The 72,089-nt window shown below is 33.0% G+C and overlaps 2 protein-coding genes across 5 annotated transcripts; one reads left to right on the top strand and one right to left on the bottom strand.

Annotated features, from left to right (window-relative positions):
• Positions 1 to 25,494: 25,494 nt before the first annotated feature.
• LOC107910270 (DNA polymerase I) lies at positions 25,495 to 40,438 on the top strand. 4 transcript variants are annotated; one of them, XM_016838066.2, is made up of 16 exons: positions 25,495 to 25,742; positions 26,235 to 26,490; positions 26,984 to 27,209; positions 27,606 to 27,685; positions 28,185 to 28,223; positions 29,410 to 29,428; positions 31,637 to 31,690; positions 33,220 to 33,347; positions 33,435 to 33,503; positions 34,413 to 34,498; positions 35,453 to 35,562; positions 37,248 to 37,298; positions 38,672 to 38,730; positions 39,702 to 39,746; positions 39,849 to 39,923; positions 40,140 to 40,438. In XM_016838066.2, the coding sequence occupies exons 2-16, from the start codon at positions 26,332 to 26,334 to the stop codon at positions 40,257 to 40,259; spliced, it is 1,320 nt and encodes a 439-aa protein (XP_016693555.1). In that variant the 5' UTR covers positions 25,495 to 25,742; positions 26,235 to 26,331; the 3' UTR covers positions 40,260 to 40,438. The 4 variants fall into 4 exon arrangements, with proteins under 4 accessions (XP_016693555.1, XP_016693552.1, XP_016693557.1 ...); XM_016838063.2 differs by having other exon boundaries at positions 25,519 to 25,742; positions 26,981 to 27,209; XM_016838065.2 differs by lacking the exon at positions 25,495 to 25,742 and adding an exon at positions 25,898 to 26,089 and having other exon boundaries at positions 26,981 to 27,209.
• Positions 40,439 to 41,264: 826 nt separating this feature from the next.
• LOC107910269 (lysine--tRNA ligase, cytoplasmic) lies at positions 41,265 to 48,360 on the bottom strand. Its single transcript, XM_016838062.2, has 17 exons — positions 48,063 to 48,360; positions 47,854 to 47,932; positions 46,900 to 46,968; positions 46,619 to 46,784; positions 46,424 to 46,517; positions 45,573 to 45,658; positions 44,964 to 45,073; positions 44,825 to 44,887; positions 44,335 to 44,460; positions 43,961 to 44,243; positions 43,776 to 43,872; positions 43,521 to 43,677; positions 42,509 to 42,652; positions 42,339 to 42,407; positions 42,105 to 42,248; positions 41,768 to 41,819; positions 41,265 to 41,505 (listed from the first exon to the last, which is right to left on the bottom strand). Exons 1-17 carry the CDS (start codon positions 48,146 to 48,148, stop codon positions 41,492 to 41,494), a joined length of 1,839 nt encoding a protein of 612 aa, XP_016693551.2. The 5' UTR covers positions 48,149 to 48,360; the 3' UTR covers positions 41,265 to 41,491.
• Positions 48,361 to 72,089: the final 23,729 nt, after the last annotated feature.

Genomic DNA, 72,089 nt, shown 5'->3' with positions numbered 1-72,089 from the left:
TAATTTACTACAAATTTTTACTTTTCATGATTTCTATGCATAATTTATCACCTAGACATGTACAACAACAAACACCTTTATACTTAGCCATTTTAATAACTATTCATCATCAAATATTTACACATCATCTTTTGGTCATATCTTAAGAATATTCAATCGAAGTGACCAAGTCCTTATACATGCCATAGCTCAAAACATTTATCGTCTTAAAATACCGAGTTGTGGTGGTTGATAGTGTGAACTCTCTCTGATGTCTTCAAGATCCCGACTATGCTTGATAATACTATATTAAAGAAAAGAAATAAAAGAAGTAAGCATAAAGCTTAGTAAGTTTATATAACATCCCAATTTAGGGCCTAGTTGGAACAGTGGTTTCGGGACCACAAATCCGATGAGGAAAAAATTATTTTTAATATATTATTATGGCCTACAATTTCATGGAAAGATTTCATGAAAATTTCGTTCAAAAATTTTGACGTTTGGGCACTTAATTTAGTCAAAAGGACTAAATTGTAAAAAGTACAAAAGTTGAGTTTTATTGGTTAAAGGTACTTAATTGCTATGGAACTATAAATTAGGGGTCCTTATATGGTAATTAGACCATTAGTTAGTGATGGACAAAAATGGACACGTGATAAGTGAAATAGGATATTTTTTAAGTAAGGGCATTTTAAAATCAATGCATATTATATATATATTTAAATATAATAAGCTTGGTCTATTATAAAACAAAATGCAAAATTTTAAACTTCTCTCTCTAACCATTTTTAATAAACGAAGACATTAAAAAACTAAATAATAAAAACATTGCAAACTAGCAAATCTATAAGAAAATAAACCATTTTAGTATGGCTATAATAATCATATACAATACAACAAAATACGACCTTCAAAACATTTATCTAGTCTATACATGCCATAGTTAGAATTTAAATATTTTAAATACCGAGATAATAGATAGGGTGATGAACTTGTTGACGATCCCCGAGCTTGAAGCTTGATCTAAAGTCTATAAAACAGAGAGAGGTAAACGAACAAAGTAAGCTTATATAGCTTAGTAAGTCTATAGCATAACTAAAAAATATATATAAAAGTCATATAATTTCCAAATCAAATTCACTGAAATCGTAAATAACACAAATAATTATTAAATTAGCATTTGTTGTCCTTAAACCATTTTATTTATAATCAAATATATATACCTGTTGAATGCATACATCTGAATATATGTATACAGATACATCATATGCATCATATATATATATATATACTAAATAAACATTATAACTGAATGCATTTAACCAAACATATATATATTCTTATTGAATGCATTTGCCGCATATATATTTATCAATTGCTTAGCAAATGCATATACCTATTGCATATATATTTAATATATGCATATACCGAATGCACATATATATATTGAATAATTGCTTAGACCAAATATATATATATGCTCATCAATTTAATATAACCAAAATCATATGACTGAAGATTTGTATATTCATCACATGTAACTGAAAAATAGATCGAACGTTTATGTATTCATCAATTCTATATAATCAAAATCATAGATATATCAATTGCATATTCTCACATAATTTAAACAGATTCACCGGCACTTAGCCTGCTAGGTTTAAAAACCTGATTTGGTACACCGGCTTTTAGCCTGCTAGACTTATTGTCTGAAATGTATCACCGACATTAAGCCTGCTAGACGTATAGTCTGAATAATTTCACTGACAATAAACCTGATAGGCACTGAGCCTGAAAATCTCAATTCACAGAAGTTGTTACTCATGTTCGAACTATATTTGTATATACTGTCCATACATAAAAATTTAGCTCAATAATTTATAAACTATATTTTTAAACCATAGATATATAAAGATCAAATATCAATTCCAGCTCAATAATTTAATTATACATCCAAACCTATATATATAACTTAATGCATTAACCTACTACTAATATCATATATTCGATCATCTTTTAATAATCCAACTAATAATTTCATACTTTCAATGCTATTCAAGAACTTTACATGAATATACATACATAATTGAACCTCTCATATACATATATACATATACATACATAATTCATTACAAGAATATATACTTGTATATTAATATAACCGAACCTCATGTAACCTTGTATAATTGTCATACCTAAATTCACTATAAAATCATATACATGTATGTATAGCTGATCATTTGAATATAACATATATATATATAATTACCAACTCACATATACAAATATGAGTTACATATCTTAATCAAATCTAAGAGTTTATACATATATATTTATATACATATATTCGGACCTAATATATGTATATATGTATATATCATACTTACCTTGGATTAAAACCAAGAATTTATACATATACAACATTCATACTTCCACTAAATTTAAAAACTATATATATATATACATATTCATACTTTTATCTAAATTCAAGGTTTATTCATGCTATTACATATATTTTCGAATCTATCATATACATGTATAATTTCTTACCTAATTACATTACAAGAGAGTTTCATATATATACATGCCTATCCGAATCTCACCTTTACTTATATAAAATTTAAACCTATAATTTAACTCATGAACTTATACAAGATTATACTTGTATATTCGAAACTATCAAATACTTATGTAAAATTTATACTTATACTTCAAATTATAAACATTTAATTACTGCTCATCAAGTATACAATCGATATACATGTGTAAATATTGATTTAATAATTTTTAAATTGCTAATAGACTTACCTCGTACGTTGAAAAGTCGAAACCAGACGATTAATCGACAACTTTAGTTTTTCTCAGATCCAACTCTGATTTCTTCAGTTCTTGATCTAATTATATTCAAAATAAGCTAGTTTAAATATAATTACATTCAATTTAATCCAAAAATACATAAATGGGTAAATTACCATTTTTGCCCCTAACATTTACACTTTTTACAATTTAGTCCCTATTGGATAAAACACAAAATACACAAAATTTGTTCACAACATACAAGGGCCGAATGTACCTATTGTTCATACAAGTCCTCACATTTCATTTACTTCACATTTTAATCCCTCAAAAATTTAATTTCACAATTTAACTCTAATTACTCAATTTCACCAAAACTTCCAATACAAAACATATTAATCTAAAATGTATCTTTCATTATTCATCATCAAACATCAATAACACAAATGTTCATCAATGGCACAACTCAAAATATTCATCAAAATTAAGAATTCAAACATGGGTCGGATAGTATTCAAAGCAACGATCTCAAAAACGTAAAAATTATTAAAAACCGAACAAAGAACTAACCTTAATTTGAGCTCATTAATGGCCGAACCTAGCTAGGTTTTATTTTTTTTCTTGTTTCAAATTCGTCAATAGGAAGATGATGATGAATTTATTTTCTTTTTGTTTTATTTAACATATAATAACATATATATTTTTGGTTTACTATTTTAACCTTATTTAATTTAATTATAAAACATATAATACAAGGGCAATGTTGACCATTGCCACCCACTATCATCTAAATGGCCCAATTTTCATTTAAATCCCCCATTTTTAAAAGACAACAACAATTAGGTGCTTTTAAGATTGACCCTTAAATTTTTAATTTTATACGATTAAGTCATTTTCTTTAATCAGTCATTCAAACGATAAAATTTAAACATGGAAATTTCACACAATCAAATTCACACATAATAAACTCTCTAAATAATATTAAAATATTTTTTGACTCGGATTTGTGGTCCCGAAACCACTCTGTCCGATTAGGGTCAAAATTGGGCTGTTACAACACCGGCAGAGACACAGGCGTGTGTCTCAGCCATGTGTGAGACATGGCCTAGCACATAGGCATGTGGCCTGGCCGTGTGTCCCCTGCATCTTTAAAATTGAGAAACAGAATGTAACATTCTGATTTAAGGCCTAGTCAGAATAGTGGTTTCGGGACCACAGATTCGAGAGGAAAAAATTATTTTTAGTATATTATTATGGCCTACAATTTCACGAAAATATTTCGTGAAAATTTCGTTCAAAAATTTTGATGTTTGGCCACTAAATTTAGTCAAAAGGACTAAATTGTAAAAAGTGCAAAAGTTGAGTTTTGTTGGTTAAAGGTACTTAATTGCTATGGAATTATAAATTAGGGGTCCTTATATGGTAATTAGACCATTAGTTAGTGATGGACAAAAATGGGCATGTGATAAGTGAAATAGAATTTTTTTTAATTAAGGGCATTTTAGTCATATTTAGTAAATAAATAGAATTAAAAGGGAAAAAGACGTAAAAATTGTGTTCATCATCCTTGCTTGCTGCTGAAACTTGAAGGAAGTCATAGCTAGGGTTTCTTCACTTTCTCAAGCTCATAGTAAGTGATTCCAAGCCCCGTTTTTAATGTTCTTTACGTTTTTAGAATCCCTGTAGCTCAATTTAGCTTATTTTTAGCAATAATTTAACCTAGGGTTTATATTTGGAAAAATACCCATAGGTGAAATGTGTTTATTTTGATGTTTTAAGGGAGAATATAAAACTTGAAATTATGTTAAATAACTTTTGCTAAGTGATTTTAAGTGAAAACGAGTAAAACGGCATAATCGGTAAAAATACCTAATGTTCATAAGTGTTAGAGTGGAAATTCAATGTTTCCATAGAAGGGAAAAATGTTCAGCATGTTATAAAACATAAGAATATGGGATGAAGTTCAATTTCTGAGCTTTGGGGCAAAAGTGTAAATATACAAAAGTTTAGGGGCAAAACTGTAATTTTCCCAAAAATTGATTCAAGGATTGTTTTGATGAATGTGAGTATTAAATAAGCTAAATTTGCTATTATAGATCGAGAAGAATGAAATTTGGAGCTAGATCGGGGAAAGAAAAAATTGAGGACTAAAGTGTTAGATTTGATCACATTTTTGTACCGAGGTAAGTTTACGGTAAATAAATGCAATATTTAAATAATTATTATTAATGATGTTATTTTTCAACAATTATGTATTTATTTTATGAAAATATTTAATGTTGACTCAAATGTGAGATGACAGAGAATTAGTGATTCAAGCCCCGTTGAAACATTAAGAATGTATTGGATACAAATGTCATGATATTTGGGTAAAGAGATCCCATGTAAGACCATGCCTGGGACATGACATTGGCATCATTGAGAACATGAGAGGTCCCATGTAAGACCATGTCTAGGACATGGCGTTGGCATCGAGATGAGAGGTCCCCCGTAAGACCATGTCTAGGACATGGCATGGCACCGATATGAGAACTCCCATGTAAGACCATATCTGGGATATGGCATTGGCAGTACAAGAAACATCCCATGTAAGACCATTGGCAGTACAAGAAACATCCCATGTAAGACCATGTCTGGGACATGGCTTTGGCATGTTATTATCATATATGAGACCCAAGTATCCTTATTATTCCAATGTGGCTCAACGGGCTAGAAAACAGATTGTGTTCTATGGAAGTTCAAGTAAAAGTATAATTAACAATTTCAGGTGAGTTATAAGAGTTAAGAATATATTATGTTATCAGTGAGAACCAATATTTCAGCAAGAGAATAATAAGTTATAATCTTAAGCTATCTAAATTGGTAAGTAATTAAACAAGTAAATGAGAGTAAGTAAAGAGAAAACTTAAGAACATGATACTTGCATATCCTTATTTATGTTAAATGATGTCATTTATCTACTTCTAAACTTACTAAGCTTTATTCTTACTTCTTTTATTTCTTTTTCTTTCATATAGTATAATCAATCATAGTCAGGATCTTGAAGACGTCAGAGAGAGCACACACTATTAACCACCACAACTCGGTATTTTAAGACGATAAATGTTTTGAGCTATGGCATGTATAGGGACTTGGTCACTTCGATTGTATATTCTTAATATATGACCAAAAGATGATATGTAAATATTTGATTATTAATAGTTATTAAAATGGCTAGGTATAAAGGTGTTTGTTGTTGTAAATGTCTAGGTGATAAATTATGCATAGAAATTATGAAAAGTAAAAATTTGTAGTAAATTAGTTTTAAGACAGCAATAGTGATGTGATTTTGAAAAATCACCAATGATAGTAGAAAATGAATTAGAGGGTGGATGAGATATAAAGCTAAAGCTTATTGAGTCTATTTTCATAGAAAAATAACGGTGTAGACAAAGGAATTATATATCCTGAGATATTTTGCATTTTAGTTAGACAAGGTCCAAGTGGTTTTCGAAATCCCCTATTCTAACTTTGGAAAATCATTAAAAATTATAAAAAAAAATAGTTATGAGTTGTAATTTATATTTCTAAATTCCTTATTGAGTCTATTTTCTGTAGAAACAAGTGAGAACACTATATGAAATCTGTACAATGATATAATTGTATTTTAGTGATGAGAGGTCAGAACAATCAATTAGTGAAATAAGGGAGATTTTAACTAATAAACTTTACTAATTGGCTAAACCAAAAATTCTAAAAACTTTATGGTAAAAATATATATGAGTCTAGTTTCAGGGAAAATTTACAGATCTAAATTTTGAGTTTTGTGGCTCGAGTTATAATTAATTTAGTAACTACTACGCAGGTGGATAGCCTTATTATAAACAGTGAAATAACTTTTAAAAGTAAATTTTTATGCCCCGAACTTTTAAGTTAAGTAACGCCTCATGCTCGACTCCAGCAACGGTCTCAAGTAAGGGGTGTTATATTTTATTTGTATTAGAGCAGGTTTAGTCGGTTCTCTAAATATTCAGTATGAATAAGATTCTAGCTATACATGCATTCTTATATATTTTGATAGTGTGACGACTCCTAATGATTTTGAAATGTTTTCTTTTATAGTTATGGATCCCAAACGAGCTAGTACAGATAAAGTAGAGAGTAATGCATCTGCTCCCGCAAAAGGGACGGTGCCACCAGATGTTAATGTTAGTGAAAGGCCCATTTCAGTTAGTTAGGGAGGAGGGGCTCGATAAGTCTTTTTCAAAGCTATGAATGATTCGTTTGCCGAGTTCATTCGCACGAATCCAGCTATTAGACCTCCACCCCCTCATGATTCTCAGGTTCCTCATGTAGCTTCTCTAGCCGCAGGTATAGTTATCAGGGAAAGGCCACTAGTTGATAATATCAGAAAATAAGGGGCTGAAGAATTTCGGGCTACTAAAGACGATGATGCAGAGAAAGTAGAATTTTGGCTCGAAAATACTATTAGAGTTTTTGAAGAATTATCTTGTACACTTGAGGAATGCATGAAGTGTGTTGTCTCACTTCTTACAGATTCAGCTTATCATTGGTGGAAGACTCTTGTGTCAGTGGTACCTAGTGAAAGGGTTACTTGGGATTTCTTTCAGGAGGAGTTCCGTAAGAAGCACATCAGTCAGAGATTTATAGATCAGAAAAGAAAAGAGTTTCTTGAGTTAAAACAAAGTAAGATGACTGTGACCGAGTATGAACGCGAATTTATTAGACTTAGTAAATATGCTCGGGAATTTGTGTCCACTGAAGCTAACATGTGCAAGAGGTTTGAAGACAAGCTCAATGATGATATTCGACTGTCAGTGGGTGTTTAGAAATCAGAGAATTTGTTGTTCTAGTTGAGAGAGCTTGCAAAGCAAAGGATTTGTTAAAAGAAAAAGAAAAGGGCAAAGCTGAAATTGAAGCGCAAGACATGAAGAAAAGGCAGATGAGCAGATCATTTCAGTCACTTCTAAGAGGCCTAGAGAGTTCCCTAGTGGATCAAATTTCTCAGACAGATATTCTAGTCGAAACAGAGGCAAAAGATTTAAGGGTTCTAGAGCTCAAACTACTACAGTTGCAAGTACGGGTAGTACTCGACCACCTAGGCTTGAATGTGACCAATGCGGTAGACATCATCCTGGAGAATGCAGAGTAAATGAAAATGCATGTTTTAGATGTGGTGCACCAAATCATTATATTCGGGATTGTCCTGAAACAGTTAAAATAGAAATAATACCGAGTGTGAGATCAGGAAATGCTCCTACTAGAGGTAGACCACAGAGGAATCTGGAAATTGGAGCAAGTAACAGGGGTACCTCTAGAGACTCAGCAGCTAGATCAGATGTTAGAGCACCAGCAAGGACATACGCTATCCGTACTCATGAAGAGGCGTCCTCCCCTGATGTGATTACGGGTACATTTTCTCTCTATGATACTAATGTTATTGCTTTGAATTATTTGGGTTCGACTCATTCCTATGTTTGTATGAGATTGATGCCTAGTATGAACATGCCTATAGAATCTACTGAATTTGTAATTAGAGTATCAAATCCATTAGGCCAGTATGTGTTAGTAGACAAAGTATGTAAGAGTTGCCCTTTGATGATTACAGGTTACTATTTTCCGGCCAATCTCATGCTATTGTTGTTTGATAAGTTTGATGTAATTCTTGGTATGGATTGGTTGACTGCCCATGATGTGATAGTGAATTGCATAAAGAAATACATTGAGTTGAAATGTGAAAATGGTGATATTATCCGGGTTGATTCATATGAGTCAGATGGTTCTCTCTCTATGATTTTTGTTATGTTTACTCAGAAATGTTTGAAAAAAGGGTGTAAAGCTTATTTTGCTTTTGTATTGAACACTAAAGATCCAGAGTTGAAAATTGAATCAGTGCCAGTGGTACGTGAGTACTTAGATGTGTTTCCGAAAGAATTGCCAGGTTTGCCTCCTGTTAGAGAAGTTGAATTTGGTATTGAGTTGGTTCCAGGTACAACTCCCATTTCTATTGCTCCTTATAGAATGGCCCCGTTGGAATTGAAAGAATTGAAAGCTCAGTTGCATGAATTAACGGATAAAGGTTTTGTAGGGCCTAGTTGTTCTCCGTGGGGTGCACTAGTACTTTTTGTGAAAAAAAAAATGGTTCAATGAGATTATGCATAGATTACCGGCAGCTTAATAAGGTAACTATAAAGAAAAAATATCCACTGCCTAGAATTGATGATCTGTTTGACCAGTTGAAAGGAGCTACTATGTTTTCCAAGATAGACTTGAGATCTGGTTATTATCAGTTGAGGGTTAACGAGTCAGATGTTCCGAAGACTGTTTTCCGGACTAGGTATGGTCACTATGAGTTTCTTGTGATGCCATTTGGATTGACTAATGCTCCTGTTGTTTTCATGGACTTAATGAACCGAATTTTCAGACCTTACTTGGATAAATTTGTAGTTGTGTTTATTGATGATATCCTGATTTATTCTCGTGATGAGATTAAACATGCCGAGCATTTGAGAACCATTTTACAGATTTTGAAAGATAATAAGCTTTATGCCAAGTTTAGTAAAAGTGAGTTCTGGTTTTGGGAAGTTGGATTCCTTGGACACATTGTCTCAGGTGATGGTATTAAATTTGATCTGAGTAAAATTTCAGCAATTGTTAATTGGAAGCCTCTTAAAAATGTATTAGAGGTCAGAAGCTTTCTTGGGTTAGCTGGTTATTACAGACGATTTGTAAAGGGATTTTCCATGATAGCTACCCCGTTGAAAAGGTTATTGCAGAAAGATGTCAAGTTTGAATGAACTGAAAAGTGTCAGTAGAGTTTTGACAAGTTAAAGGCATTGTTGACTGAAGCTCCTGTTTTAGTAAAACCAGAATCGGGTAAAGAATTTGTGATCCACAGTGACGCATCCATGAACGGATTGGGTTGTGTACTTATGCAGGAAGATAAAGTAATTGCATATGCTTCTAGATAGTTAAAGCCACATGAGAAAAACTATCCTACGCATGATTTAGAGTTGGCTGCCATTGTATTTGCGTTGAAGATTTGGATACATTACTTGTAACACCCCGAACCCGAGACCGACACCGGAGTCGGACACGAGATGTTAACAAACTTTGAAAAATTTCCTTCCAGACACTGCCCAGTCTGAGTACTAGTCGCTTCAAAAATCATATCTTGAGTTTCACAACTCGAAAATCAGTTTGGTGATTTTTCCCTGAAACTAGACTCATGTCCCCACCTATGTATTTTTTTCTAGAATTTTTGGTCGGGCCAATTAGTACAGTTTATTAGTCAAAGTCTCCCATGTTACAGGGGTCGACTACACTGACCTTTTCCCATTAAAACTTGGATATCTCTCTGCACAGAGCTTCAATACTGATGCCGTTTGTTTCTATGGAAACTAGACTCAGAGAGGAATCCATACATATATGGTATGACCCCTAATTATCTCTGGTCAATTTATAGTGAATTTCCAAAGGCGGAATAGGGAATCCAGAAACTGTTCTGGCCCTGTTCCACAAGAACCCGAATATCTCTTACTGTACTGTCCATATGATTGTTTCGTTACTTTCCTATGAAAGTAGATTCTTCAAGGTTTGTTTACATAATTTATTCACTATTTAATTCCATTCCTATTATTTTTAGTGATTTTCCAAATCTACGTCACTGCTGCTGTCAGCATCTACCTTTAAGGTAGGCTTTACCTATTTCATGGTTCAACTAGCCCTTTTTGCATACATAGCACAATTTATGAAAGTGATTAACCATCCCCGTGGCCAATCCTTGTCAAGCATATCCACACTAAATGATTATAACATTATACTTAAACACATATAAGCCATTTTCACATGGCTATCCAAAACTTATACATCACATAAAGTACTCGAAAAACAACAATGGGTCGTCCTATACATGCCATATCAAAATTCAACCAAAAGAGTACCCATAAGAGCCTTTGATAGTGTGGGCGACTTCGACGTCAAGATCACGAGTCCGATAGCTGGAGAACCAAAAAAATCTATAAAACAGAGGAGCAATGGAACGAAGTAAGCAATTTATGCTTAGTAAGTTTTGAGCAAGAAATTCCAGCATAAACAAAGAATAACACACATTTAGCTAAATGGAATATTTCATAATACGCAATTTACCGATATCAAACTTGCTTCACAACATTCACAACCCTTATGTACATACACAATAGACTAACTTAGCCGAAGGCCGGTAGCTCGTTTATCAACTGAGCGAACATTTATTTGTAAGGGCTCGATTAAATTCAACACATACGTAACATATCCCCATATTGGGATGTTTTTCGAGTATTCGCTGGAATTTTACAGCAAGCTCATTCATTACCAAATCACGTACCTTCGGGATTTAACCGGATATAGCTCCTCGTTCAAATGCCTTCGGGACATAGCCCGGTTTTAGTAACTCACACAATGCCTTCGGGACATAACCCGGATTTAACAACTCGCACGAATGCCTTCGGGACTTAACCCGGATTTAATAACTCGCACGAATGCCTTCGGGACTTAACCCGGATTTAACAACTCGCACGAATGCCTTCGGGACTTAACCCGGATTTAATAACTCGCACGAATGCCTTCGGGACTTAACCCGGATTTAGTATCTCGCACAAAGGCCTTCGGATCTTAGTCCGGATATATTCACTTAGCACAAAGCCTTCGGGACTTAGCCCGGACAGCATTCAATTAATCATGCACATTCATATTTCATTTTCATTTGCGAAACTCAAACACAAGGCACATATCGTCCTTGCACATTTGGCTCAATAGCCACACATAGAGCATGATTTAATCACATTGTAATTTAAGCTCTCTTACTCAAGAACTTACCTCGGGTGTTGTCGAACGATTCCGCTAGCTATTCAACCACTTTTTCCTTCCCTTTATCGGATTTATTTCCCCTTTGCTCTTGAGCTTAATCAAACAAATAAATTGATTTCATCATTTAGGCATCAAAAAGATGAACACAAGGCACTTAGCCCATATTTATACATTAGACATTAAAGTCTCATACATGCAAAAATCATGCATCAACACAACATATTAGCTAATTTCTTTCCCCTTGGCCGAATATGCATGTCTATTTTTGGGGTCGATCTCAACACTTAATACACACATATACACACTAGTAAAGCATCCTCCCCCTTTTCATCGATTTAACACATGCATTGCTCATCAACATGCAAAGTTACATTCGGCCTTAGCACACATCTTGCTAGCCGATTCTTCTCCATTTAGCAACCAATGCACATATGTGCTCACACAAAAATGCTAAAAAGGAGGTTCAAGAATCATCAAGCCATCATCACATGCATCATTAACAAGCCTCATATTTTGCATGCAATGGCATTAACACAACCTCCACCTAGGCCGAATCTTAACTCATCCTCATGCCTCATCACCACAACATCAAACACCAACCAAGAATGATGCATCCATGGTCAAGTGCCAATTCCATCACATAGCAAGATTTAGACCATGGGCCAAGTAGAACTCAAGCTAACAACTAAAACATGCATGCATCTCATGGAACATCATCAAACATACCTTAGCCTAGCTACATGCATGGCCGAATCTCTTCACCTTTCTTCTTCTTTCCTCCTTAAAATTTTTGGCCAAGGATGAACCAAAGGATGAGAAAATTTTTCTTTGTTTTTTCTTTCTAGTTTCGGCAAGCATGAAGATGAGAAAAGGATGAACAAAATTCTCTCCTTTCTCTTCTTTAGCTCACGGCAATGGGGGGGACAAACAACTACACACACATTTTTTTTTTGTATTCTCCATACTCCTTTTTATTATTTTATTTGTTTTATCCCAACATTTTATGACACAAATTAACATATCTTATTTGTGCCATACTCATGCCATAATTTCCATAAAATAAATTGCACACTTGTGCATCATGCCCATCATGGCCGGCCACTACTAGTAGGGGGAAATTTGACATGCAAGTCCCCCCCTTTGTCCACATGCACTAATAGGTCCTCACACATTGACCTATCACATTTTAGAATTTTCTCACATAAGTCCTATTAACTAAATTCACATGAAATCAACCAAATTGAAGCTTGAAATTTTCACACATTCATAATTACATATTCTAGGCAATAAGTATCACATTCAAACATTTTGGTGACTCGGTTTAGCGGTCCCGAAACCACTTCCCGACTAGGGTCAACTTTGGGCTGTCACATTACTTGTATGGTGAGAAGTGTCTAATATTTACTGACCATAAAAGCTTGAAGTACTTGATGACTCAAAAAGATTTGAATCCGAGGCAAAGAAGATGGCTAAAGCTGATTAAAGATTATGAGTTAGTGATTGACTACCACCCAGGTAAGGCAAATGTTGTTGTTGATGCCTTGAGTAGAAAATCTTTATTTGTATTGAGAGCTTTAAATACCAGTTTGGCTTTATCAGATCACGGTTACATTTTAGCTGAGTTCAGGGCTAAACCGGTATTTCTTAAAGAAATCTTTGAAGCTCAGAAAAATGATAGTGAGTTGCAAGTTAAAAGAGCTCAATGCGAATCGGGTGTAGAGTCAAATTTTCAGATCGGTTCTAATGGTTGTTTGATGTTTAGAGACAGAGTATGTGTGCCAAAGAATGATGAGCTTATTCGAAAGATCTTACAGGAAGCACATAGCAGTTCTTTGTCTATTCATCTAGGTAGTACAAAGATGTATAATGATTTGAAGAAAATGTACTGGTGGGTAGGAATGAAAAGAGATATTTCAGAATTTGTTTCTAGATGCTTGATCTGTCAACAGGTGAAAGCTGAACATCAGGTACCTTCAGGTTTATTGTAGCCTGTGTTAGTTCCTGAGAAGAAATGGGTCCGAGTTACCATGAATTTTGTAGCAGGGTTGCCATTGACACCGAGAAAGAAAGATGCAATATGGGTTGTAATTGATAAGCTAACAAAGTCAGCTCATTTTATTCCGGGTCGTATGGATTATTCACTTGATAAGTTGGCTGAGTTGTATGTTTCAGAGATAGTTAGAGTACATGGAGTACCGTTATCGATTATCTCAGACAGAGATCCGAGATTTACATTGCGATTTTGGAGGAAATTGCAGGAAGCTTTGGGTACAAAGTTAAATTTCAGTACAACTTTTCATCCTCAGACTGATGGCCAGTCAAAGAGAGTTATTCAATTACTTGAAAATATGCTCAGATATTGTGTTTTAGAATTTCAAGGCAGTTGGGAGGAATATTCGCCATTGGTGGAGTTTGCCTATAATAATAGTTATTAATCGAGTTTGAAGATGGCTCCTTATGAAGCTTTGTATGGATGTAAGTGTCGTACGCCTTTGTATTGGACGAAGCTTAAGGAAAATCAGATTTACGGGGTTGATTTAGTCAAAGAAACGGAAAAGAAAGTAAAAGTTATCAGAGATTTTTAAAAGCAGCTTCAGACAGACAAAAGTCTTATGCAGATTTAAAAAGAAAAGAGATCGAGTATCAAGTTGGTGACAAAGTGTTTTTGAAAGTATCCCCGTGGAAGAAAATTTTCAGATTTGTCAAGAAAGACAAACTAAGTCCACATTTCATTGGACCGTTCGAGGTGACTGAAAGAATTGGGCCCTTAGCATATCGGTTAGCTTTGCCAACTAAGTTAGAGAAGATTCATAATGTATTCCATGTGTCTATGTTATGTCGTTACCATTTCGATCCGTCACATGTAATCTCACTGACAGAGGTTAAGATTCAGCCAGACATGACTTATGTTGAAGAACCGATAAAGATTCTTGATCGAGAGATTAAGCAACTAAGGAACAAAAGTATTGCACTTGTGAAAGTATTATGGAATAGGCATGGAGTTGATGAGGCTACATGGGAGCCTGAAGAGGCCATGCGAAAATAGTACCCAAATCTCTTCACGGGTAAGATTTTCGGGGACGAAAATCCCTAAAGGGAGGAGAAATGTAACATCCCGATTTAGGGCCTAGTTAGAACAGTGGTTTTAGGACCACAAATCCGATGAGGAAAAATTTATTTTTACTATATTATTATGTCCTACAATTTCATGGAAAGACTTCGTGAAAATTTCATTCAAAAATTTTGACGTTTGGGCACTCAATTTAGTCAAAAGGACCAAATTATAAAAAGTGCAAAAGTTGAGTTTTATTGGTTAAAGGTACTTAATTGCTATGGAATTATAAATTAGGGGTCCTTATATGGTAATTAGACCATTAGTTAGTGATGGACAAAAATGGACATGTGATAAGTGAAATAGGATTTTTTTAAGTAAGGGCATTTTAATCATTTAGAAAATAAATAGAATTAAAAGGGAAAAAGATGTAAAAATTGTGTTCATCATCCTTGCTTTCTGCTGAAACTTGAAGGAAGCCATAGCTAGGGTTTCTTCACTTTCTCAAGCTCATAGTAAGTGATTCCAAGCACCGTTTTTAATGTTCTTTACGTTTTTGGAATCCCTGTAGCTTAATTTAGCTTATTTTAGCAATAATTTAACCTAGGGTTTATATTTGGAAAAATACCCATAGGTGAAATATGTTTATTTTGATGTTTTATTGAAGAATATGAAGCTTGAAATTATGTTAAACAACTTTTTCTAAGTGATTTTAAGTGAAAACGAGTAAAACGACATAATCGGTAAAAATACCTAATGTTCATAAGCAAGTGTTAGAGTGGAAATTCGATGTTGCCATAGAAGGGAAAAATGTTCAACATGTTATAAAACATGAGAATATGGGATGAAGTTAAGTAACTTTTAAAAGTTACTTTTAAATGTTGCCATATTCTTAAAATTAACATTAAGTTGCCGGTAATCTATGCATAATCTCATTGAACCGTCTTTCTTTTTTAAATTGAATTATTAAATTGGTTATGGAGTTAAGTGGAAAGATTGATATTATAATGTGCTATGGAGAAATTGTAAATTATTGGAAAGTAAGAATCTTTGTGGAACTGTCGGAATGGTAAAGATTTGAATAAGGTATCGATGAACACATGTGTAGTACTGTGTGAAGGCTACTACATGAATCGATAAATAATGGTCACATGTGTAGTACTAAGTGAAGGCTACAATGTGTACCGACAAGCTTTGGTCACGTGTATAGTACTGTGTAAAGGCTAGTACTAAGTGAAGGCTACTATGTGTACCGAAAAGCTTTGGTCACGTGTGTAGTACTATGTAAAGGCTACTACGTGAACCGTAAAACTTGATCACGTGTGTAGTACTATATGAAGGCTACTACGTGTATCGAATGATAAAAGTGACATAGGTAGTACTGTGTGAAAAACCCCAAATATTTGTTGTTATACCTACATGTTCAATGAGATATGAGTATGTGATTGGAACGTGAAAAGTTGCGAAAGAGTGACTGAAGTGATGAAGTCTTGTATTGTGCTACAAAACAAATGGTTATAGTGCTATGTGAATGAGAGATGTTGGAATAGAATAGATTTGGATAGTGACAGTGATGTTAGTTTGAAAAATCACCAAAAATTATAGAAATTGAGTTAGTGATTGAATAAGACATGAAATTAAAGCTAAATGAGTCTATTTTCACACGAAAGAAGCATAGCAAGCAAAAGAGCTATATATTTTGAAATATTTGAATTTTAGTGAGACAGTGTTGAATTGATTTCGAAATCCCCTGTTCCGACTTTGGAAAATCACTATAAATTGTACAAAAATAATTATGGTTTGTAATTTACATGATTAAATTCCTAAATGAGTCTATTTTTAAGAGAAACAAATGAGAGAACCATCCAAAATCTGTACAATAAGATAATTCATTTTTAGTGAAGAGAGGTCAGAGATGTTGAGCAGTGAAATAGGGGTGACTTTAAAGAATAAACTGTACTAATTTACCAAGTCAAAAATTCTGAAAATTTTATGATAAGAATATATGTGAGTCTAGTATTGGGGAAAATTAATGGAACTTAATTTGGAGTTCTGTAGCTCCAGATAAAAATAATTTAGTGACTGTAACTTGACTAGACAGCTTTGAATTTAAATATAAGTGAATAGTGAAATTATGTATAATGCTATTTAAGCATGTTATATACATAAAGGATGTGGGATAGAGAGGAGGAGGAGGATAATAAAGTTTATGAATGAATTGTGTATAATTGGTTAAATGTCTGATTATAATCGATAAATGTTGAAATAAGAGTGATGCTTATATTGGTGCATTACTGGTCATGGTAAGCTCATGAGAGAAAATAAAGTTTCATAGCATATGCGTGTGGTATATTTGGCATGAAATGATGTCATGAGTGGCTCATGAATTAACTTATGTTGGTAAGTTGATGCATAATTATAGTATTCAAATATATACATATTTGTAATATTTTGCTATGTGATTCGGAGAATGGGGAAATAAATAGCATAATGAAAATTCGACCATGGTGCTAGTTTATGTTAAAGGAGTGTTTTATGGCATATCTTAAGTAATGGAATGTTATGAATTTTGAGATTAATTTTCTAGTCAAATAAATGACAAATGAATTGATTGCGTATTTGTAATTTTGACATATGTTTGGTATATGAAACGTAATAATATATGCTTAAATAAACTTATAGTATTCGAATGACATGGATTTGATGGTGATAAGATTCGAACATTGAATTCATGAAGCACAGGTGATGTATTATTGTTGTGTGATAGCTTGGTTCGAGAAATTGGTTAGGTAAATGGTAAGTGAAAGCATTTATGGATATAGAAGAAAATTTGGAGTGAATATGAAATTTAGCTCAATTAAATGATTTCATCAATTAAACATTGTGTACACCAGAATGTGTTAGTGAGTTACATATTTGTAAATTGACATTCAAAGTTTAGTTAGTGATATATGAAAATAACATGAAAAGATTTATGATTGTGATTAATATTGATTTTGACTTAAAGTGGATTCTGACTTAAAGTGGATTTTTCAATATTGGATTGATTTAACGGATATATTGAGCATATGAATGGGTATGTATTGGGTCTCGTAATCCCTAATTAGCTACTCGAAGATAATAATTTGAAAGTTTTTAATTTGGATGAAATTTTATAACTCGGTTTAATATGTTTATAAGTGTATTTATTCTGGTAATGCCTCGTACCTTATTCCAGCGTAGAATACGGGTAAGGGGTGTTACAATGTGACATCACCAGATTCGGCCTTAATGTTTAGGTCCTGTTTGGGGTGTTACACATGGTCTTACATGGGATGTTTCTTGTACTGCCAATGCCATATCCCAGATATGGTCTTACATGGGAGTTCTCATGGTCTTACGGGGAACCTCTCATCTCAGTGCCAACACCATGTCCCAGACATGGTCTTACATGGGACCTCTCATGATCTCAATGATGCCAATGTCATGTCCCAGACATAGTCTTACATGGGATCTCTTTACCCAAATATCATGACATTTGTATCCAATACATTCCTAATGTTTCAACGGGGCTTGTATCACTAATTCTCTGTCATCTCATACTTGAGTCAACATTAAATATTTTCATAAAATAAATACATAATTGCTGAAAAATAACAGCATTAATAATAATTATTGAAATATTGCATTTATTTACCGTAAACTTACCTCAATACAAAAATGTGATCAAATCTAACACTTTAGTCCTTAATTTTTTTCTTTCCCCGATCTAGCTCCAAATTTCGTACTTCTCGATCTATAATAGCAAATTTAGCTTATTTAATACTCACATTCATCAAAACAATCCTTGACTCAATTTTGGCAAAATTACAGTTTTACCCCTAAACTTTTGCATATTTACACTTTTTCCCCAAAGCTCGAAAATCAAAATTCATCCCATATTCTTATGTTTTATAACATGCTGAACATTTTTCCCTTCTATGGAAACATCGAATTTCCACTCTAACACTTACTTATGAACATTAGGTATTTTTACCGATTATGTCGTTTTACTCATTTTCACTTAAAATCACTTAGCAAAAGTTGTTTAGCATAATTTCAAGCTTCATATTCTACCATAAAACATCAAAATAAACACATTTCACCTATGGGTATTTTTCCAAATATAAACCCTAGGTTAAATTATTGCTAAAATGAGCTAAATTAAGCTACCGGGATTCCAAAAACGTAAAAAAACATTAAAAACAGGGCTTGGAATCACTTACTATGAGCTTGAGAAAGTGAAGAAACCCTAGCTATGGCTTCGTTCAAGTTTCAGCAGCAAGCAAGGATGATGAACACAATTTTTACATCTTTTTCCCTTTTAATTCTATTTATTTTTTTGAGATGGTTGTATTTGTTCAGTAATGCCTTGTAACCCTAATTTGGTGATGGATATGGGTTAGGGGTGTTACACGTGTGGACGAAAATAGGCTATTTTAAGGCCACACTTCTAACCCATATTTGATTTCAACCTAAACACTTCAAATTTCATACTCATAGGCCATAACAAGACCATCAATATAATCAAAACAAGCTTTAAACATGTCATATTATATTAATATCATAGCATATAAAATTTACCTTATCGATCAAAACACATATTTGTATACTTAAACCAACTATACTATACTATCTCATTCACTAATATGCCTATAAACTATCCATCAATTAACCACATCAAGCTTATATCAAGCATGATAAGACTACACATGCTTATATAAGTTGATTGGAAATATAAACAAAATGTAATTCATAATATTTACACAAACCAACTTTACTCAAAACCATTCCAACCCTATACATGCCATATAAACCATAGTGTATGTTACAAAAGCTACCAGAATAAGTTGGATAGTGTGACTTGATGTGCTGATTCGATCTCCCGACCTCACAATAATCTACAAATACATTAAACAACGCAAGTAAGCTTAATAAAGCTTAGTAAGTTCGATATGTTAAACGTAAATCTTACCAAACCTACTATAACAAATCAATTAAATAAAATCATTCAATCTAAACTTCCTGCCAATTACAACTTCAAATGATGAATACACTTATTTCAATCAATACCAAAAATAAAGAACAATTCTTCCAATGTCAATTACATAAGTCAGTTACCAAATCTTACCAAATCAGATAACGGCTTACGGATAAGAGTACATCGTTTTCAGAAGCCCGAAGGCTGACCAGAAGCTCATAAGAGCCAAACAAAAACGTATAAGGGTTGAACAGAAGCTCTTAAGAGCTGAACGGAAACCCATAAGGGTTAAACAGAAACTCAAAAGAGCTAAACGGAAACTCATATGAGTTAAACAAAAACTCGTGAGAGCTAAACGGAAAGTAAACACGAAAGTTTGTAACAAATGCTGAAGCTCGATTTACTTGGGTAATTTACTGTCATTTTCCTCCAATGCCGTCAATTCATCGAATGTTGAATGTACTCATGTCCCGCGTTCCATTTAATTTGAATATTCAATTCAATTTTATAACTTTAACAATATTTCACTTTTAACAATAGATATGAATAAATACATAATACCATTCACAAATTCAATATATATATTAAAGTTTAACCGTACGAACTTACCTGAGTTAAATTGTAAGATTTACAGAAGTTCAAGAACTATTCTGCTAATTTTCCTTTTTCACGAGTATCTACGGGCTCTTAATCTAAAATATAAAATTACTCATTCATTCGCATATATTTCAGTTCCAATTCACTTCACAATTAATACCCCTTAATTTTTCAAATTTACACAATTACTTAATTTTTCAAATTTACACAATTACCCCAACTTTTACAACTTTTTCAATTCAGTCTCTTAACTAATTAGTCTATCAAATGAACTAATTTTTCTTAATTGATAATTTTTCTAAATATTCTAGGCTATCATACAACCCTTGATAAACAAAAATTTAATACCAAACCCTAATATTTAATCTTTTCACAATTTGGTTCTAAAATCAACATCTAACAAAATCACTTTATAAAATCATCATACAACAAAATTAAAGCTCTAAATCCATGTTATTTCATAAAAAATCCAGTATTCATCAATGATAATTTTCAAAATTCTCAATAAAATAAAAAAACTAAGGTAATAGTTGGACCTAATTGTAAAAGTCTTAAAAACACAAAAATTACAAGAAAGAGGCAAGAATTAAACTCACATGAAACTAAAATATGAAAACTAGCTTTAAGAGCTATTCAATGGTGTTTTTGGATAGAAAATTGATGAAAAAACTGTCTAGAAACTTTTAGATTTTCAATTTGATATTTTTAATTGATGAAAAACGGGCAAATTTTAGTGGAAGGTGCCGCTACGGTTTGTGGCGAACTTGCTTTGGGAAAAATTGTACTAGTAGCTTATATGCCATGGGAAGGTTACAATTTTGAGGATGTGGTACTCATTAGCGAGCATCTAGTATATGAAGATATTTATACTTCTTTTCACATACGAAAATATGAAATTCAGACTCATGTGACAAGCCAAGGTCCTGAAAGAATCACTAATGAAATACTGCACATAGAAGCCCATTTACTCCGCAATTTAGACAAAAATAGAATTGTGATGCTGGGATCTTGGGTGGAGGCAAGCGATATTTTAGTAGGGAAATTAACGCCTCAGGTGGCGAAAGAATCATCGTATGCTCCAGAAGATAGATTATTACGGGCCATACTTGGGATTCAGGTATCCACTTCAAAGGAAACTTGTCTAAAATTACCTATAAGTGGGAGGGGTCGAGCCATTGATGTGAGCTGGGTCTAGAAAAAAGGGGTTCTAGTTATAATCTGGAAACGATTTGTGTATATATTTCACAGAAACGCAAAATTAAAGTAGGCAATAAAGTAGCCGGAAGGTATGATAATAAAGGGATCATTTCAAAAATTTTACCTAGACAGGATATGCCTTATTTGCAAGACGGAAGACCTGTTGATATGGTTTTCAACCCATTAGGAGTACCTTCACGAATGAATGTAGGACAGCCATTTGAATGCTCGCTCGGGTTAGTAGGGAGTCTACTAGATAGACATTATCAAATAACACCATTTGATGAGAGATGTGAACAAGAGGCTTCGAGAAAACTAGTGTTTTTTGAATTATATCAAGCCAGTAAGCAAACAGTGAATCCATGGGTATTTGAACCCGAATATCCAAGAAAGAGCAGAATATTTGATGGAAGAACGAGAGGCCCCTTTAAGCAACTTGTTATAATAGGAAAACCTTATATCTTGAAATTAATTCATCAAGTTGATGATAAAATACATGGGCATTCCTGTGGACATTATGCACTTGTTACACAACAACCACTTAGAGGAAGGTCCAAGCAAGGAGGACAACAGGTAGGAAAAATAGAGGTTTGGGGTTTAGAGGGATTTGGTGTTGCTCATATTTTACAAGAAATGCTTACTTATAAATCTGATCATATTAGAGCTCGCCAAAAAGTAGTTAGGACTACGATCATTGGAGGAACAATACCTAAACCCGCATAACCTAATTGGGAAAATAATTCCCTTATTCTAATAAACTACTAAAAGATAAAATAAATTATTCCTAGAATATCTCAAATGATTTATTCTAATATTTATCTACCTAGATAACTTTAAAAGATATCCCCAAATATATGGGTTTCACATATTTCAACACTCAACCCATTTCACTTACTAAAATCTCAGTCAAACCTACTCAACACTTTTCACTTACTAAAATCTCAATTAAGCCATTTAACCAAATAATAGATAGTTCCATACTAATTCACATTTCAAATACCAAAACATATACACTAAATGCATTCAAATCACACCTTTCATTATGTATCAAGTTATCATTTATCAACATCTAACATATATTCAAAGCATACCAACTTCAAATGCAAATATTGCAAAACATAATTACATGCCTTATCAACAAGCAATAACCTTTCATACCATATTAACCAAATACAAACCTATTTACCAAATTACTTTCATTTGACCAAAACATACATCATTAGTATAGCACAGATACAAGCATAAAAACATAATTTATAGCAAGAAGACCTTAATAGGTACGTGCCATTAACTGACAAAAGAAATTTCACTAACATTGTTGAGTCATGGATTATAGTTGGATGCTGATGTAGATAAGAGAATCACGATTGAAACCTTACCAGTACACAAAAAACAAAATCGTAGGCTAATACTAAATCCAATGATATTTTTATAATTCAAATGTTATAATGCAACTCAATTTAATATATGACATTTAAAACAATAACAAACATTATAATAATTTCATCATTTATAACATATAAAGAAATCTTATTATGTTCTATTAACTAATTTGACATACATTTCATTCACAATCCGAATCATTTTGGTCATTTATTTCAATTTCATTCCAATCTTCCGAAATTATAAACCCAGTGTACATAATTTCTCATAGAAGAAATAATTTCGTATATCAATATCCATTTCACTTTTTAATTCCCTATAAACTTGATTTGGACTCGAACGGATACATGGATCCAACCAATCATACCAAATTGGCACCCAGTGCCTCATAGGTATAATTGAAGTAAAAGTTGTACCCAACACTCATTGACTCGTAGTCGAAGTAACCCATACTTAATCTATCCTATGACATGCCAACTATATCCGTCTCTGCTCGAACAGTTAATAGGGTAACAATTGTCCAATTATCCAATTTCACATATAGTTCAATTTCACAATTCATCAATTTAATTTCGTCATTCATTCATCAAATCACATGTATCATAATATGGTTCAATCCAATTTAAAGTCAATTTTACATTTGCATGAAGTTACAATATTTTCAATTTTATTTAATTTAGTCCTCTATCTTCATACACATTCAAAACATATAATTTCACTTCAAATTATCAATTTTAGCTCACCTCATAATCTTACCATGCAACACAAAATAGAATGTGACAATCAAAGTGATTCGAATTATAAAAATACAAATATTAAACTTTGAGCTATTCGTCAACGACTTTAGCTTTCCCTTTCCCTATTAAGGAATCTGAGTTAACGTTAGCAATTAAAGCTTCAAATTTAAAACCCTTATGGCCGAAAGTTTCTTCCCCCTTACAATGGAGAATCGACTGCATGGATGATGAAGAGAAAATGTTTTCTCGTTCTCTCCCCCATGCTAGTTTTATTACTTCATAATTTAATTAAGTTAATTTTTTATAACATATAAATAGTTACATACTGTCCACTATTATTTCTAAAATGGTATAATTTCCACTTTGGGTCTTAGTCCATGTTCTAATTAAAATTTTATAGCAATTAAATTTTTACCATTTTTACAATTTAGTCCATATACCTTAAGTAATCACTAATTAAACAAAATTACCTATCCAAATTTTAATTCACCTATAATATAACATCGTAAATATTTAATAAAAAATTTACAGACTCGGTACAAAATCAGGATTTCAAAACCACACCTTTTGACACTACTGACTTTTAGGACGTTACACTAAAAGTAAATGATATTTGAAATGATTAAATAATTTTTTATATTAGAATTTATCATATCCATAATGTATATGAAAAATAAATATTTTACATATAAAATTTATATATAAAAATATATATAAAAAATTAGTTGATGTTTTTAAAAATAAAATATATTTAAAATAATGATATATAACAATATATTTTCATTACATCCACAATGTAAGTGAAAAAAATATTTTACATAAAAAATTATATATAAAGAAAAATATAAAAAATAAGTGATGTTTTTAAAAGATAAAATATATTTAATATAATAATATATATATATAAAATATTTCCATTATATAATTACATATTTATTATTTTTTATATAAAAAATAAGTTATTAAAAAATAAAAAAAAAAACTTAAAAATATGTTTATTAATTATTTTAAAAAAACTTAAACTAACCTTCATTAAAAAAAAGGGTAAACTATTAAAATAGTCACTTTTATTTACTTCAGGTTACATTTTAGTTACTTATGTTTGAAATGTTGCGTTTCAGTCACTCACGTTATTGCGTTGTAACATTTTAGTCACTTATTCATTAATTGATATTATCAGTGTAACGATAAGCTAACGTAGCACGTTAAATCATCATTTCAAACAAAAATTTTAGGCTTATTTATACAATTGGTCCCCTTATTTTTTTGTTTTTAACAATTTAATTTTTTGTTTCTTTTATGTTCTTTTAACTTTCTTTTTTTTTTTCTTTATTTTTCATTCTCTTATGCTTCTCCCCTGTTTTTCTCCCTTTCCCATTTTTTAAGCGTAATTTTCCTATGTTTATCATTTGTTAAACATAGTTTTAACAAATTATAGTCCACAAATAGAAAACATAAAAAAACTAAAAAACAAAAGGAGAAACAGAAGAGAATGAAAAATAAAGAAAAAAAGGAAAGTTAAAAGAACATAAAAGAAAAAAAATTAAATTGCTCAAAATAAAAAATATAGGGGCCAATTGTAGAATTTAACCTAAAATTTTCGTTTGAAATAATGATTTAACGTGCCACGTCAACTTACCGTTATACTATTAACGATAATTAACGGCTCAATGACTAAAATGTTACAATACGATAACATAAGTGACTAAAACGTAATATTTTAAATATAAATGATTAAAATATAACATGAGGCAAATAAAAGTGACAATTTTGATAGTTTATCTTTAAAAAAAAAAACACGAGAGGGGACCTATAGTAGAAAATGCAAGCATTAAACGCTTTTTGTATGACAAGCTTTTGATTCAAAAAATGATAAATAATGTAAATTTTCACTTATTTTTTATTAGATAAAGAAAAATAATCCAAAACCCTTACATAAATAAAGGGGTTTCTCAAAAGATAAAATCCGTAAAAAGTATCACTATACGGCGGATGTACGTAGTTGAACAAATTTAATTTGTTGTATAGGGTATAGCAAAATTCAAGGGAGCCCTAAAACAGGGTGCTTCAAAGAAAAAGAATCCATATGTTTGGGGCTTTGGCGGGCAATTGTCTCCACTCTCCACTCTTCACTCTCATCCAATCCAGTTTCCAGGTGCACAGAAACCAAACTTCATTCTAAATTCCCCCCCTTTTATGCTCCTACTTCTAAAGACTATTTACTCTCTCTCTCTCTTTTTTTTTAAAGAAAAATTAATTTCCCACTATATTATTTCTTATTTATGTGTTTTTGCTGTCTCATTTATTAGGGTTGTATTTTTCAAATGGAATGTGAAAATTTTCCAAAGGAAAAAGCTTAAAAAGAATGTTCTATTTTTGGTTAAGAGCATCTATGTTTTAGTTAAACCCTTGGATGGTGATTGCGGATGCAAATATTGTCTTAGTTAAGAGCTTCTATGTTTGAATTATTATTTTCTCTGATGCCATTGACGGAGGTTCAATGTAATGTTTTTTTATTTTATTATTTTAATGAAAGATTGAAAAAAAATATTTTGGAAAGAATTTATTTCATTGCAGGCTGAAAATTCTTTTCCTTTTTTGTTTTTCATTCCAGTTATTTCGTTTAATCATGCCATTTCCATTGCAGGAGAATTGATTTCAATCGGCTTTCTGGTTAAATTCATCTTTGAAGGTTCTTGTATGCATATATCATAATAAGAGAAAAGGAATGTTGCTATGAATTAATGGCGTGTTTTCATTCTATGAATCTTCGCACTCCTTGCTTATGGACGAGTCTACCTTGCATTCGGAGACACTTCTCAAGGAATCTGAAGGATGGAAATAAATTATTGAGTTTTAACAGATTATATGTGATCCGCCCTTCACCATTTCAAACCCTGAAGGTACTGCTCAAGAATGTTTGTAGGGCAAGAAGAATAAGAACCTTAGAAGAGTTTTTTTTCTCTTGTTTATTGGCTGCATATTCTTGATTAGAAAACAGTGTCAGTTGTTTGAATTTTAGTTAGGACAGTATTCTCATTTATGCATATAGCCCATTATTGTATCTTCAGTGACCCTTTAGTAGATTTTGGTTCCAGACCAATCAATACATTCTTGTAGGAATGCTGTTGTTACTATAATTACAACGTTTGAACTTAGCTTTTGGAACTGAAATATACCATTTATGTGGGAAAATGAGTATACATAGATTGCCTGCAAACATAAAAATAGTATAGTTAAATAGCATGCATCATGTTGGTGGTTGATGGATTGCAAATGGGTTTTTTTGCTTTTGCAGTCTTTTTATTTTTATTGTGGGAGATAGTATGCATATCCTACAGGGAGATTATGTAACTTTTTCTTGATGTTTTTCATGCACTTTTTCTTTGACAGCAGTACTGTAGCTTATCTGGTAACTTAAGTTCTACTGTACCTGGTGATCATGCAATTCCCCATGGGAATGCAGTGATTTCTTCGAAAAAGGAACAAATATTTCACCAAGAGGCAGCTCTAGGGAGAGCCAACCTTCAAGAAACTGTGGTGAATGCTAAATCCTCAAATGGTAGAGTAATGCTTATTGATGGCACATCAGTCATTTATAGGGCCTACTACAAACTTCTAGGTAATTCATGCCGATCATGTTTTCTGATTTTCTGTAAAGGTTTTTGTTTTCATCATATTGGAAGTACTGTTCCTTTTGTTATCTTCTTTTCTGCTGCTAGTCTTAGGTGTTTCCTTGTTGCTGCCTGGTTTTCGTTTTTGGTGTCAATGGGTAAATTATTTCTTAAATTAAACATGAACAAAACAAAAGGCTTAGGTATATAATTCGTTTTCTAAAAGTGTAGTCGTCATAATAACTACCTTCCAAGTTCCGACATAATTATTCTTCTTTGTGCCTATAACTGGGTATAAGTTACTTTTACAAATAACTTTTCTCCCTATCATGTGTCTCTTATGTTACACTGATTTTACTTTTTACTTTATTTCCCCCCATGTTTTCATGTAATGTTGGGAGTAGCAAAACTGCACCATGGGTACCTATCACATGCTGATGGCAACGGTGACTGGGTTTTAACTATATTTACAGCTTTATCACTTGTAAGTTATACATGCGTCATTAAGGGAAGTACTTTGTTTTACTTTCTATTGTATTTATGCTGAAGGCATTCATTTGATGTAGTTTCATTGTTGCCTGCTATCTGTTTTACTTATTCATTGGTAATACAGAATATACAATGGAATTATGGGATTTGCTGATATATGCATTATTTTCATGATGGAAGTACTTGATTCTTTGTTAAACTATCAGAGGTGGCATGATTCTTATCAGTGGTTCCAGAAGATCTGGATGTCACTTTTTACAGGCTCTGTTTCATGGAAAATACTTTTCCATGGGAAAATGTATTTCATAGAAGGCATTTTCCTTAACAGATTATTTTGCTCTCCTTTTTAGGCAACTCTGTTTAAAGTATTTTATATTGTTTGAAAAATAACAAAAATCTTGAAATTTTATATACTTGTTCAGAATCTTTTTAAGATTTTAATTTTCAATTTTTTTGTATTGGTTAAGGCATTTCTAATTATTGTTATCTTGCAGATAATTGATGTTCTGGAATTTGTTCCTTCACATGTAGCGGTATATATGCTTTTTATTTTTCCGTTTAATTGTCTTGTTTTTTCTTAACATTTTTAGAGATGCTTGTCTGTTTACTTCTCCATTGTCCCAGATTGGCTTGAAGGCATTACATTTTGTATTAGAATTTGGAAGTTCTGTAAACAAATGGAGTCTGACGTTATTGATGGAAAGGCATAAAGACATTTTCATTAATAGGAGACATTTCTATATTAAATTTTCTCTCGCTAATAAAAAGAAGAAAAGATCCATAAAACTGATAAAAAATATTTTCAAATATTGTCTGTTTGGGCTATATTTATAACCAGTAGCAAACTATTTCACTAAATGTAGGGGCCACTGAATTTTTATAGAAGAAAGCACTTTTAATCTCCAACTGATGTTGTTTGATCTTAAAGTTGAAATCTGTCTACATTGCCTTCAAGGGAGTAGCAAACTGAAAAGTTTATGATTTATCAATCATTAATAACATACTAATTTGGTTTGTCTCACTGGCTGTAAACTTGATTATTATTCTAATAAAGCATGTTTTTTTTTGTATGTTAGTATCCTGTCAAAAATTAATTTTTAAGTACTTGCTGATCTACCATGTTAGTATACCTATAGCATTTGATTAGGTAGAAATACAGATATTTTGGTCTGATATTCATACATAGGATTAACTAGTTTGATGAGTTAATTGAGTTACAGTTTTTTACCTTATACTGCCGTTAAGATTGCCTTTAGAGCTTGTATAACATAACAATGTGTAGTTTTCTTTTCTCTTGAAAAGGAAAAGGCTAAATGGAAAACTTATATGAATTTCTTCACATGAAGCTTCTTAATTTTAAGTACAAATGTGTTAAACTTATTACCATCCATATGGCAACAGAAAAACAAGGAACTTAAAGTAATGAACTTTATGATTTTTTTTCCCACTAAATTAACACAAATATATGGAGTATATGTTGACTATTCAGTTATTTTTTCTCTTGGAAAGTTGTTAATTGCATAACCTGCATGGTCTTTTAAGCTGTATCACTGGAATTTTCTTTCTTATGGCTTTGTGCTAGGCTGTCCATAGGTATTCCTTGCTGTGATTTTATAGCTTGTCATTGCAGTTGTTTTGCATTTTCACTTTACTGTTTATATAGCTGTATAATTTTCCAAATACAGTGTTTCTTATGCATTTCCCCCCTTTCTCATGCAGGTGGTGTTTGACCATGATGGTTAGTTTTAAAAATTCAGTATTATTGTTTCCTTATATTACTTAATTTATAAATCACTGTATGTGTGGCTCTCATTCCAACAGATAATTTTACCTTTTGTCCTTATAAGCGTGGTTTATTACTATTTAAATAGATCTTTGAGCTTTTGGAAATGGATTTTAAATGGAACTGATTTTAACTAGTTTTGCTCTTGTTGCCCTGGTGAACATTTTCCATACTTAATCTACTTTTGTTTCATATACATTTCTGTTGATGGTAGGAGTGATCATGTTAAGTCTTGGGGAGAAACCTGAACTGGACTAATCAAATTGGCCTGAATTAAACATATTTCTTGAAAACCTAACTAAAAGAGTGAAAATTGGTTCAGTACTTACCACTATTTCTTGAAATTTCCAAAATTATGATAAAACAGTACACTTTCTTGTTCTATTTCATAAATTATATAAAAAAAACATGTGTGACAATTTTGTGCTGTGGGTTTCATTAGGTTGATCATGTTTTAATAATACTACCTAAATCTAACTGAAGGCTAGAAAAAAAAAATCAAATACATTTGATCTGACCTATCTAACTTATATATTTTGTTTCTGTTTCTCCTGGTCCTTTTCTTTCCTTCTTTCAGGAACCCAAATTTAAACAATCTAAAGCATAGGTTCCATTGAGCTAGTGGACTTTTATGCGAACATCCTGATATGCACTAATGCCTGCTGTTAACCTTACTTGCTCTCTTCTTTTGTGCTATCACATGCTTGTTTAGTTTTTCAAATTCTGTTCAATTCCCTTTATTTAGTCTTTAAGGCATCAGTTGATGCTGACTACCAAAGAAGGGCTAGCTTTATATCAAAATCCGTTTAAACATATAGAGTATCAATTATACTTTCTTCATTACCATTTATTTCTCCAAGGAACATTTATGCCTCTAATGTTGCCTGTGCAAATCAATATTTCCTACTGGGATTCTGAAATTTGTAATTTTTCTTAGCTTAACAGAAATATGTTTTCTAGTGCAGTGCCACTTTTGAAAGATTTTAACAAGTCATTTTTCTTTTTGTTGTGCAATAGGTTTGTGCTTTTTTTTATCCAGTACTTCTGAAGTACTCAGATAAACGTTGGATCCCTAATCAAAATTTAACTTCAAAGCAGTCCTAATTTTAAATAATATTAAGTATGGCATTACAAATTAGAAACATGTTGTTGGATGCTAATTTTTTTGAGTTATATTTTTCTTTATATGTATCTATTTTGCTTTCATATACACATCTACATAGGTATGAAGCTTGTTCTCATAAGCGTATTTGTATGAATTCTGTTGTTCAAATATACTATTGGGAAATACCAAGTTTATCCTCAACTTTCAGATTGTTGGCTACTCGGGGATGAGATCTGTTTAGAAACTCTGACTAATCTTTGATGCTCTTGAGAAAATTTTTTGGTTTCAAATGTCTTAGTGATTGTTGGGATAGTTCATATAGAAGTTCTCATGTTTGATCCTAATGTTAGTGCTAGGTGTTATGTAAGTATAGTACCAGTTTGAAATGTTCCCCGTCTCTCTCGCACTCTCTCTCACCTTTTAGCATGTTGATGTCAAGGGATTTGGAAGTCATTCGCCCACACTTCGGTTGAAAGCCCCCATTAGTTCTTCACTACCTTTGACTATTGAGCATAGACAATACATTTTTTTGAGCTCGTTTTTGTGCCTATAAGCACTATTATATGCTAAAAAAAACTTTGTATACTTATGTCATTTGTAGTGTAAAAGTCGTTTAGCTTAAATTTATGTATGAAGATCTGAAACTCTTTCCAATCTTAATATTGTTTCCTAGAAAATATATGCAGATTTTGAATTCAATTGGATGTATCATTTAATAAAAGAGGTAGAAATTTTGTCTAAGACGTTTCCTGTTTTTGCTCAAAATATTGCTTAAAAACTGATGAAATCTGAATCATTTTGTTCATTGAAGTTTTACAAACCACTTCAGCATCTCTAAGATGCCCAATACGATCAAAACGAAACCTTTTAATGTTATTTGAAGCTACTGTGGATTGCTATGCACCTGAATTGATTTTATTTTTGGGCGCTTTATGCTCTTTATGTGCTGGATATGATCTAGTATGGTGATCCCTTTTGTAGTCAGTGGCATGGAGTTCCGTGGCTTCTGAAGCTCTTCCTTTAAGTAATTTTTAATAAAAAGGACCTCTTCTTTTCAGGAATTCCATTTGGTCATACATCTATTTCTTCAAAAGAAAATGTCATGGGAAAAGGTATGCTTTTTGATGCAATTTTTTTTCAATTGTGTGGTCAAATTGCTGACATAGACTGATCTCATAGAAATGAATCGTGAAATTTGGGATAGTATGAGTCTGCGAAACTGGATAAGTTATGATGAAGCCTTGTGGGTGTAACACAAGCAAAGACACATTACATATGTGTATATATATATCATACTGGAGGCCTGATCTTCCATGTAAAAGTAAAGGCCAGATCTTTAAGTCCTTGGTTCTTTCAGATTGAGGGGGTTTTGCATGTCGTTAGTTGTTTAAAGTGAGAATTTTGAAGTCCAATATGCGTATTATACCCCATCCATCAACTAGAAACAAAAACTTAAATGAATGAAATATAATCATATAACCACTTCTGGTTGACTATGACTGCCTAATAATTGCACTTTTTTTCTTCTTTTCAAATATAAATACCAATAATACCACTCTAATGATTTCCTCACTCTCTTGATATCTTGTAAATTAAAAGTCCTGTCAGTTTACTTTTACTATCATTTCTGCTTCTGCTTCACAAGCAGGTTTCACATGGGAAAGCTTATTTCCAATTTGTTTGACAATCTTTGACAGGTTTCTTGCTTCTATCCCTATTTCTCCATCAAAGAACTAGTAGTCCGTTTAACTGTGGTTATTTAGAAAGCAACATGTTACGGGCAATACTATGTCGGCTTTAACTTCTATCTTTAGGAGGTTTCTCACATTGGAATTTAGGTTTAGTTGAACTTGCTATGACTGACTTAGAGAAAGACTTTAAGAAATAAGAATTTCTTGAATGAGATGAATAGACAGAGCAATTCTTGCTTAGTATAAATTCTCATTTACTTAGATTTAAAAACTAAAAGAATGCATATATTTAAGAAATGTGTTTGCTAATTAACAAATTTCCGAGAAAGTGAGGAAAAGCAGTGGCCATTTTAACCAACTGCTTGACTGTTATAATATGTAATTGATGGATTGGGGTCATTGTGAAGTTTAGGCATAACCATAGTTATCTTGATTGTGTGCTATCACATTTTCTATAGTGCTGCATTAGTCCTTTTCCCAGTCTCTGTTCGTATGATAAACAGGAAACCTCTGCTAACATGGATGATGTATGAGCTTCTGTAGAGAGGCGAAGCTAAACCATTAGGTCTGCCTTTCTAAGCTACTGTCTTCCTGGTCAATGACTTTTAGACCTAAAGTACTTCTGGGAGAGCCTTTTCTAATTGTATCACTAGCTTTATACATGGACTTATTTCTTATAAGAAGCATTAACTGATATAAAATATTGTCATATTCTGATCTAGGTTTCAACGCTTTATCTTTATTGTATCTTTTTAAGAGGCCTGCGATGTGGTCCTTTTTCCTATTTGCATCGGTGCATTTGACTCTTGTTAAACTTTCTTTTGACTTTAGGTATTAATTGTAGTATTTGCAAGTAAAGAAACATGCATTGTGTTATATCACTTTTTGACTGGAAATATACATATTTTCATCTGAATAAATGTCTGAAAACATATTATCAATTTTTGAAGGTTTAAATTTTCGTCATACTCTGTTTCCTTCATACAAGAGCAACCGCCCTCCTACACCGGATACCATAGTGCAGGGACTTCAATATTTGAAGGCATCCATCAAAGCTATGTCCATTAAGGTGATAGAGGTATAACTGATTAGACTCCAGAGATGCTTATGAATTTGTTGATCCTTTTGGTGTGTAGCAAGTAATTAAGAATTTAGTCTATGGCAGGTACCTGGTGTAGAAGCTGATGATGTGATTGGGACACTGGCTGCAAGGAGTGTTGATGAAGGGTTTAAGGTAATTTTCTTAAGACTTATTTGGGAAAACATGAGCATGCCCTTTGATATGGACTTTTAGTTTTGTTTGGAGTAAAAGAGGTTTCACCAGTTCAAAGGTACTTCCTTTCGCATGTGACAATCAGTTGTTCAATTTATTTTGTGATATCACATTTATTAATAACAATTATAAGAAAAAAGGGTGTAAAATTTCAAAATTGGCAATCGTTTTATTGAACATGCTTCTCTTACACGAATTAAGGAAAGACATATATTTACCTGATGCTGGAGCTATATTAAGAGTTTACTTTTTCAAAAGTTTGAAGTGGTCTGAAGTTTCTCTTGTTGACTCTCTGGTTACTTGGTAGCTACTGTTACTCCACTGATGACTTATGGTGGAGGTATGTTGATTGAAATAACTGGAGATGTTTTTGGCCAGTTTCAGTTTTTATGGTATTAAAATCTGTTTCTGTAAAAAAAAAAACAATTAGAATCACATTAATGATTTAAATTTTCAAAAAGTTAAGCATTTCAAAATAATTCTTGACGTTATATAATCAGTTAATGACAATTAAGCGATACCTTCTTAAAATGGCTGAATGATTAATGATATCAATGGAAATATTTCCTTTCTTTTAATCCTTGTCCATCTATATGTGAGTAAAGAGGTAGAGCATGTATATCACAATGGAATAGGAAGAAAGTAGTTGTCTTATAAATATCAGGGCTGAAGTCAACAGGCTTTGATTTTTGTAAATAAGTTTTGCTCATAGGGTTTGACTAAGTATTATGCAACCAAGAAATCATTTTATTAAAAATATCTATGATTTATTATTCCTAAGGACACAATTTTAGTATCATATAAATACTCAGTTTTTTAGTACTTTGCCTTTCTGATTAGGTGCTTTGGATTTAACTTTTTTCCTGACAGGTTCGAGTTGTCTCCCCAGACAAGGATTTCTTTCAGATCCTATGTCCTTCATTACGCCTACTACGAATTGCACCACGTGGCTATGAGTTAGTATACATTCTTTGATACATCATCTTTCTTAACCTGAATTGAAAAAGGGTAATGAAGACCTTGTTTTTCATATAGTGGGCAGCTTGCTTATTTCCATATATATATATGTATAAATATGTATAAATATACGTCTCTCTTTGTGTATGTATGCTTCTTTTGTACAAATTTGTGCTGTACATATGTTTGGGTATCCTAAAGGACTTTTGGTCTAGTATATGGGTTCTAAATATTTCTACAGGAGACTTTCTAATTTGGCTATCATTTTTGATGTGTGCGTACCCCTGCTAATGTAACTCTCAATGCTATATCTGAATTCATGGATATTGATAGATTAGGCTTATCCCTTGTCATTTGACTATTTTCCTCCTAAATATAGTGGAAGCTGCCAATTTGGGACAGTTAAAATATAAGTTTTACAATGTTATATCCGAAGAATCCTCTTGTTAGTTTTTTCATTTTCATTGTAAGTTATGATGATGTTATTAGTAATAAACTAGTAATTAAAAGTTTGACTATTTTTTACTAGTTTAGGTTCATTAATTATATGCTGAAAGTAGTTTAGGAAATTTGGTACCCATATCAAGATATTTAATTTTAGGCCAGAGCTATTTGGGGTTATAAAAGTAAAACTAGATGTGCACCACTATCTTATTTTCCCAGCAAATCTTGTTTTACCTGCAGATTATTCATTATAGAGTAGATTCCTTGACATCACACACTGGCTGTTTCTGTCAGTTGTTTAGATTATAATTTGATGGTTACTAGTAATTATATTGAGAAGTTGAACTGATAAAATTTAATAATATGTTGAAAATTCGGAACTTTAAGATATTAGTTATGGTCGTTTCTTCTGCCAAAGTTAACGAAGTTTGTTTTACTTTTCAGTTTTAGATTTTCTGCCTTGGTTCTTAAGTATCTGAGATTTCATTTTTATTGCTTTGCTTTCCCAGGATGGTTTCATTTGGAATGGAGGATTTCTCAAAAAGATATGGAGATCTGAAACCTTCTCAGTTTGTTGATGTAGTCTCTCTTGTGGGTGATAGATGTGATAATATCCCAGGTTGTCATAATATTAGTTTCAAATATGCTCAGTAAAATAAGAAAGAAAATATTCAACAGTTTTTGTCCAGCAATTTTTATTATTCCCTTAAGTTACTTCATGGCATGGAGAAGCACCAACAAATTGATTTGAGCAATATTTTTATACTTGAACCTGGTTCCTTTTATCTAGCCATTTGTAGAAGTTATACATTTTCTATTTATACATCATATAGAAGTTTAAAGTTATTTGTGATATAAAGCATTTCCTGTTTAAGTTTCTTGTCAAGTTTGCATTCACCATCTCTTGGATGAGCTATGTTTCATGTAAATGATTCATCTGGTTTTTGGGTGTGGAAATGTGAATACATGATAGAGATGGAGAGGATGGAAAGGAGGATTATCAAAGACCTAGGGCTAAGTGATGAAGAAGTAGGATTTGGATGTGAGGAATGGGATCTGGGAAGTATGGAGTAGGGAATACAGAATAGGATGTTATAATTATGAAATAACTAGTTAGAAGTGAGAACTAGGCTCTGGAATCAGAGCTTGAAACACGAGAGAGATGAGGTATATGAGAAGTCTTTTCCTTCCAAAATGATGTTTGGTTTTATTAACCATGAGGTCTCAGCTAGCTGTATATACTAAAAAAACTGTATTTAGGGTGATGGCTGGTGTGTAATTATGTAACTAGTGGAAGAGATGATGTCATGTGTGGAATGACCTATGGAACCTGCCAAGTTTCTTTTATTTATTTGTTTATTTATTTGTCACTTCAGGAACCTAAAATTAATTTAGGAATGACCATGCCACTTGTTGTGGGGTTAAACCTGTTATATTATTAATCATACCAGGAGGAGGTATTTGCTGGAGACCCTGTGAAATAAAGGTAAATTGGAAAATGTAATTGACAAGAAATAAGCGTATTCACATCTCCTATATGACAGGTTAGGACATTACCTGATTATTTTAGAAATACGGTACAGTGGAAATGGGACTAAGGACGTTTGGATCAAGGACATTGTATACACTTGAATCCTTCTTCATGATTGCTCAATAGAGAAAATAGTTGGTGCATGTTCATTGGTGTTGAGACTCTGGATTGGGCTTTTCTCTTTATTTGGAAGTGGATGTCCTATTCATTTTGGTTCAGCAGGGTCCTATATGATGGTCATGCCTGGAGTGAAAGCATAGCTTGTTAGTATTAGATTTTGCAGGAAGTATAAAATGGAGAAATGAAGTTCTTATATTTTTTCACTGCTTTGGCCGTGTACATATATAAAAGTTGGTTTCCAGAAAGGCACAAACTATAGCATAAGTCTGACATATCTGATTATAGTGGAAATTTTACGTGAATTAAAAGATTAGTTGCTGCATTTAATAGAGACTACGTTTTACCTTTTCTTGTGTTCGTATTTATGAGGCTTGAACGTTTTGTTTCTGAAATTTTGGATGCAACATGCATAGCTGCAGCGATAGAATGCAACTATGTTGTTTAGATAGAGTTTGGGTGAGTTGGAGTGGCTTACATTTTACCTGATGTTTTTTCTACACTACTTGAGCTTGAAAATTGAGTTCTTTCCAAGGTTAACATAAGCATGCTTATCTATTCATTACCTTGAATCTCACTACAGAATTTTCCATCCTAATTTACTTTTCAATCAGATTGCGCCTCAGATTATTGATGTCAATGCATTTTAAGTGCAGGAGTTGATGGAATTGGGAATGTCCATGCTGTTCAACTTATCACTAAGTTTGGTATGTTATTTTGTTAAGAACTGAAAATCTGCAGTTATTTTTCTATTAGATGAAACTATTCACCCCTTTTCATGTTAGTAATGAGTATGCTAGTCGTCCTGGAATAATAATGAACAAATTAATAGTTTTATTTCACCCTGGATATAAGCAAGGAAGTTGGCGTTGTTTCACAGGATTTGAGCAATGTTTTAAATTGTCGTTTCTGGAGGTTCTGTTGGGTATATGATGCCTCTGGGTGACCTTTATTTGATAAATGTTGATCCTCTGCTAGTTTTATGTTTCTATATCCTTTTGATGGGTTTAGCAAAATGGCTGTCATATGCAAAACCAATTGAATGCCTCATTCTATTTGTATTTATACTCTTTAAGAATATGAGAATCATTTGTATCTTCTCTCTTTTGTGAGTTACATTCCTATCTTCAAAGATGCAATATCACCATGATTTGTGGCAAGCCTTGAGCCACTACTAGACCAAGACATAGCTACCAGTGGCAACTGATAATTCCTTGCCAGAATAATTTAATCTTCTTTTACCTGGTTCCATTGAAAATATAGGAGGAAAAAAAGTACAGTTGCCTGAGTAGCAAGTGAAAACTTCATAAATGCTCTTCATGTCTTGTCACCTAAATGGAGTGAAGTACACTTGTGAATATAATCTTTTAGTATTAGAAAAAAATGTACTCATCATATATCTGGCTGAGCATACACATGGAAAATATATATGCCCTATCAAACTAGATATTTATCAATTTGTGTATGAATAAAAGATATTGGTATGGAATGGGTTATGGAATAATCTATTATGATAGCTATTAGTATATGTTTTCCTTTTATGAGTAATCATTTGTCAAATTACAGCATACTTGAGTCAATTGTTGATTCCAGCACGTGCTTGGATTGTAGAGATTTAGAGAAGCTTCTATGTCAATGCTAATAGATTTATGCTTCTTCCCCTTGGAAAAGTTAAGAAATAACGTTAACACTGGTTTTAATACTGTTATTGAAGTTTCCAACTTGTGCATATACTGATTGTAGCATGTTTGTGGATATTGGAACCCATATGACTATCATATCAATCTGTCCAATTAATCATCCTTGAAATACTGGTTTCAACTTAATGTGATATGGACCATTTCATGCTCTAAAGATTGTAGATATGTTTTTTTCAAAACTGTCTTGTGGACTTCATTATGCTCTAATTTTCTAATATTTTATTTTAAGTACATTAAATTAGCTGGGGTTGTGCTTTTATATTTGCTTTAAAGCTACCGGTTTTCATGCATTGTGTATTCTCTTCTATTCTATGCCATTGTTAACTTTTTTCCTAATCTGTTTTTGTTTTGTTGTATTTGTTTATGATCTTTGTTTGTAGGCACATTGGAGAATTTACTGAAGTGTGTTGATGAAGTTGAAGTGGACCACATCAGGAAGGTAGAATAAGCTCAGGATGAAAATAAAATGAATATGTGCATGCTACTAAAAGATTGTTTTATGTACAATCTTTTGCGGTCAGATGCATTATATTTAAGTTGGGTCAATTGCATAAGCACAAGTTGTAGACTTGGTTGGGGTGTGATTTGAATATATATATTCAAGGACGTCCTGATTCCCAATAATTACATAAACTGGCCTATAAATGAGGTTTACTTGGACCAATTGTTGTTTCTGTTTATTCAATCATTCATTTTCAGGATTCATTCTAGTTTTGAACCTAAATCGGCTCTAGCATGTGAGAAATTTTGATCTTATGGGTTAAGTTCTAGCCACATATTAAGAGCAATTACTGCCCTAAAGCTGAAGCTGCTAGAAATGATTCTTAATTTAGGGTCATGTTTGATGGGTGAGTTAGTTTGTTGATATAAAACTTCTCCTTTTTGAAAGAACAGGTTCAAATAGTTTGTTTTAAACTTCTTGAAGATCTGTAAATATGAAAGCATTATGACCTAACATGGATATTCTGAACTACGTGCTTTTTTCCTTGAGGTTAATCAAAAGACTTTTCGTGAGTTTATATAGGGAGGGACTAATTATCCTGAATTCACAAACAACTCCATGGTCCATACTGCATTATGGTGAATAGTAGTTAGTCTTACCCGCAAAGGGAAATCTCCTTGTTGCCAAAGTAGAAACTCTAGATTCTCATTCTAGAATTTAACATAAGAAGACATTTCGTTCTACTTGAGGTGGATTATCATTTTGGGATTTGATGGAAGAAAATGAGGCGTGGTTTCCATTTATTGCTCTGTGAGAATCTTCTGCATGCTTGCTTTGATGTTTTAAAAGTTTAATTTTAATGTGAAATAAGGTTCCTTAGCCTCCTCTCTCTCTTTTTTTATTTTTTTCTTTTATGTTATATATTATAAGTCAACTGACGAACTAAAGTTCTATGTAATGTTTTGCAGGCCTTGATAGCAAATGCTGATCAAGCCGTCTTAAGCAAAAACTTGGTGATCTTTTCATCCTGCTTGTGGACAACTAGCATTGAAGTGATTACAAGTTTCTTTATCTTATGCATCTATCCTGACACTTGAAGTTTTATGTTATTGTAGGCAATGCTGAGATGTGATCTTCCATTCTATATGGTACCATTTTCCACCAGAGATCTCACATTTAATAAACCCGAGGTTTGTGGACTGATTTAGTTTCAAAAGATTTACACTATATATACGATTTGCTGAAGTTCACTCTTGGATTTGTGAAAAATTGGCTATGACTGGCATATGATGTTGTAGACACCTGAATGTTGCATGTTTGGGAACATTTGCATTGCATGATATATTCATATTATATCATAAAATGGAGAAACATTAAAAACTGTAAATTATGATGGTTGAAAACAGGACAATGGGGAGAAATTCACGAGCCTTTTGAATGCCATAAGTGCATATGCAGAAGGATTCTCAGCTGATCCAATTATCAGAAGAGCGTTCTATTTGTGGAAGAAGCTCGAACCACCTTGATTTTTGAGATTCAAGTTATCAAGGGAAAGAGGGCCAAGAAAATGGCACTTTTTCTTTTGTTTGGTTGAGTGTATAGAACTGCAAAAACAGGAAGAATTAAAGTGAGCTTAGAATTTAATTCAACTATTAATGTAATTATTCATAAGATATTAATTTAATAAATTTAGAATTTTAATTTCTATATTTCTACAGTTTTTTTCCTTTTATCTTAGCTATAATCGTCTTTGTTAAAAAGAAAAGAAAAATGAACTCAGATATGGTAGAATCTGTGGTGTTTTGCAATGCGAGTATGGCTAAGGTTGAATCGATTGGAGTTATGGTTCAATTGGATCAACTAGATGGTTTAACCACTTCAAAAAAAAAAATAATTTAATAATTATTGAAAGTAAAAATATTAAAAGCTAAATAAATACATATTTAAAAAATAAGGTAAATATAAGCCAAAATGTGAAAAAAAAATTCCAAATTTGTTTTTGTTTAAAAAATAATAAAAACAAGCGTCTCATTTGGTTGCTTTGTTATTGGCGTGTTGTGTAATTTTAGTAAAGTAAATTATGATATTTATCAACTTACATAAAAAGTAAAGTATTTAACAGGTTGTGACTGGGCTATATTTTTTTTCCAATTAAATAAATTATTTGAGTTTGACTGTACACACCTCTACCTGATCCAATACCATTATCACACTTTAATTTCCTTTATGTTTAAAAGATTATTAATAATTAAAATAAACTTTCATTTCGCAGATCTACAAAATATATTAACAGCATTTGTCTGCTACACGATTAAAGATCTCCTCCCACATCGGCATTTGTTGACTCGTAGCAATATGCCAAAAATAGGGAAAAACACTGTAAATTTGATATATTGTTTGCACGGTTGTAAACTAAATGCCAAGAAGACTCCTTTTTTACTATAGCAAGACCGAAGTTAATTTAAATGCTAAATGAAAACAGGCAATTGGAGACAACATTAAAAATGATCATATTAGTAAAGGAGAATCCATTTAAAATACCACACAAACAAACAAAAGTCTATTATCTTTTCTCTGAGGGTTTGTAATATAATATGCAAAATATTTTTATACCAATTCCACATAAAGACTATACCATTGACTTCTATCATATACCATGAATACCTATTCCATAATAGGTAACTCTCGAAAAATTAACAAAAAAACTCGACAGCTCTTATGGTAAACACAGCACATCAAAGCCAAGTGTTGAACTCCCTTATGTTCCTGGAGCTGCTAAAACCATCAATCCATCAGTGTGACACACAACAAATTAAATACAACATGATAAACAAAAATTGGTCGGATAAATCGACATGATTTTCTAATCAACAACTGAACACAATAATAAACCATGTGCATTACCTGCTACAATACTATATGCTGTTCACAAAGCCAAATATGAAAACCAAACAACATTCCATATTTAAACAGGGACGGCAAAAAAGGATCAAATAATGTGGCAAACTAAGCAGAGTGATATCGAATTGATTACCTTTGGCTGATGGTTCATCCTGAGGTTTCATGGCTGGGAAGAGAAGAACCTCCTGTTTGAATAGCATGCAAGAGATTATGAGTGACCATTAACAAGTCAATTACAGAATCTAATTAAGTATTTTGCCAAAGAAAATCTCATGGTGCAAGCATGGCAGAGTTGACATATATATTACTCGGACTCTGGTGTGGCTATCTGATACAGATAAGTATCTGACATGGAAATGTAAATTTTTCTATGTTTTAATGTATTTAAAGGGTCCTTGGAGGGTAATATTCTCAAATACTCAAAGAAAAAAAACTTGAGAGCACACCCACAGAGATGAGAAAGAAAGAACCTTGATATTCTGTGAATCTGTTAATAACATAGCTAGCCGATCAATGCCCAGTCCCCAACCACCTGTTGGTGGCAATCCGTACTCAAGTGCAGTACAGAATGTTTCATCCAAAGCCATTGCTTCATCATCACCTGATTGCCGATCCTAATATTCCAACATCTCTATGAGAAAAAGTCCCTATATATCTTAATTAAAGTAACCACCATGCACAAGACTTGTGACAATGTTTGATACCTTCAGTTGTTCAGCGAATCGTTGACGTTGTACAACAGGATCATTCAACTCAGTGTATGCATTGCAGAGCTGAAAAGTTGGAAAATAATATTTTTTAAAAAAATAAACCTCATAGGCCAAAGTAAATTACAGAGAAACTAAACTAGATTTATGATGTCGAATAAACTTACTTCATGTTTGTTGATAAAAAGTTCAAAACGTTCAGTCAGTCCTGGTTTTGACCTATGCCACTTAGCCAAAGGACTCATTATTTCAGGATGGTTGATTATGAAAGTAGGATTCACACACGTCTCTTCTAGAAAATGTCCAACAAGCTGCAAACAAGGAAAATAAAAATGAAACTTCTATTAGAAGATGGGCATGTGTAGGCCCCACGTCTAAACGGTGTTCCCAGTGAAAGGTGATAATAGACATGTTCTATCCGGTTCTGATGGTTAAAAGCCCCAATAATATCACTGAAAAATCCCATTACAATACACACAAATAAGCCAAAAACGTGTTCACATTTACAAGAATCAAATTGGTCGTAGATACAATCACAATGTAAACAAATTAAGGGAAGCAGGGACTGAGATTATCATTAAACAATGGGTTCTGCCAAGGCCTCTGCTGCACTCTTAAAGTTTACCATATTAAGTTACTATTTTCAAAGCCTTTGAATGCAGCAATTTAACTACTGCATTAAATAAAATATATTATTATAATAGTAACTCAATAAACTTAGATATTTACTTGGTATGGATTCTAGATTGCCTAAGCAGGTAGCCATCTCTCGACTGGAGTTAAAGTTGCAGTTCTTATGGTTATAAGTCTTTCAATTGTATAACTTGACCAGTAATATAATACAATTATAGAAAAGTCCAACCGATGATAGAATGTAGAACAGAAAATATCACATCAATCTGCACTCCATATGATCATCAAGTCAAGACAAATTCTGTTCTCTTACCTGAACCTTTCATTTCAATTTATTGGAAAATAAACCAGTTGAAAGATTAGGTCACATCCTGCTCAGTAGTAAACTAGCAAAAGTTCAGCACTTGGACCCTGGAACTCCCTCAGTGAGGAACATTAGCTGCTGAGCACCCTCCATATTACATAAAGCTTAAGCTCAATGAGCACCAAGTACCTTGATTCACATAAAAATTATTCAAAGAGAAAGAGCAAAGACAGGAGACATACTTTATCTAATAAACGTGCTGTTGTTTGAGGAGGAGGGCATTTGATCTCAAACTTTGCACATGCATCCACCAAATATTTGTTAGCTTCATCACTGGAAAAGTCCTTGGGTATGTTGAGGTTAGCCATCTTCTCCAACTCCTCGACCATGTCAAGCCTCCTGTGAAAATTAGTAACAAATTTATTAGCAACAGTGACTACAAAGGACATTTTCAGTTTTGTTCACAATTCTTATCATGGTAAAAGCGATCCATAAACCTGAAAGGCGGAGTGAAATCGATCTCTATTGGATCATTTTCAAGGCCATTTGAGTGATATTTAATCTTATAGCCACCTGTAAGTTCCTTGACCATTCCTGTTGTAGATAAATCAAGAAAACCCAACAAATTTAGAAATGAACAGAAAGGTATATTCCAATGACAGGTAATTTTAGTTGTGCTTACCACTCAACATTTTTTCAGTGAGATCCATCAGGTCATTATAGTCTGCAAAAGCCATATAGAACTCGCAAGTAGTGAATTCAGGATTGTGAGTCAAATCAATACCCTCATTTCTAAACTGTTTTCCAATTTCATAAACACGATTCAGTCCACCAACTACAAGCTCCTTAAGATATAACTCTGGTGCAATACGCATGTAGAGCTTCATGTTTAATTCATTGTGATGGGTTACAAATGGACGGGCAGCTGCACCTCCAGCAATCATGTTCATCATGGGAGTTTCAACCTAATGATGAAATATTCACATTAATGGAACATTAAAAAAAGGAAGACTTATAAAGGAATTGATAATTTGATATAATGAATAGACGACTAACCTCCAAGAAATCAAGATTGTCAAGAAAACTCCTTACATAAGAAATGATCTTAGATCTGGTCTTGAATATTTGACGAACCTCCAGGTTTAACATCAAATCAAGATACCGTTGGCGATATCGAGTTTCCTAACATTTAAAAAATTCAAATATAAACCAAATGAATTCCAAGGATCAGGGATTGTCATAAAAGACAGATATAATGGCTTCCAGACTTGCATCATACAGTTTTTCAGTAATATTAGCCAACGGGATGCAATCACAAATAGAAAGGCAAGAGTAAAAATGTAATAACTAATATATCTGAAAAGATCAGTTCCTAATAAGCATCCCATTCTTCATTTAATAAAAATTATGAAAAATTCTTGATGTGAGTTTGAATTGCTGTTGCAGCTTAAAGCAAGCTACACTAAAATGCATTAGCATTTAACATAGTAGATGGCAGGAAACCAATTATCCAGTAAAGCTTCTATGATTAAATACGAAATATTACCTGATCCTTCAAAATATATGCTTCAGGGTTCCTGGTACTTCCTGGGACCCATAAATCAGTTTTCTGTGAAGAAATGAAAAACATTGTCATTATCAGGATCTTAACAAACATCAGACAGTCACACTGAACACTGGTTTACCTTCACACTGGCATCAGGACCTGCTTTTTGCCTTGGCATCATATGGAGACAATGGGATAAAACAGTAAATGACTTAGGAAAGATGCTCAACTCCCCTCTCTTTGTTTTTCCTAGAAGAAGCAACGAACAAAATTAAAAAGTGAAAGACAGCTACGAGAAGAAAGCTTCTAGAAATTTGTTAATTTTAAACCCCCCAAAAAAGGATGATTGTCAATAGTCAGAGGAGATTCCACACCATCTTTTACAAAATGCTGTAAGAAATGTTAAGTAATAAAGCTCACTATAATGAAATTTAAAATATGGATACATACTAAGAACTCATCCACCAAAGAAATGAAGACTACAAGAATAGAAAGAATGGCTAGAATATCATGAAGGACGGCCGAAATTAAAAAATTTTCGCTCCCAGTTTAAGAGAAATTTACTCTCTGCCTCCCATGCCAGCATAACTTTAAGAGAAGGCATTTAATACATATTTTAAAACTTTTATGGTTTAATTAATAATAAATTTTAATAAAAAGAACAACAAAAATAAGAGTTTTATGAGAAAATACCCAAAAAAATGAAAAACATTTGGGAACAGAAAGAGTGATGTATAATTTCCCCAACCTGGAAACCCAGTGACACCAACTATATCACCACGCTTCACACTGGAATGGAATTTTGCAAATTCTGCTTCATCCAAGCCTGACTTGCTGCAGTAACAGTAGAAAAAAAATTATATAAAAAGATAAGAGAATCGGAGCTGGGCAGCGGAAAGGAAAAGAGACAAAAGGCACATAATCAATCACTAATCTCAACTAGAACATATTCACAGGGGCCAAGGTAATGCCTCTGAAATATTTAGCTTGTATGTGTTTAAAATAATGATATTCAGTTACTCTATACATATGCATACAGATTTACAGTAGATTACAACATCTGAATTCTTAAAATTGAGACAGATATTGAATTATGAACTGGAAAATTTTTAGTGCATTTTCAGAGCAAATAAAACACTGTATCATAATAAATTTTCAAACACTGCTAAAACTGGAGAGAGAGACACTGAAATATCAACCATAGCATTTCCCAGTGGTTAATATAAGCCGTCCTTAACTTGAATGTGAACCATATATCTAATAAAAAAACAGACAACGTAACGTTAAAAATAAATAAATAAAATATACACCACATGCTCAATTATTTAACTGGAAAATGCACCTATAAATGTAGTTTTTTTTTTGTTGTGATAACAATAAAATGCATAAAATGTTCACGACATGCTCAACAGTTTAGTTGGATGATGCACCTAAAATGTAGTTCTTTTCTAATGAATATAAAATCTCAGAAAATTTAACATTGAGTATAGAGTACATTGTTTTTGCCTCGAATTTCTCATAAATCTTCCAATAAGAGAAAACTTGGAAAAGAAAAAGGGGGAGGGCATCCAAATTTATGATAAAAATGGACATATATACCTTGCATCAGCCATAACTTGGACTTTGGCACCATCACCATGCAAGTCATAAAAGAAAAGCTTTGAACTTGATGATCTTTTGCTCATAATTCGACCTAGCATAAAAGAAACATGAGTCATTTCCAAAAGTAAATAAATGAATGTATCCAGGACACAATAATGATACGACTGGAGTAAGAGTGGCTCATATAAATACCAGCCAAAGATACTGAGATATCCTCAATATGCTCCCCATTGGCTAAGCTTCCATATTTATCTATATATTCAATAATAGACATCGACGCAAAGAACTTATGAGGATATGGATTTTTTCCTTCTGCTTTCTGGGCTGCAAGAAATTTCAGCCTATTCTCATGGAATTGCTGACAAGAGAAGGTTAATTAACATTAGGTCCAAGAAGTTCACCGCAATCTTTATGAAATTTTCTTTCATTCATTCATTGTGAAAAGTACTTTTACAGCAATCATTGAACTATACCGTGGGATCCATATCTTCATCATCAGCTCCAGCAGATTTCTGACTATGTGAGCTTGCCTTGGCTGCAGCCTGAATAAAAAAATACAATTAGGTCGCCAAAGAGGTCATAATGAAATAGTAAAATTCCAGCAATGATAAAATGACAAAATGAGGAAAATATTCTTGGTCTTCTTATTCAGTACTTAAAATTAACTAAAAGACCAACAATTATTGAGTCCTTTCTTCAGCTACCAACAATGATCAGTACAGCCATAGATGTTCGGCTTTGTGCCTAAAACCCCACATTGAACGCATTCTTATATTAGTATACATATCTAACATTTATGCACGAGTACAGTTAACAGCCTGTTACCACCAAAAGAGAGAATAAAAAGCTGAGACATGTTTACTTTTATACAAATCGATCAAGTAAATATTATTTTTCAAACATTCCTTGAAGAACCAGACAAGAATCTTCCAATATGTCACACATGCATCTAGCACTATCCTTGCATTCCTTCTGCTATGCTTTATAGATATAAAGGAATGAACTGATCAAAACAAAGGCTTCAACTTCATTACATTGTTACTTTTACTACAAGCATTGAATTGTTTATGTTTTAATTTCTAGAAAAATTGGATAAAACCAAAAAGAAACTACTAAAAGATATAACTTTTTAAGTTCTATTTTACAATTTATTTCTTGTTTTACGAAATCAAAATGTTAATCAAACAGCTACAAGAATAATATCACGCATTCAATAGAAATAATATACTATGTTAGTTTTCTTGAGAAATTATAATCTGGATATCATTATTTAGCCAAATTTGAACGTATATTATTGTTTAAGGTAGCAAATAGCTAAAAGCAAGATGGATCTAATACATAATCATTCCAAAAAAATAAAATAAAAAACAAAGCTCGCAAATTTTAATTCCAAACGAAAATAAGCAAGTAAATATCACATTAAGTACCTGTTTGGCTGCTTTTTCCTCCTCCTTACGGCGACGCTCCTCTTCCCGCTGCTTATTTTTAAGTTCCTTCTTACGAGCACTGGCAACACATTTTACATAAATAAATAATCAGATTGATAATAAAAAAATCCAACTGTTTCTCTTTCAGCTTGCTTCTCAAGAATCAAACGAGTAGCAAGAAAGGGAGAGAGAGAGGAAAGGAGATATACTTTTTGCTCTGAGTTTCTGCGGGGGAAGCCGAATCCACTGCTAAATCGGAAACTCCCTTGGCCGTTTCTTCGACGGAGCCTTCCATTTTGAGATAGCGAGATAGAGAGAATGTGGCTTCCGAACAAAGCCAAAGGCAAAGGTTAAGAAAGAAACAGTGAGACGGATTAACTATTGAGCTTATTAGGGTTTTAAAACGAACAAAAACCCTGGGTCAGATTTTCAACTAGAATCGATTAATCTTTATTTTATTTACTGGAAAATGAATTCGTTTCCATTTTTTTTATTTCTTAGGGTAAAGTATATAATTAACATTTAATCACAGGTCATCGAATTATACAATAATTTCATTCTCACCACTAACATTATCATTTGTTTCTGTGTCACCCTCTGTTAAATCACAAACGGAAATGTTGAAGTGGTCCATTTTTAATTGGTATATTTACACTTTTTTATTCTCAATACTTAAGCATTCTATCAATTTAATCCTAACTCTAAATAATCCAACAAATTTAACCTATAAAGAAAAATAAATCAAGCATTCCTATTAATAGTCGAAAATCATAAAAATATATAGGGTAAACTATACAAATAGTCACCTAACTGTTAATTTTTTTAATTTAGCCACTCGACTTTTTGAAATCAAATATTTTAATCACTTTCCCATTAGTTGCCATTAGATGAGTGATGGAAAGTTGAGGTGGATCTTTTTTATTGGTCTAATAACAAATTTAGCCCTAAATATTTACAAAATTTAACATTTTATTCCAATTCTAAAAAACTCAATAAAATTAGCCCTCAACATTTACAAAATTTGTCACTTTAGTTCTAATTCTAAAAGTTAAAAAATGATATTTAAAAAATTCATTTTTGGATAAAAAAATATAGAAATGATTTAAAAATCTAAAAAGCATACATAAATTATAAATAAAAAACCAATATATATATTAAAAATAAAAAATACAAAAAATATATAACAAATTATTCAAAAAGAAATTAACATAGAATAGATTGATGAGTACTAGAGAAACATGAAGTTGGACATACCCATAGACATGAAATGGACAAGGTTATCTCCCTTGGTTCAGTTCAACTCGTACCTTCAATCTTTGGGCTAGATTTTCCACTTTGGTCGTTTGATTAACGTATTTAGACTATCCAAGTTTGGAAGTTATTGATAACATGTCCAAATCGAAAAAAAAACAAGGCGAAAAAATATTTTCAATGTTTTTCATTTCATGAAAGATTTCACATTGCATTGTTTTCTCTACTTGAAAATTAAGTCTATGTATATTTTTAAAATAAGAAAAAAATTGAGAATAATTATTTTATAATAGTTTAAAAATTATTAATTCTTTAAGAGGAATTTAATTAAATAATATGATATTAATTTAAAATATGACACTTAGTTGGATTCAAGCTAACTTTATTTTTTTTACCATATTCACGAAGATGACATTAGTTTAAAATGAGCATAATTCAAATGGTGTTAAATATTCTTCTTATTCAATGGGTTCTAGAGGTATAAGGAATATTATAACTAAATTGACAAATTTTGTAACGGTTGAGGGTTAAATTTATTGAATTTTTAGAATTCAAACTAAAACAGCAAATTTTGTAAACATTGAGGGCTAAATTTGTTGATTTTTTTAGATTTAAGATCAAATTGATAGAATGTGTAAAACATTGGAGGGCTAAATTTGTCATTAGACCAATAAAAAAGGTTTATGTCAGCTTTCTATAGCTTATCTAATAGCAACTAATGGGAGAGTGACTAAAATATTTTATTCCGAAAAGTTAAGTGACTAAATCAAAAATATTAATAGTTGGGTGACTAAAATAGAACTAAAGGTATAGTTGGATGACTATTTTTGTAGTTTACCCAAATATATATCAAAATGAAATGCGAAAAATTTATATGTACTCCATTGATATATTTTAATTCCTTAAATCCTAAAACATATTAGGTAGCTAAACAAAAAAGTAAATTATATCAATGGAGTACATACGATAGGTAACTGGTCTAACTCTTTTAGTCATTTCATACGACTCGATATACCTGGGACTTAGCTTCATTTTGTGGCCAAAGTGCAAAATTTTCTTCCATGGAAAGACCTTTAGAAATACTTTCTCGCCTATGACATATTCAATTTCCTTCCGCTTCAAATCAACATATGACTTTTCCTATCTGAGGTTGATTTTAACCCGTCTTTATCAAATTCACTTTATCTTTTGTTTTTTGCATCAATTCCAGCCCAACCATCTTCCTCTCATTCAATTCTGACCAACATAAAGGTGTTCTACATCGTCGGCTATACGAGGCTTAATATAGGGCTATTCGAATGCTTGATTGGAAATTATTATTATAAAAAAATTCTGCTAAAGGCAGATAACGTTCCCAACTAGCTTCAAACTCAATGATATAGGCTTGCAACATGTCTTCCAATATCTGGATAATAAGCTCTAGTTGGCCATCTAATCAGGGATGGAAAACAATGTTGAAATTCAACCTCGAACCCAAAGACTCATGCAGTTGCTTCTAGAATCTCAAAGTGAAACGAGAATCTTAATCTAAGATAATAGACATAGGTTGTAATGGCTAAATTTAAGGTTATTGGAATAGTGGTTTCGTAACCACAAATCCGATTTAAAGAGAAAATTATTATTAATTTTTATGATTTATCGAGTGATTAGATATAAGTTTTAGAGTATTGATAAGAAATTTTATTGATTGCATGCCTAAATTGCCTATTAGGACTTAATTTCAAAAGTGGGTAAATATGAGTTTTAGATGATAAAGGATTTATTTGAAGTGCATAATCAAAGTAGAGGTCCTTAAATTGTAATTAGACCATAAAATTTCCATGGACAAAAATAGGCATGCATAGATAAAAATAACTAAAGTTTTAATGAAGGGTATTTTAGTAAATGAATAATAAAAAGAATAAAAAGGGAAAAAGATGGCAAAACTATCATCTTCTCCATAGCTTGCTGCCGAATTTGGAAGAACACCATAGCTAGGGTTTTCACACTTTTTCAAGTTCATAATCAAGAAGAACGAAACTCAAGGTTAGACAAAGGAAAGAATAAAGTTGAAGGCTAAGTTGGTCAATTTGGCTATAATTGGTATCGAGGTAAGTTTACGATAAATAAATGCAATATTTCAATAATTATTATTAATGCTGTTATTTTTCAGCAATTATGTATTTATTTTATGAAAATATCTAATGTTAACTCAAGTATGAGATGACAGAGAATCAGTGTTAAAAGGCCCCGTTGAAACATGATGAATGTATTGGATACAAATGTCATGACATTTGGGTAAAGAGATCCCATGTAATACCATGTCTGGGACATGGCATTGGGATCAATGAGATTATAAGAGGTCCCATGGAAGACCATGTCTAGGACATGGCGTTGGCACCGAGACGAGAGGTTTCATGTAAGACCATGTATGGGACATGGCATTGGCACCAAGATGAGAGGTCCCCCGTAAGACCATGTCTGGGACATGGCATGGGCACCGCTATGAGAACTCCCATGTAAGAACATATTTGGGATATGGCATTGGCAGTATAGGAAACATCCCATGTAAGACCATGTCTGGGACATGGCTTTGGCATGTTATTAGCAGAAAGGGACCCAAGTATCCTTATTATTCCAATGTGGTTCAACGGGCTAGTAAATAACCTATGACCATGAAAGTTCAGTTAAAAGCATAAATGGTGAGTTTAAGGAAGTTATAAGAGTTAAGAGTATATTATGTTACCCATTGAGAATCAACATTTCAGCAAGAGAAAAGTATGTCATAATTATGAGTTATCTAAGTAAACAAGTAAGTGAATGAGTAAGAGATCAAGTAAAGAGGAAATTAAAGTTTCTGTTACTTGGTTATTATTATTTGTGTTTAATGTTGCTATTTATTTACTTGTAAACTTACTAAGCATTATGTTTACTTTGTTTATTTTCTTTTTGTATAACATTATTAATCAAAGTCGAGGATCCTAAAGACGTCGGAGATCGTCCACACTATCAACCACAACGACTTGATAATTTATGATGATCTATGTTTGAACTATGGCATGTATAGGGACTTATTTATTTTGAATGTTGTACTATGATTTTGGCTAAAAAAATGATGTGTAAATATCTAATGATGAATGGTTGTCAAAATGGCTAAGTATGAAGGTGTTTGTTGTTATACATGTCTATGTGATAAATTATGCATAGAAATCATGAAAGAGTAAAAAATTTGCAAAGAAACAGATTTCAAACAACAGCAGTGACGTGAATTTGAAAAATCACATAGGGTAGTATATAATGAATTAGAAGGTAAATTATATATAGAATGAAAGCTTATTGATCTACTTTCATAGAAAAATATTGAGTCTACTTTCATAGAAAAATATCAGTCCAGCAAAAGGAATTTTATAATTTGAGATATATGAATTTTAGTGAGACATGGCAAAACTATTTTTAGGGTCCCCTATTCTGAGTTTAGAAAATCATTAAAAACTGTTCAAAAATTTTTATGAGATGTAGTTTATATGTGTAGATTCCTTATTGAGTCTATTTTCTGTAGAAATAAGTGAGAACACCAGATGATGTTTGTTCAATAAGATAACTGAGTTTTAGTGACAAGAGGTTAGTACAGTCAAATAGTGAAACAGGGGAGACTTTAACTAATAAACTATACTAATTGGCTGAACCTAAAATTTTGAAAAATTTATGGTAAGAAGATATATGAGTCTAGTTTAAGGGAAAATTTACTGATTTAAATTTCAAGTTTTGTAACTCGTGTTATAAATGATTTAGTAACTGTTGCGCGAGTGGACAAATTTGTTGTAAATGTGGAAATTGATTTCAAAAATAACTTTTTATGTCTCAAATTAGTAAGACAAGTAAAGTAATGCCTCGAGCTCGACTCTGGAAATGGTCTTGGGTAAGGGGTGTTACATTTTTTGGTATTAGAGCAGGTTTAGTCAATTCTCGGAATGTTCAGTATGAATAAGAGTCGAGCTATACATGCCATACTTATATATTTTGATAGTGTGACGACTCTTGACGATTTAAAAATGTTTTCTTTTATAGTTATGGATCCCGAACGAGTTGGCACTGATGAAGTAGAGAGTAATGTGCCCGCTCCTACAGAAGGGACGGTGCCACCAGATGTTAATATTAGTGAAAGGCCCACATTAGTTAGTCAGGGAGGAGGGGCTCGAGAAGCCTTCTTCCAAGCTATGAATGATTGGTTTGCCAAGTTTGTTCGTACGAATCCGGCTGTGAGACCTCCACCCCCTCATGATTCTCAGGTTCCCCATGTAGCTTCCCCAGCTGCAGGTATAGTTATTAGGGAAAGACCACCAATTGATAAGATCCGGAAACAAGGGGCTGAAAAATTTCGGGCTACCAAAGATGATGATACAGAAAAAGCAAAATTTTAGCTCGAGAATACCATTAGAGTTTTTGAAGAATTGTATTGTACACTAGAAGAATGTATGAAGTGTGATGTTTCACTTCTCAGGGATTCAGCCTATCATTGGTGGAAGACTCTCGTGTCTATGGTACCGAGTGAGAGGGTTACCTGAGATTTCTTTCAGGAGGAGTTCCGAAAGAAGTATATCAACCAGAGATTTATAGATTAGAAAAGGAAAGAGTTTCTTAAGTTAAAAAAAGTTAAGATGACTGTGACCGAATATTAACATGAGTTTGTTAGACTTAGTAAATATGTTTGTTTTAGATGTGGTGCACCAGATCACTTTATTTGGGATTGTCCCGAAACAGCTAAGAGAGAAGTAATACCCAGTGCGAGATCAGGAAATGCTCTTACCAGAGGTAGATCACAGAGGAACCCAGGAGCTGGAGTGAGTAACAGGGGTACATCCAGAGACTCAGCAATTAGATCAGATGTTAGAGCACTCGCAAGAACATATGCTATTTGTTCTCGGGAAGAGGCATCCTCTCCTGATGTAATTACCGGTACATTTTCTCTCTATGATACTAATGTTATTGCATTAATTGATCGTGGCTCTACACATTCATACATATGCACAAAATTAGTATTTGTTAAAAATTTGTCTGTTGAACCTACTGAATTTATGGTTAAAGTCTCGAACCCCCTGGGCCAGTTTGTGATGGTGGATAAAGTTTGTAAAAATTGTCCACTGATGGTAAAAGGTATTTGTTTTCTGGTTGACTTGATGTTATTGCCTTTTGACGAGTTTGAAGTGATATTGAGCATGGATTGGTTAACTCAGCATGATGCAGTAGTAAATTGTAAACAAAAATATATTGTGCTGAAGTGCCAGAATGGAGAATTACTTCGGGTTAAATCTGATCAAATAGAGGAATTATTCGATGTGATTTCAGTTATGATAGCTCAGAGGTGTGTCAGAAAAGGGTATGATGTTTATTTGGCGTATGTGTTGGATACTAAGGTATCTGAGTCAAAGATACAGGGAGTGTCAGTTGTATGTGAATTTTCTTATGTGTTTCCAAAGGAATTACCGGGGTTGCCACTAGAAAGAGAAGTGAAATTTTCTATAGATCTGATTCCGAGAACTACCCCAATTTCCATAGCTCCGTATCGTATGGCTCCTACAGAATTAAAAGAGTTAAAGGCGTAATTACAGGAACTTGTTGATAGAGGTTTTGTTCGTCTGAGTCATTCACCATGGGGTGCTCCAGTTCTGTTTGTGAAAAAGAAGGACGGGTTTTTGAGATTGTGTATCGACTATCGGTAGCTCAATAAGGTAACTATAAAGAATAAGTAGCCGTTGCCCGGATTGATGATTTATTTGATCAGCTAAAAAGTTCCACAGTATTCTCGAAGATTGATCTCCAATCGGGTTATTATCAGTTACGGGTAAAAGAGCCAGATGTGCCAAAGACAGCTTTCAGAACAAGGTATGGGCATTATGAGTTTTTGGTTATGCCGTTTGGGCTGACTAATGCACCTGCAGTATTCATGGATTTGATGAACCGGATATTCAGACCGTATTTAGACAGGTTTGTAGTAGTTTTCATTGATGATATTTTAGTCTATTCTCGAGATGAAAATGAGCATGCAGAACATTTGAGAATAGTGTTGCAAATTCTGCGTGAAAAGAAGCTTTATGCTAAATTCAGTAAATGTGAATTTTGGCTTCGAGAAGTGGGTTTTCTCGGACATATTGTATTCGCAGAAGGCATCAGGGTAGATCCGAGTAAAATCTCAGCTATTGTCAATTGGAGTCCACCGAAGAATGTATCTGAAGTTAGAAGTTTCTTGGGTTTAGCTGGCTATTATCGGAGATTTGTACAGGGGTTTTCTATGATAGCTTCTCCGATGACCCGTTTATTACAGAAAGATGTTAAATTTGGAAGGACAGATAAATGTTAGCAAAGTTTTGACCGATTGAAGAAATTGTTGATGGAAGCACCTATGTTGGTACAACCTGAATCGGGTAAAGAATTTATTATTTATAGTGATGCATCATTAAATGGTTTAGGTTGTGTCTTGATGCAAGAAGGTAAGGTAATAGCCTATGCTTCAAGACAACTTAAGCCGCATGAAAGAAATTACCCGGTACATGATCTTGAATTAGCTGCTATTGTATTTACATTGAAAATATGACGACATTATTTGTATGGTGAAAGTATCATATTTATACTGATCATAAAAGCTTGAAGTATTTGATGACACAGAAAGATTTGAATTTGAGACAATGCAGATGGCTTGAATTGCTAAAGGATTATGATTTGACTATTGATTATCATCCGGGTAAGGCTAATGTTGTAGCTGATGCTTTGAGCCGGAAATTTCTGTTTGCTTTACGAGCTATGAATGCCCGGTTTTCACTGACTGATGATGGTTCAATCATAGCTGAAATGAGAGTTAAATCGATATTCCGTCAACAAATATGTGAAGCTCAGAAAAATTATTAGAAGTTATAGGCTAAACGGGTACAATGTGAGTCAGGTAATGATTCAGAATTTCATATTGGGACTGATGATTGTTTATTATTCAGAGGCAGAGTATGTGTACCGAAGAATTCAGAGCTTGTACAGAAGATTTTATACGAGGCACACAGTGGTATTATGTCCATACATCCGGGAAGTAATAAAATGTATAATGATCTGAAAAAGGTGTACTGGTGGCCGGGTATGAAACGTGATATCTCTGAGTTTGTATCAAAGTGTTTAGTATGTCATCAGGTTAAAGCTGAACATCAGGTACCTTCGGGGTTACTTCAGCCAATCACTATACCAGAATGGAAGTGGGAAAGAATCACTATGGATTTTGTATTTGGGTTACCGTTGTCTCCGAAGAAGAAAGATGCCATTTGGGTAATTGTCGACCGATTGACAAAGTCAGCGCACTTTATTCCGGTATGTATAGATTATTCTTTAGAAAAATTGGTTGAATTGTACATATCTAATATTGTCAGGTTACATGGAGTGCCTATCTCCATTATATCAGACATATATCCTCGATTTACGTCTCATTTCTGGGACAAATTGCAAGAATCTTTGGGTACTCAATTGCATTTCAGCACTGTATTTCATCCTTAAACAGATGGTCAATCTGAGCTTGTAATTCAGGTATTGGAAGATATGCTCCGATGTTGTATATTAGAGTATGAAGGTAATTGGGAAAGGTATCTACCTTTGATTGAATTTGCTTACAATAACAGTTATCAGTGCAGTATTAAAATGGCTCTGTATGAAGCTCTGTACGGTAGAAAATGTAGAACATCATTGTATTGGACAGAGCTTAGTGAAAAGAAAATACATGGGGTTGATTTGATCCGGGAAACAAAAGAAAAAGTAAAAGTGATTCGGGATAGTCTAAAAGTAGCTTCCAATCGTCAGAAGTCATATGCCGATCTTAAACGAAAATAGATTGAATTTCAGGTGGGTGATAAGGTATTCCTAAAAGTGTCTCCTTGGAAGAAAGTTCTCCGGTTCGGTCGAAAGGGTAAATTGAATCCAAGATTTATCGGGCCATATGAAATCATAGAAAGAATTGGACCGGTCACTTATGATTAGCATTACCACCGGAACTCGACAGAATTCATAATGTTTTTCATGTATCTATGCTACGACGGTATCGATCAGATCCTTCACATATTATTTCTCCGACAGAAGTAGAGATTCAGCCTGATATGACTTATAGTGAAGAACCGGTCAAGATATTAGCACGGGAAACAAATGAGCTTAGAAATAAGAAGATAAATTTGGTAAAATTATTATGACAAAAACACAGGATTGAGGAAGCGACATGGGAACCGAAAGAGGCAATGAGGAAACAGTACTCGAACCTCTTTACTGGTAAGATTTTCGAGGACGAAAATCATTAAAGGGGGAGAGTTGTAATGGCCAAATTTAAGGTTATCAGAATAGTGGTTTCGTAACCACAAATCCGATTTAAAGAGAAAATTATTATTAATTTTTATGATTTATCGAGTGATTAGATATAAGTATTAGAATATTGATAAGAAATTTTATTGATTGCATGCCTAAATTGCCTATTAGGACTTAATTTCAAAAGTGGGTAAATATGAGTTTTAGATGATAAAGGATTTATTTGAAGTGCATAATCAAAGTAGATGTCCTTAAATTGTAATTAGACCATAAAATTTCCATGGACAAAAATAGGCATGCATAGATAAAAATAACTAAAGTTTTAATGAAGGGTATTTTAGTAAATGAATAATAAAAAGAATAAAAAGGGAAAAAGATGGAAAAACTATCATCTTCTCCATAGCTTGCTGCCAAATTTGGAAGGACACCATAGCTAGGGTTTTCACACTTTTTTAAGTTCATAATCAAGAAGAACGAAACTCGAGGTTAGACAAAGGAAAGAATAAAGTTGAAGGCTAAGTTGGTGAATTTGGCTATAATTGGTATCGAGGTAAGTTTACGATAAATAAATGCAATATTTCAATAATTATTATTAATGCTGTTATTTTTCAGCAATTATGTATTTATTTTATGAAAATATCTAATGTTAACTCAAGTATGAGATGACAGAGAATCAGTGTTAAAAGGTCCCGTTGAAACATAAGGAATGTATTGGATTCAAATGTCATGACATTTGGGTAAAGAGATCCCATGTAATACCATGTCTGGGATATGGCATTGGCATGTAAGACCATGTCTGGGACATGGCATTGGCACCGAGAGGAGAGGTCGCATGTAAGACCATGTCTGGGACATGGCGTTGGCAACGAGATGAGAGGTCCCCCGTAAGACTATGTCTGGGACATGGCATGGACACCGATATAAGAACTCCCATGTAAGAACATATCTGGGATATGACATTGGCAGTACAGGAAACATCCCATGTAAGACCATGTCTGGGACATGGCTTTCGCATGTTATTATCAGAAAGAGACCCAAGTATCCTTATTATTCCAATGTGGTTCAACGGGCTAGTAAATAACCTATGACCATGAAAGTTCAGTTAAAAGCATAAATGGTGAGTTCAAGGAAGTTATAAGAGTTAAGAGTATATTATGTTACCCATTGAGAATCAACATTTCAGCAAGAGAAAAGTAAGTCATAATTATGAGTTATCTAAGTAAACAAGTAAGTGAATGAGTAAGAGATCAAGTAAAGAGGAAATTAAATTTTATGTTACTTGGTTATTATTATTTGTGTTTAATGTTGCTATTTATTTACTTGTAAACTTATTAAGAATTATGCTTAGTTTGTTTATTTTCTTTTTGTATAGCATTATTAATCAAAGTCGAGGATCCTAAAGTCGTCGGAGATCTTCCACGCTATCAACCGCAACGACTCGGTATTTTATGATGATCTATGTTTGAACTATGGCATGTATATGACTTATTTATTTTGAATGTTGTATTATTATTTTGGCTAAAAAAATGATGTGTAAATATCTAATGATGAATGGTTGTCAAAATGACTAAGTATGAAGGTGTTTGTTGTTATACATGTCTATGTGATAAATTATGCATAGAAATCATGAAAGAGTACAAAATTTGCAAAGAAACAGATTTCAAACAGTAGTAGTGACGTGACTTTGAAAAATCACATAGGATATTATATAATGAATTAGAAGGTAAATTATATATGGAATGAAATATTATTTAGTCTACTTTCATAGAAAAATATCGGTCCAGCAAAAGGAATTTTATAATTTGAGATATATGAATTTTAGTGAGACATGGCAAAACTATTTTTAGGGTCCCCTATTCTGAGTTTAGAAAATCATTAAAAATTTAAAAAAAATGGTTTTGAGATGTAGTTTATATGTGTATATTCCTTATTGAGTATATTTTTTTTGTAGAAATAAGTGAGAACACCAAATAAAGTCTGTACATGTGATAACTAAATTTTAGTGACAAGAGGTCAGTACAGTCAAATAGTGAAACAGGGGAGATTTTAACTAATAAACTGTACTAATTGGCTGAACCTAAAATTTTGAAAAATTTATGGTAATAATATATGTGAGTCTAGTTTCAGGGAAAATTGACGGATTTAAATTTTGAGTTCCGTAGCTGGAGTTATAAATGATTTAGTAACTGTTGCGCAAGTGGACAGATTTGTTGTAAATGTGGAAATTGATTTCAAAAGTAACTTTTTATGTCTCAAATTAGTAAGACAAGTAAAGTAATGCCTCGAGCTCGACTCCAGCAACGGTCTCGGGTAAGGGGTGTTACATAGGTACATCATGAAGTCTAATTATCTTAAGAATATACACTTTAACAAGCTTCTAAAGTGACTAATCTGTTCTTATGGCCCATAAATAAGTTGATTTCATTAATCGGTCAAATATTACCCATATGACATTTCTTTTATTTGGCGAAGTTGGTAGGCTAACAATGAAATCCATTACAATTCGTTCTCATTTCCATTCAGGAATTGAAATAAATTTAAGCAACGTAGAGGGGCCTTGATGTTCAACTTTCACTTGTTGGAAAGTCAATCACTTTGCGACATATTCAACAATTTCTCTTTTCATACTTGGCTATCAATATGATTCTCACAAATCAATATGCATTTTTGCACCACCAAGATGCATAGCAAGATGATCATCATAAGCTTCACTTAGAATCAATTACTTCAATTCAACATTGTTAGGTACAAAAATTCGATTATGAAATTGAAGGCAAATATTCTTATCGATGTTGAGGTTCTCATTATTATTTTGTTGAGCAAACTTTCATTTCTCTACTAGCTTAGCATCTGCAGATTATCTGTTTTTAATTTGATCAATCAACACAGGCTTTACTTTCAATTTAGCTAACAGACTGTCATCATTACAAACACTTAGTTGAGTGAACATTGATCTCAGCTCAGCTATTGACTTTCGATACAAAGTATAAGCCAGCGCATTTGCTTTTTCAAGATGATAATCAATTATACAATCATAACCTTTCAACAATTCAATCCAATGTCGCTACCCCAAAATTTTCTCCTTTTGGGTGAGAAGATATTTGAGACTTTATGATTTGTATAAATATAACACTTTTCACCATACAAACAATGCCTCTAGATCTTAAAGCAAACACCACAGTGGTAAGCTTTAAATCATGTGTCGAATAATTACGTTCATGTGGCTTTAACTGTCGAGACACATAAGCAATCACCTTACCATCTTGCATTAAGATGCAACCCAATCCACTCAGTGAAGCACCATTGAATACTATGTATTCTTTCCAAGATTCGGGCAAGGTCAAAATTGACACTTCTGTCAACATTGCTTTCAATTTCTCGAAACTTTCCTGGCACTGGTCATTCTACACGATTGACACATTCTTTTGCAAAAATTTTGTCACAGTCAAAGCTACTTTGGAAAATCCATTTACAAATCTTCTGTAATAACTTGCTAGACCCAAGAAGCTTTAAATTTCTGATGCATTTTTCAGCAATTTTCATTGCAAGATGGCTTCAATCTCCCTCGACCGATATAACACGCCTGAGAAATACAACTTTTGATAACCAAAATTTGCATTTATTGAGTTTCCTATATAGTTGCTTCTCCTACAATACTTGTAACACAATTCTCAGATGCTTATCATCCTCCTCTAACTTCGAATATATCAAGATATCATCAATGAAGACTACCATGAACTAATTTAAATACAATTGAAAAATACGGTTCACGAGATCCATGAACACTGTAAGAGCATTCATTAGCCCAAATGGCATCACTAGAAATTTATAGTGGCCATATTGCGTACAAAATGTTGTTTTCAGCACATCACTATCTTTCACTTTCAACTAATAATATCCAAATCTCAAATCGATATTGGAGAATACCGATTCACCTTTCAACTTGTCAAACAGATTGTCCATATGAAGCAACAAATATTTGTTCTTGATTGTCAACTTATTCAACTATCGATAATCAATACAGAGCCGCATCGATCTATCTTTCTTTTAACAAATGATATTGGAGCTCCCCAAGGTGATATATTGGGATGTATAAATCCTCGGTCTAGAAGATCTTGCAACTTAAATTTTAGCTCTTTTAGCTCTGTTGACGCTATACAATAAGGAGCAATAGACACTAGAGTTATACCCATGTAAAATTCAATTGCTTATTCAACCTCACGATCAATAGGTAATCTTGGAAATTCTTTTGGAAACACGTTTGGAAACTTGCATACTGTTCGAATATTATCTATCTTGCTTTCACTCAAATTCAAGTTAATAACATAGGCCAAATATGCCTCATATCCCTGATTCAAAAGCTTATTAGTTCGAACCACCCTTGCTCGGTTTGGTCACCAAACCCGAGCTATAGGTACTACAATAGTACAACTTGCACTTTTACTACTACACACATGTTGGCGCAACTCACATATGGACATAGCTCACACATCAATACAACTTATAAATTTACCTATCACACTTATTATTACTTTATAGACCAACTCACACTTATATACTTTATAGAGAGGTTGCACATACATACCATACAAAGTCAGTTCACATATAAAAACTTTAATGAATCAATTCGCACACAATTGACAAAGCTAGCTCGCATATAAACACAACTCATATATAAACATAGCTCGTATGTAAACACAACTTGCATATATGCACAACTCGCATATAAACATAGCTAGCATATAAACACAACTCGCACATTGTCATAGTTTGCCTCATAACTACCTATATAGAGTTCGCATATAATTATCTTACATGTCAAATACAGTGATAGTTCACACATTGACACAGCCAGCACATTGTCATATGTCGCATATTTACACGGTCCACACATTAACACAGTTTGCTTATAAACACAACACGCACATTGTCACAGCTCGCATATTTACACGGTCCACACATTAACACAGTTCACATATAAACACATATATGTATATGAGACATAGTTATTCAAAATCCAAGCCACATTCATGATCCAAAATAAGTACTTACTCACATCAAAACTATACACATGCCACATAACCGAGTCTAGAACGATTTAAAAGTCTACTGAGACTGAAGCTGGATAGTGTGAGCTATGGGGTGATCCGATAAACATGTTTTGCAAAATGCCAACTACAGAAACAAAAAATGAAACGGAGTAAGCATTTCGTATGCTTAGTGTAACAACTCGTTTTTAGTAAAATCAGAACAGTGGTTTTGGGACCATAAATTTAAAGTCAAAAAATTTATTTTATTATTATTTTATTGCTTAAAACATGATAGAAATACCATATAAAAATTTCATTAAGAAATTTTACCGTTTACATGCTCAATTTGATAAAAATGACTAAATCGCGTAAAGTGCAAAAGTAGTGTTCTAGTAGTTAAAGGTATTAAATAACTATAGAACATTAAAGTATGAGTCCTTATGTGGTAATTAGACCATTTATTATTTAATTGGACAAATATGGACATTAAATTAAGTGATTTGGATGTTAATCATGTAGCTTTAATAAATTAGCTATGCATAAGTCTTTGTCCAACTACAAGAAATAAATTGAGATTAGTATGTAGCATAAAATAATTAAATTATGCACAAATTTAATGCAAAATAGCACAAAATTTCATTATTTATTAAATCATGCCCATTATCTTAATATGAACAAAATTCACCCGATTAATTATTAAATACTCGAAATTAATATTATTTTTAAGTAAAAAGGTGTCATAAGCTAGTAAAAAAACATATATAATTTAGAGTTTACAGTTGTGGCAAAATCACGGTTCCAAGGAACCCACTTGGGAGCCTAAGGATTTGATGCATTAGTAGTATCCTCATCTTTCAAATCAGGTAAATTTTGAGGTCGAAATTTCTTTTAGGAGGGGAGAGTTGTAATGCCCCAAAGTTTTTGGATTTTTAAGTGTGTTTGTTTGCGAGATAATTTGATATGGTGTGGTGGTTAAGTGCTTTGATTTTTTGCATTGGAGATTGTGTTCAAATCCCATGTTGCACGAGTTGGAATGCTTTCGCTTGCTCCTTACCTTTGAGAGTTGCTGAGTTTAATGCAAATTCTATTAAATCTGATTGTTTGGGTTAAGATAAGATTTTATTTTAATTTAGTTGCTACCCAAAATCCCTATTTTCCCTGACCCTTTTTTATCGTCCCATTCTTTCCATCTTTTACACGTTATTTTGCTATTCTTTTGCCTTCTTTTTCTATTTGTTTCATCTCTTCCTTTGCTATGTTTTCGCTTCTTTCTTTCCCTTCATCTTTGATTTATGATTTCTTTCTTTCTTTTGCTTTGCAATTTGGGTGGTGGTTATTAAGTGTTGTGGGTGATTTTGGGGATTCTTTGTGTGGCATCTGTTAATTCGAGCAAAGTGTAAGCATCATGGTAATTAGTTTTTTGTATTTAAAGTTTTAATCGTTTTTTAATTTAAGGTGGGGTTTTGCTAGCGTTTATTTACGTTGTTGTTTATGACAATCGTACTCATGTTTTGGTTAGCGAAGTAACCAGAAATCAACTTCCACCAACGAAGTAGGTCTAGATTGACGCAGTTTTCAGAGTGGTAAGTGCTCATTTTTAATTTAGGGATTGCAATTTCAGTAGATATATGTTTTTTTGGGAGAAATCTTTTGGTGGAAAATTCGTATGTTTGTTGTTCAATTGTAGGATTCGTTAGTTCCCGATAGTGTGGGTGATCGATTACGCAATAAGGTGTGTGAAATCATCCTTAAAACTCGTTATAAAATTATAAAATCGTTAAATAAGAGTTTTTTTTCAAAAGTACCCAGTGCCACACGGTCGTGTGGAATCTTGCAGCTCGTATGGGGCACACAGCCGTGTGAAATTTTACAGCCAGTGTGGCTTGGCCGTGCAGGGCACACGATCGTGTGAAACTTTACAGACCGTGTGGACCACACAGGCTAGATTTTTGGGCCGTGTGGGCCACATGGTCGTGTGGGTTCTTTTGGCCAAATTTTGGGAATGATTAGAGGCCTTTCGAGAGACTCAAAATCTGGGTTCGTAGGCATCGTCTGGGATCAGAAAAGTGTAAGTTGTAACATTTAACAGTATGTGGATAAGCTTAGGAAGTATGTTAAGTCAGATGTGGTACACTTGCAGTATATGTTGTGTTTAACCTACATGAAATTATGTGTGTATGAATGTCATATGGTATGTAATATAAAGATGTATGATATGTGATTATGATATGCATGTGTTTAGGGGTGGGTTATGATATGATGGAGGAAGTATTATATGGTAGATCATTATGCAATTATGGCGGCTAGACCACAAATTTATGTATGGCAGCTCGATTGCAAATATATGAGTGGCACACCGCCACATATTGGTGTGATTGGTTGGATGGACTTTTGTAGTCCTATATGGTGTGATTGGTTGGACAGAGGTGGTATGTAGTGGATGGGGGTAGGACATTATACGATTATGATAAGATATGCTATGTTATGATTTGATATGAAATGATTCGGTAAGATACGTTAAGATATGATTTGTATAAAATTTGTTATGTTAAGATATAAAATGATAAGTGCTTGTATTGAGAATATGGGCTGAATCACACACTGGGCTTAAAGCTCACAATTTGCTTTCTTCATTTCAGGTAATCCTTCGACCTAAGATTGGACGGCAACTCTGGAGCTTGGGTTTCATAATTTTAGTTTAGCTGTTATGTTTCTTTTGCTTGTACAAAGTAACCTCTATGATCTGACTGTAATGTTTAGGCCGGGTATAGGGTGTTACACAATTCATAACATTGTTAATTGACTTCTACTAAATTTGAATATATGTTATCAATTGAACTTCAATTTTTAAATCACACCTTTGGATATTAAAATGCCACATATTCAAACTCAATAGAAGTCCAATAGAAGTGCTACAATTGAAAATTAATTTTTAAATCAATCAATTAGAGAGACCAAATTCTAAAAATTAAAAGTAGTATAAACTAAAAAAATTCGAGGACTATAAAGATTGGAGACATAATTAAATTGAAAAAGGTGAGAAATAAAAAATGAAAAAGATAAAAAAAACTTGTATAGGGTGTTTTTTAAAAAAAATTATATATTGTGGAGTGTGTCTCACATTTTTTGGTCAAAGCAAGGGTGACGTCACAACAACACGACGACGTTCGAAATAGAGCAAAGCAGAGGTGACATCGCGATGAGGAGCCTGGGATGTCGCAAAGACGCAACGAATTCTAACTTAAAGTAACCACGTAATTAGACCCTTAGTAGGGTTACTTTCCCAGTTAAACTCTGATTATACCAGAGATATTTTAGTATGATTAGAATTCTAATCTTAGCCCATAAAAAGGGCCTTAATAACCCTAGAATAAACATCTTCATAACATTGGATTTTGAGAGAAAATCAAGAGAGAGTTTTGAGAGAGCTTTAAGGGATTTTTGTGTTTTAGCTAGAGAGCTTTATTTTTAGGGTTAGACTTTGTTTTGAATTTCTCCATCTTGTACTCTTTGATAATTTGATCATTAGTGAAGTCTCCTTTACCCGTGATTTTTTATCCTCTTGATTGGAGGAGTTTTTCCACGTAAATTTGTGTACTCAATTTTCTCTATTACTTCTTTCTTGTTTTTTTATACAAATCTACCCCCAACATATATTTATTATTATAAATTTCTATAATGAGGAAATTTTTATTTTATTATTAAATAATATATTTAAAGTGATTAATTTGGATACTTAATTTAAAATTAGCATATGATAAAATGTTTAAAATAAAAAAATTATTTTAAAATTTATTTTGGAGCAAGTATCTAAATGATTTTGTTCATGCAACTACTTCCAAATCGATTTAAATCCATATTTCAGTTTGCAAGCAAACTATTTTGTTTGTTTATTTAATTTTTAGGATTATTATCCTATCAACTACCACTTGAGCTTTTTAATTCCACAAGAAAAATTAGAAATATGGTATAAAATTTATAAAAAATAATAATTAAATAATGGAATTAATCTATATGTTTACTCCCAAATCGATTTTGTATTAGTTGTTTACTCACTCATAAAAATAAAGTTTTTAAATTTAAAATTATAGCATATATAAACAATTTATTAGCCAAACCAACAAAAGGCCCAAAAGCTCTAGATCAGATATTTAGAACACTAGATGAAAATGTGCTTGCTACAAACTTCATCAGTAATTCCCAGGCTATTCGATAAACCAAAGGATATTTAGACACTCGCCATTAGGAAAATATATAATTTGGAATACAATAAAAATATTTCCAAACCATAAATTTGTTTACAATACAGCCACAAGCGATTCAGAGTTTTTCATCAAAAGAGATGAATTAATTAATCCAACCAAGGTCAGTAACTCAAGAATGAATCTTCATCATTTGAAACTAGTCGTTAAAAATGTTTACAACTCCAAAGCCAAGGTCTTATCAAACCCACAAATTCATTGTGGGCATATGAAGCGTTTTATGCCAATAAAAGATCAAAATAGATTCCAAGACAGTTAATATTGGTGATCAACTACAAGTCGTTGAATTTGTTCCTCGTGGATGATAAGTTCTAATTACCAAATAGGTGTTTTTGAAGTTTGCAGGATTTTGGCAATTAGGAATTGAGTAAACTGAAAGATACAAGACAACATTTTGTATCCCACACTAACATTATCAATGGACCGTGATGCATTGTGGATTAAAGAAAATATCATAACTTCTTCAAAAAGCCTTGACATCAATATTCATTCTTATTTTGGATAATACTCTATGTACAGTAATAATATCTTACTATTTCCTTGGATGAGACAAGTCACAAGAAACTTTTAAAAAAATTCCACATTACAATTCAAAGCTACCAAATAATGTTATCAAAAAATAAAATGATCATCGCCACCCCAGAGATGGACTTTCTAGGCATGCATCTAAAGGATGGATAATATATTGCTCAACCACAAAATTTCTAAGAATTACAACATTTTTCAAATGAAAAGCTCACCAAAAAGAAAATTCAAAAACTTGGAATTGTTAATTACATGAATACAACTCTCTGGGGGTCGAAACAACTCAAAATAGGGGAAGGGACCCTGTTCTGATATAGTTGTATTAGTACGACTATATACTTGTACCAATACAACTAGCTACTAGTACTGGAACAAATTTATTAAGGCCCAAAAATCACCTTACCTATTTTGACCCAAAACAACACTTCAATGAGACCATAACTTGTAACACCTAAAAATCAGGTTTAAAACACAATCAACATCATAGGCACAATCATGACCATCAAGTATCAAACTTAACCAACAAGCTAACTTACTTGGTAAGCAAGAAACTAACTATTTATATGCTTAAAATTTATGCTTCTAACTCTCATTTTAACCATAACAAGCTCATCATGTAACATATTCAATGATATTAACACACTTATAGCTTAGCTTATATTACAAAATCATTCACGCCACTTTTCCAAAAACAATAAAACGAACTCCTTTTAGTGCGCATGTTAAGACACTTTTAGTGCTTAATATGAGAAATTCAAGTTTAATAGAGCTAAGTTGTAACCTTTGGATGCCTTCAAGCTTTATGAACACAATCCAACACTGCTAATACTTACGTACAGAACACAACATGTCTGCACGCAGAGCATTAGATGCTCAGTGGTGCTAGTATAATTTGAATTCAATACATAAATAATCATAATACATATCATGCTATTATTTCATCATGGCATATTATCTAATCAAGTTCATTTTAACAAATTATACTCTTAAAAAACTTACCTTACATGTAACACCCCGAACCCGAGTCCGACACTGGAGTCGAACACGAGGTGTTAACAAACTTTGAAAAATTTCCAGACACTGCCCAATCTGTGTACTAGTCGCTTTAAAAATCATATATTGAGCTTCACAACTCGAAAATCAGTTTCGTGATTTTTCCCTGAAACTAGACTCATATGCCCATCTACATATTTTTTTCTAGAATTTTTGATCGGGCCAATTAGTACAGTTTATTAGTTAAAGTCTCCCATGCTACAGGAATCGACTACCCTGACCTTTGCGCATTACGACTTGGATATCTCCTTGTACAGGGCTCCAATACTGATGCCGTTTATTTCTATAGAAACTAGACTCAGAGAGGAATCTATACATATATGGTATGACTCCTAATTATCTCTGGTTAATTTATAATCAATTTCCAAAGTCGGAATAAGGAATCCAGAACCCGTTCTGGCCCTGTCTCACGAGAACCTGAATATCTCTTAACATACTGTCCATATGATTGTTTCGTTACTTTCCTATGAAAGTAGATTCTTCAAGGTTTATTTACATAATTTATTCACTATTTAATTCCATTCCTACTATTTTTAGTGATTTTCCAAATCTACGTCACTGATGCTGTCAGCATCTACCTTTAAGGTAGGCTTTACCTATTTCATGGTTCAACTAGCCCTTTTTGCATACATAGCACAATTTATGGAAGTGATTAACCATCCCCGTGGCCAATCCTTGTCAAGCATATCCACACTAAATGATTATAACATTATACTTAAACACATATAAGCCATTTTCACATGGCTATCCAAAACTTATACATCACATAAAGTACTCGAAAAACAACAATGGGTCGTCCTAAACATGCCATATCAATATTCAACCAAAAGAGTACCCAAAAGAGCCTTTGATAGTGTGGGCGACTTCGACTTCAAGATCCCGAGTCCGATAGCTGGAGAACCAAAAATCTATAAAACAGAGGAGCAATGGAACGAAGTAAGCAATTTATGCTTAGTAAGTTTTGAGCAAGAAATTCCAGCATAACGAAAGAATAGCACACATTTAGCTAAACGGAATATTTCATAATACACAATTTTCCGATATCAAACTTACTTCACAACGTTAACCCTTATGTACATACACAAAAGACCAACTTAGCCGAAGGCCGGTAGCTCGTTCATCAACTGAGCGAATATTTATTTGTAAGGGCTCGATTAAATTCAACACATACGTAACATATCCAATATTGGGATGTTTTTCGAGTATTAGCTGGAATTTTACAGCAAGCTCATTCATTTCCAAATCACGTACCTTCGGAATTTAACCGGATATAGCTCCTCGTTCAAGTGCCTTCGGGACATAGCCCGGTTATAGTAACTCATACAATGCCTTCGGGACTTAACCCGGATTTTAAAACTCGCACGAATGCCTTCGGGACTTAACCCGGAATTAGTATCTCGCACAAAGGCCTTCGGGACTTAACCCGGAATTAATAACTCGCACAAATGCCTTCGGATCTTAGTCCGGATATAGTCACTTAGCACAATGCCTTCGGGACTTAGCCCGGACAGCATTCAATTAATCATGCACATCTAACAATAATTCATGGCACATTCGTATTTCATTTTCATTTGCAAAACTCAAACACAAGGCACATATCATCCTTGCACATTCGGCTCAATAGCCACACATAGAGCATGATTTTCATTTGCTTAAAACATGATTTAATCACATCGTAATTTAAGCTCTCTTACTCAAGAACTTACCTCGGGTGTTGTCGAACGATCCCGCTAACTATTCGACCACTTTTTCCTTCCCTTTATCGGATTTATTTCCCCTTTGCTCTTGAGCTTAATTAAACAAATAAATTGAGTTCATCATTTAGGCATCAAAAAGATGAACACGAAGCACTTAGCCCATATTTATACATTAGACATTAAAGTCACATACATGTGAAATCATGCATCAACACAACATATTAGCTAATTTTTCCCCCTTGGCCGAATATGCATGTCTATTTTTGGGGTCGATTTCAACACTTAATACACACATATACACACTAGTAAAGCATCCTCCCCCTTTTCATCGATTTAACACATGCATTGCTCATTAACATGCAAAGTTACATTCGGCCTTAGCACACAACTTGCTAGCCGATTCTTCTCCATTTAGCAACCAATGCACATATGTGCTCACACAAAAATGCTAAAAAGGAGGTTCAAGAATCATCAAGTCATCATCACATGCATCATTAACAAGCTTCATATTTAGCATGCAATGGCATTAACACAACCTCTACCTAGGTCGAATCTTAACTCATCCTCATGTCTCATCACCACCACATCAAACATCAACCAAGAATGATGCATCCATGGTCAAGTGTCATTTCCATCACATAGCAAGATTTAGACCATGGGCTAGGTAGAACTCAAGCTAACAACTAAAACATGCATGCATCTCATGGAACATCATCAACATACCTTAGCCTAGCTACATGCATGGCCGAATCTCTTCACCTTTCTTCTTCTTTCCTCCTTAAAATTATTGGCCAAGGATGAGAAATTTTTTTCTTTGTTTTTCTTTCTAGTTTCGGCAAGTATGAAGATGAGAAAAGGATGAACAAAAATTCTCTCCTTTCTTTTCTTTAGCTCACGGCAAAAAGGGGGGAAAAGAAAACAACTACACACATTTTTCTTTTTTTCTTTTTTGTATTCACCATACTCCTTTTCATTATTTAATTTCCATGCCCATTATTTTATTTTTTCCACCCATGATGCACCAACAAGACATGTCTATGACATGTCTTGGCCATCAAACTTGGTCTACCATGCTTGTCATGGCCGGCCATTACTAGTAGGGGGGAATTTGACATGCAAGTCCCCCCTTTGTCCACATACACTAATAGGTCCTCACACATTGACCTATCACATTTTAGAATTTTCTCACATAAGTCCTATTGACTAAATTCACATGCAATCAACCAAATCGAAGCTTGAAATTTTCACACATTCATAATTACATATTCTAGACAATAAGTATCACATTCAAACATTTCGGTGACTCGGTTTAGCGGTCCCGAAACCACTTCCCGACTAGGGTCAACTTTGGGCTGTCACAACTCTCCCCCACTTAAGAAATTTTCGTCCCCAAAAATCTTACCGGTGAATAGGTTTGGGTATCGCTCTTTCATCGAGCTCTCGGTCTCCCAAGTAGCTTCCTCGATCCCGTGTTTGAGCCATAACACCTTTACTAGCGGAACTCTTTTCAAGCTCAGGGGGCAAAATCAATCTATACGCAACCGGACCAACTCGTTCAGAGATTTCGTACGGCCCAATGAATCTTGGGTTCAACTTGCCCTTACGGCCAAACCTGAGTATCTTTTTCCAAGGTGAAACCTTAAGGAACACTTTGTCTCCCACCTGATACTCGATGTCTTTTCGTTTCAAATCTGCGTACGACTTCTGACGATCCGTGGCTACCTTCAGACTTTCACGGATTACCTTTACTTTCTGTTCAGCATCTTTAATCAAATCAACTCCGAAAATTTTACTTTCACCGAGCTCGGTCCAAAACAATGGTGTACGGCATTTACGACCGTACAAAGCCTCGTAAGGTGCCATCTTAATACTTGATTGAAAACTATTATTGTAAGCGAATTCAATCAAAGGTAAATACCGTTCCCATGAACTACTGAACTCGAGGATGCAACATCTCAACATATCCTCAAGTATCTGAATTATCTGCTCGGATTGACCATCGGTTTGGGGGTGAAAAGCAGTGCTAAAATGCAGCTTGGTACCCAGAGCTTCTTGCAATTTCTTCCAAAATCGTGAGGTGAATCTCGGATCTCTATCCGACACGATAGAAACAGGTA

The sequence above is a fragment of the Gossypium hirsutum genome, chromosome D02, assembly GCF_007990345.1.
Source record: "Gossypium hirsutum isolate 1008001.06 chromosome D02, Gossypium_hirsutum_v2.1, whole genome shotgun sequence".
Lineage (NCBI taxonomy): Eukaryota > Viridiplantae > Streptophyta > Magnoliopsida > Malvales > Malvaceae > Gossypium > Gossypium hirsutum.
This window is presented reverse-complemented; position numbering and strand designations above follow the sequence as displayed.

What these genes read in the sequence shown, in the direction of transcription:
- LOC107910270 (XM_016838063.2), top strand. Translation starts at nt 26,332, where the DNA reads ATGGCGTGTTTTCATTCTATGAATCTTCGCACTCCTTGCTTATGGACG. An exon ending in ATTGCACCACGTGGCTATGA is followed by an intron (nt 34,499 to 35,452) that starts GTTAGTATACAT and finishes TTGCTTTCCCAG; the next exon opens with GATGGTTTCATTTGGAATGG. An exon ending in TAGATGTGATAATATCCCAG is followed by an intron (nt 35,563 to 37,247) that starts GTTGTCATAATA and finishes TTTTAAGTGCAG; the next exon opens with GAGTTGATGGAATTGGGAAT.
- LOC107910269 (XM_016838062.2), bottom strand. Translation starts at nt 48,148, where the DNA reads ATGGAAGGCTCCGTCGAAGAAACGGCCAAGGGAGTTTCCGATTTAGCA. An exon ending in GCAGAAACTCAGAGCAAAAA is followed by an intron (nt 47,933 to 48,062) that starts GTATATCTCCTT and finishes ATGTGTTGCCAG; the next exon opens with TGCTCGTAAGAAGGAACTTA. An exon ending in TGGTGTCACTGGGTTTCCAG is followed by an intron (nt 45,074 to 45,572) that starts GTTGGGGAAATT and finishes TGCTTCTTCTAG; the next exon opens with GAAAAACAAAGAGAGGGGAG.